Here is a 70,204-nt window from a genome sequence, read left to right as displayed (position 1 = left end):
AGGTCTTTTGCTAAGGATTTGGTGTTTTTCCACCATTGAGGACGTTCCGAGCTTTCTTAGCCTTTGATTGAAAGCTGCGGAGGGTCCTTGTAACCACGTGATGTTTTGTCGAATGCTACAGCCTCGCTGCTGGCTGTTTTTCGACTTTTGAGTTTTGATTTTGGAGTGGATTCCTCTTTATATCTCAGAGGTTCTTTTTACATAGGCTCTGCCTCATTAAAAACCTCACCTCCTAATAGGAGTACCCCTGTGAGGAAAAGAGTGCAGACCTTGAATTGCAAAAAAGTAGAGAGAAGAAGAAAATAAGTGAAACTAAAGACATGGATGCCGCCGCTTATTTCGCGGGGATCATCCTTACATTCAAATGTAAAATCATCGTAGATTGTCGACGTTCCACGTGTGGGTGGAGGTTCTACCTTCGAGGTCTTTCAGGTAGAAGGATCCCGACCTTCCCGCTTGTATTGCTGTATAGGGTCCTTCCCACTTGGGTTGCAATTTGCCAGCGTTTGGGTGATCTCCTTTTTCCTGAGTACCAGGTCCCCATCTTGTATGTCTTTCCGTACTACCTTGCGGTCTCTCCATTTTTTGGTTTCTTGTTGATACTTGGTAATGTTCTCTACTGCCTCAAGTCTCATTTATTCTAAGGTTTCCTTGCAGTACTCTTCATCTTCAGCCAACTGCTGCTTCATGGAACGTAGGCTTTGGTGTTTGATTTCTTCTGGCAGCATTGCTTCTTCCCCATACAAGAGCTTGAATAGGGTGAACCCAGTTGTTCTTGAAATTGTTGTGTTATGTGACCACACAACTCTGGGTAGTTCGTCGACCCATTTCCCCTTGCGTAGGTTGAGTAAGGTCTTGGAGATTGCGGAGAATATTATTCTGTTTGCTCTCTCCACAGCCCCGTTTGACTCTGGGTGATAGACAGACGCGAAAGCAATTTTGGTTCCTATGTGATGGCAGAATTCCTTGAAATTGTCTGAATCAAACTGCTTTCCGTTGTCAACTGTGAGCAAGCTTGGAACTCCGAATCTGCAGACTATGTTCTGCCAGAAAAATTTCTTGATCGTTTCAGAAGTTATGGTTGCCAGTGGCTTAGCTTCGATCCATCTTGTGAAGTATTTGATGGCCACGACGGCGAACTTGTTTCCCCCCTGGGCAGTTGGCATCAGTCCTACCAGGTCCATTCCCCATCTTTTCAATGGCTATGATGCTGATATGAGCTGAGTTGGTGCTGAAGGTCCTGATTGAATTGGTGAGAAGGTTTGGCAGGCTTTGCATGTCTTCACTATCTCTTCAGCATCTTTGATGTGAGTTGCCCAGTAGTAGCCTTGTATTAATGCTTTGGCAGACAATGCGCGAGGTCCAATGTGAGACCCGCATATCCCAGAGTGTATCTCTTGCAGGAGCTCTCTGCCCTTGGTTTGTGATATGCATTTGAGCAAAGGTTGGACTACACCTTTCTTGTACAGGGTTCCGTCAATGATGGTGTAATTCTTTGCTCTTGCCTCCATTCTCTTGGTTAATGCTTCATCATCTGCGGCTGTTTTGCCTTTGAGGGAGTCAGTTATTGCCTGCCTCCAATCTTCGCTTTCTATCAGCAGGACTGAGCGAAAAGCTTTCGGCAACGATTCAGTTGCGGGTGCTGCAACAATTTGGTAGAAGGTTCCTTCTGGCAAGGGGGTGTTGTTGGCTGCTGCTTTTGCTAGCTCGTCTGCCTCGTAGTTCTCGGCTCTTGGAATGTACTGCAGGGTGAACCCCTTGAACCTTCTCTCCAGCCCCCTTACAACAACCAGATATCTTGCCAGCTCGGGGTTGTGTGCTAAGTATTCCTTCTCCACTTGTCCTGCCACCACCTGGGAGTCTGTTTTGATGAGCAGGGTTTTTGCTCCTAAAGCCTTAGCTTTATTCAGTCCGAGGATGAGACCATCGTACTCAGCTATGTTGTTTGTTGCTTTGAATTCGAGTCTCGCAACATATTTTAGCTTGAGCCCGGATGGTGCGATCAGAACGGCTGCTGCTCCTGCTCCTGCTTGCCCCTAGGCGCCGTCTGTATACAGTGTCCACGGCTGGTCGACTACCTTCTCCTCTTCTTTGTTCGAAGGTGTCCAATCTGCCATGAAGTCAGCCAGGGCTTGGGATTTGATGGAGGTTCTGGGGACATAGATGATGTCGAACTGTGATAGTTCAGCCGCCCATTTTCCTATACGTCCGGAGGCCTCCTTGTTTCTAAGGATATCACCCAAGGGCTGTGAAGTGGGTACTTTGATCTCATGGCTTTGGAAGTAATGCTTGAGCTTCCTTGATGCGCACAAGACTGCGTACGCGATTTTCTCTATATCTGTGTAGTTCAACTTTGCTCCTGACAGAGCTTCGGACACATAGTAGATGGGCCTTTGCACTGTTCCCTTACTATTGACTGTCTCGTGCACCAAAACAGCACTGCCGGCGTGCTCGGAGGCAGCCACGTACATCAGTAGTGGAGTGTCCACCTCGGGTACAGTTACCACCAGATTGGTCGCAATGTAGCTCTTGAGCTGCCTAAAGGCCTCTGATTGTTCCGGACCCCATTCTGTTTTACCTCCTCCCCTCAGCACTTTGAAGAATGGAAGGCTCCGTTCTGCAGATCTTGAAATGAATCTGTTGAGGGCTGCTATTCGACCAGTCAACCTTTGCACTTCTTTCTTGCTTGAAGGTTCTGCCATTGACATAATTGCCTTTGTCTTGTCTGGGTTTGCTCTGATTCCTTCGGAGCTGATGATATATCCCAGCATTTTTCCTTTGCTTACCCCGAATACACATTTTTCTGGGTTAAGTTTCAGCCCGGCAGATCTGAGGTTGACAAAGGTTTCCTGCAGGTCCTTGATATGATCCTCTTTGCGCTTGCTCATGACGACAACATCATCGACGTAGGCTATGATGTTTCTCTGCAACTGACTTCCCAGAACCTTCCCCATCATTCTGGAGAAGGTTGCTCTAGCGTTCTTGAGGCCTTCTGGCATTCTGGTGTAGCAATATGTGCCAAATGGGGTCGTGAAGCTTGCCTTCCCCTCGTCTTCCTTCTTAAGCCAAATTTGGTGGTATCCGGAGAAACAATCCAACAGTGAGAATCTCTGGCAACCGGAGGCTTTGTCAACAGAGGTATCTATCCTTGGCAAGGGGAAGGAGTCTTTGACACAAGCCTTGTTGAGATCTGTGAAATCTATGCACATTCTCATTTTGCCATTCTTCTTGGGGACCAGGACCACATTTGCCAACCATTCCAGGTACATGATCTCTCTGATGACTTTTGCGTCCAGAAGTCTTTGTACCTCTGCCTTCGCGGCTAAGGTTCTTTCTTCAGACATTTTCCTTTGTCTCTGTTTCTTCGGCCTCATTCTCGGATCGATGTCCAGCGAATGCTCTATGATGTCTCTGCTGACTCCCTGCAGGTCAGCGGCACTCCAGGCAGAGATATCTTGATTCTTTTGCAACACGTCCAGCAACTCAAGTTCCTCTTCTCTGCTGAGGGTGGCGGAAATGATGACCTTCCTATCTGGAACGGCCTCCTGCAGAGGGACACATTTTGTTTCCTCCTGATCGGCCAGGTCAGTCTTCCCCCTTGGCATGTCCGGTGGCTGGGAAGCTTCTTGTTGCGTGGAGTCCACGGAGTTTATGTTCCGGAAAGACTTATAGATTCTCTATGTTCCTTGCCTCCTTTTGACTTCCGTGAACAGTGATCACTCCGTGTAGAGCTGGGATTTTCATGCACAGGTATCCCATATGAGAAGCCGCATTGAACTTGTTCAAGAACCCCCGCTCAAATATGGCGTTGTATGGGTAGTGCAGATCTACCACGTCGAAGGTAATATACTCTGTCCTCGCATTCTCAGATGTGCCAAAGGATACAGGCAGGGCGACCTTTCCTAGAGCATGTATCTGCTTTCCTCCGAATCCGATCAAAGGTGATTCCGAAGGTTGAAGTTGGCTTCTGCTGAGCTTCATTTGGTCGAAGGTTCCAGCAAATATTATGTCCGCGGAACACCCTGAATCTACTAAAATCCTGCTCACTCCCCAACCCGCAACATTCGTTGTTATGACCACGGCATCCATGTGTGGGTAGCTTTCTAACCTTAGATCTTCCTCGGTGAAGGTTATTGGGGATCTGGACCAGTCGGTACAGCGGACCGGTCCCTGAACCGCAACATTGTTGACAAGTCGAAGGTTATCCTTCTTCTGCTTCTTGGTCTGGAACTCCATTGAGGACCCTCCAGCTATCGATAAGATCATCCCAATCGTGGGTAGGGGTGTATGAGGGCCGATCTGATTATCGGGGTGGGGTTCGATTTTTGGTGGAGGTGGAGCTTGGACTAGCTGTAGTTGGTTTGGGGGAGAAGGTAGTGACTGCTGGTGGGGCTGCGGGATTTCGATGTATGTAATCTGTGGAGGTCGTGGAGAAACATAGGTTGGTGGAAGGTTGTGGTCCGTGGGTTGCTGGGCTGGGCGCCAAGCTGGTATGAAGCTGGGATAGTAAGCGGAGGTTAGCGCGCTGGGCTGAATTGGAGCTAGGTGCTGCTGGCTGGATCCTCCGACATATGAATGGTAGAAGGTTTGTGGGAACGTGTGATTCACCTCCCGAGGTTGAGCAACCGATGGCGGAGGCTGTGGGGCTGACCTGCTCTTGATCCTCTCCTGAGTTTCTTTTGCATCCGGGCAATCCCTGGTGGAATGACCCTTTTCCTCTCCATGAAAGAAACAATATTGCTTTCGAGGCCTCTGCTTCTGATTCTTTTGCCATCCTGTGTTCCGACGTCCTCCTCCGGCTTGATTGGGTCCGCGTTCCGAATTTCGCGGTTCTGCCGGTGGACGGTTATTTTCTGACTTGTCATTCCTTGGTTGCTCAATATTCATCATCTGTCCACCAGCCTCTCGCTGTGGCCGATGTTCATCCTGACTAAGGTTCTTCTTCTGCGAGTTTCTATCATTGCCCTGCTTCTTCTGAGAGTTCTGGTCTTCCAGCCTCTTGCGGTAGTCGTTGTCTGACCTGCAATACTTCTCGAACTCATGATACAGCTCGTGCACGGATGCTGGCTTTTCTCTGGCCAGGTGAGCTGCAAAGGGCCCTATCAGAGACCTTTGATAGCTGCCTCAATGGCAACCTCCTCCGGCACACCGGGTGCTCTCGCCTTAGTCTGCACGAACCTTTGGAAGTATTCCCGCAGTGCTTCTCCTTGACACTGACGACACTGGAACAGGTCCGTGGAGGTTAGTGACTCAACAGCGAATCCTTGGAAATTTGCCAAAATCTTGTCTCGAAGGTTCTCCCATGAATAGATCGACCCGGGCCTGAGCATCGAGTACCATGCCAAGGCATCTCCTTCGGCCGCGATCACAAAGGATTTTGCCATTACAGTTTCGTTCCCCCCAGTTGAGGCCACAGCTGGCTCGAAACTCATCAGGAATTGGCGGGGGTCAGCTTTTCCGTTGAACTTGGGGAGCGTGATCGGTTTGTAGGTTGCCGGCCACGGTGAGGTCTGCAATCCCTCGGACAAAGGGGAACGGAGGTCCAATGTGCTCCGCAGCGCGCCACCGTAGCTTGTCAGCTGCGCACTCACTGTAGGACCGACACTGGGTTGAACAGTGGGTTGGATCATCGGCTAAGGTGGAGGTTGCATGCTAAGGATCTCTGTCTGCAAGATTGAAAGTTGTTGCCTGATCTCAGCTGCTTGCGCTGCGGCCACTGCCGCCTCTTGGCTGGCGGCATAGGCGGCAGCGATTCGGTCTCGCTCTTGCTGAAGATTCTGCAACTGTGTTTGCAGTAGCTGGAGCTCTTGCGTGGCCATGGGTTGCGCCGGCCCCGCGGCGGGTGGAGGTTCCTGGCCGGCTTCTGGCTGTACGTTCTCCGGTTGCTCGTCCTCAAAGCCTTCCTCCTCTACGGTCGCATACGCACTTCGCACGGCCCTCCTCGGCCTTCCTCTTCTGGCGGGCTCTGCCCGTGGTCTCGTGGTGCTTGATCTCTTTCCAGCCATCGTAGGTGATCCTTCGTCGCCCCACGGTGGGCGCCAATGTTGGGAAAATGCTCTCCACACTCCCCAGCAAAACAGTGAAACGAGAACCTTCTCACTCGGTGCCGTGAGAGGGTGAACAGTAACGAACAGAGGGCTCAACAGTAGGTGAATACAATGAACGCTCTCTCTCTCGTATTAATGACGGAATCACGCCCCTTATATAGGGCTCAGAAACCGACCTAATGACATTTACAAAAATTCCCCGTGACGGTGGGAGAATATTCCAGTATATTCTCCTATTACAGACTACTGGCCCTAAGTCATCTGTGTAATTTCACATTACAGACCTCACATACGTTCCCTGTCTAAGGCCTCATCCGGTCGGAGGCTTGGATCCTCCGCCCGATCGCAGATCCTCCGACGCTTTGGTGCCGGAGGTTCCTCAGCCCAGCCGGGCCGGAGGTTCCATGGCCTGGCCACTCTGGAGCTTCCTCGGTCTGCTGAGTTACCGAACCTTCGATGCCGAAGTGTCGGAGGCTCCTCAACCTGGCCGGTCCGGTGGTTCCTCGACCCAGCCGCGTCTCTCGCCATCCTTGGACTTGGGGGGGATCGGAGGTTTCTCCCTTTCTTCACTTGCGGGCCTTCGCCAGCGTCCCAGTCCGTGCGTACACTTAGTATGACAAGACGAGTTGTCAATGTTAGCTCTTCTCAGGAACCTCCGCGTGTATTCGCACGGAGGTTCCTCGGGTGGAGGATAGCCTTCGACGCTTCCGCGTCGGAGGTTCTTCGGGTGAAGGATATCCTTAGACGATACCAGGGGGAAGGATGCGGCCATTCCCCAACAGTAGATTTATAATTTTTTTTAAAGAATATAGGAATATGGGATGTCATAAGCAATCTGTTGGAGGTGTTAATTTTTTATTTGAGGGACAGGGACAGTATAGGAGATTCGGTAGAGACGCTCTCTTAACTCGGTTTACAATAAAAAAAATTTTTGAGAGATGGTTTACAATAAATTTTTATGAAACAAACAGAATGAAACTACACATTGAGGGTGACCGATTCATCCACGGTTTGTTTCATTCTATACGATGAGTTGATGACTTTAGTGTGTATTACTGGTTTTGTGTACGTACAGTACAGTATATGGATTTTATTGATGGCCCACCTATCATTAACATTTTTTTTTGCTAAACCATACCCAAATTGTGGTAAGTCATCATCAACACACCCTAAATGTTGCTCTCCCAAAATGCGGTACGTAGGTTGTCCAAAACTCCGGAATAGCGCGGTCCTCACAGAACCTAAATCAGTCAGATGAGTGGCATTCCGTTTCCTATAATAATTCTAGTGCACAGTATAACAAAATGTCTGTGGAAATAAAGTAAAATCTGCATCTGTACGTACCCGTCGCCTATACATGTACGGAGTACAAAATTAAAGCTCAAGCGCGTTAAAAATCTGCGGCGAAAATTTGGAACCAAGCAGACAGTGACAGGGTCCAAATTATGAACTGTGGAGTGTTGAGCATGGCAGTGGGTTGCTTTCAGTTTCAGCACCGGACTGAAAAAAACGGGACGGGAGTGGCCGGCCTCTGACTGATTCTACACGGGGTCCCCCCGGACTCACGGGCAACTTCGACGTCGACACGCCGTTCTTTTGTCGTGGAAACCGACATCTCCGGCCTGGAAACCAGCCCATGGCACTTGAAAAAAATGATGCTAACTAATTAAGTACCCTTTTAGTATATTTATTTCACAGCGTGAGATACTACATCATATAGGCATGTTACGGCCAGTTACCACCTCAGCTCCCAGCAGATTGTGCAATTCAGTTGGTAGTATTTCCCTTAATAAGGTAGTACCTTATTAAGAGAAAAGGGACAATTAATAAAGAGGATGCTAATATAAGCAACATTTGATTGTCTTTATTAACTTCCTATATAGCAGCCGAATACAACAAGTTTGCTTCTTTCTTTCTCTGCTGTGGTCTTTTGTTGAGGTTAGTTTGATTTGGGATAAAGTCATAATCATAAAGGCATTAGAGTTTAGATTGCTAGGGTCATGTGAGTACATTGTACATATGACTACTTAGAGAAGATTGTTGACAGTGTTATATATATGGCTCCTAGAGAAAAGACCGCAATCACATTGGACCCATATCTCTTCCTCCGCCTTAGCTCCACCCCTTTATTGTAACCCTCTTCTCTCTTCTCCTTTCTCTCCCTCTCTATTTATTCCATTCCATAGAGCTCTAGCGGATACGGGGCCTTGAACCCTTGACCCTAGTCATCGTTGATGGTAGGTTGGCCTTGCACAAGTGTTGGCATAGGCATAGTGAGCGAGGTGCCACTAGTGCCACTAGCCGAGTGGTGGATGCCTCCGTTTTGGGGGGGGGGGGGGGGGAGGAGGTTGAGAACAAGATTGAGCACATGATGTGCTGAGTTAGTATTATCAGTGACAATCGTGCAGTGATGTGGGTTTTATTGGTAGTGTTTCGTGGTTTTGTGGCAATGAATCCATACGAGTTTGGTTGATAACATAGCCCATTGTTGGCTATATGTTGTGTCATATCACATTGAGCCAATCTAATAACTTGCTTAATTGTATAATGGTTAGCTACTACAGTTATCTGGTCCACTACATTCTCTTACTAAGTGTGTTGGAATCTATATATGTTTTAGCTAGCTATAATTATAGCAAAGTTCTCTTCTTTTCCTCTCTCCAACTCAACATAAATCTGATGTATTAGCTCTTATAGCAACTTACATCTCACTTTACTTATCATACTTTTCTCTACGTGGTCCAGTCGCCTAAACTCTGGCTAGGGTTCGTGTCTATTCATGCGTCTACTGACAGCTAGCAGCTCACTGCTGCTATTAGGTGTTGCACATTTATATTCCACGATGCGTTGCAGTGTTGGCTCGGTCCAAAAGAACGAACACGTCAAAGAATGTGCTGTGCATGCATATAATCGTGGAGAGTACGTACTAGTAGCTACCACATCCGTGGATCCATCCAATTAGTGGGGTCCATGTCAATTAGGAGTCCACATGCAGCCAAATCATTTTGATTATCAATCCTCCTCTTGCTGCAGTCTCCACACGCCAACGTACGCCCGTGACAGGAGGAAAACTGCACAGCCGCGGACAAACGTGTGTGTAGAAATCCAAAAACCTATTCGGGAAACTAGCTAGCAAGTAGCCAGTAGTAGTAGGTCCCATGAAGAACACACGACTTTGATTACACTGCAAACCTATCAGCTAAGGTCTTGTTTAGATACACCCAAAAACCTAAAACTTTACAAGATTCTTCATCACATCGAATCTTACGGCACATGTATGGAGCATTAAATATAGATAAAAATAAAAACTAATTACACAGTTTGTCTATAAATCGTGAGACGAATCTTTTAAGCCTAGTTACTCCATGATTAGACAATGTTTGTCAAATAAAAACGAAAGTGCTACAAAATCCAAAAATTTTTTGCATCTAAACAAGCCCTAAACTGAAAGCTTAGTTTAAACTGTAGCTGTTTTTTATTAATTGCAGCCCATATCATGAATTTTGATTTGTTTTCAAATTTTAGTCTTATTATTTACGTACTACAGATCGACTTTTATTCTCTAGTCAGGAGTAGATTGCCTATAGCTATAGGTTAGTCCCGTCGATCGTCGACCGACATGGATGCATATGATTAATTGCAACCTTTATTTGTAGGGTTACTTGCGTCCAAGGGCACGTTTGGTCTGTCGGGGCGGAGCATGCACGCTGCAAAGTGCTGCGAGTTTCCACACACACACTAGTGTCGTTCTTGTACGGAGTACGTCTGCTCCACAGCACAGCAGTTCACGCCGATCTGGTTGCATTGCAAATAAGATTTTTTAAAAAAATGTCGGTTTGTCACGGGCTTAAGATCAAATGATTTGGATGCTTATGGATCGATATTCTGGTCACCACAACTCCACAGGAGTTCTGCAAAAATTAAAAAAATTTCCTTACAAAAGCTCATCCGTATTACGGAGTACAGTCGTAGCGTGTCTGGTGTTTTATCTTCATCGTACAGTATGTCCAATGCGATTTGGATACTGTCATGGCTTCTCAGCCAAGCGCACGTTGAGATGAAAGATATAATGACGAGTATACTAGCGAGCACTTGCATCCAATGCGATCCATAAGCATCCAAATCATTTGATCTTAAGCCCGTGACAAAGCGAACCATATATATAAGCAATTAATCAGCCAAATCATCCCATCCACTCCTGCAAGTCTCCACACGCCAAAGCGTACACCGCCCTTGACAAGAGAAAATAGATTAATTGCACTCGGACAAACGTATGCGCGAATCTAGAAGAACGAACCCATTCGATTGGGAAACTACTAGTTACGTCCCACATGATCAGAACAGGATGTTTTGCTTTTTCTTTTTAACAACTTCTTTTATAAGCACCAAACAAGGAATATATAGGGGGTGTTTGGGACTGCTCTTCTCTACGTTTTTCAACTCCGCTCCACGTTTTTTAGCCAAACGGTTTCAGCTCCACACACTCAGTTCGAGGAAAAAAGGTAGAGTTGTTCTAGCTTTTTATGGAGCTGCTCCACGGTGGAGTTTGTGGAGCAGAATTTATGGAGCAGTCCTAAACACCCTCATAATGCACTACGACTCTATATATGTTTACCTTTATATATATATATATATATATATATATATATATATATATATATACAACTAACCGGGAGTCATGCATATAGACCGATTAAGGATGAATTCGGTCGAAAACGGTCGAAAAACTCCTCTATTGTTTTCTACATTTATATTTGAATGCGAACACGAAAGCGGAAACGATATAGCCGGAAACGAAATCGAAAACGAACTTTCAGTGTTTCGAAAACGAACCAATTCGATCGGAATTATGTCGAACACGGTCGGCATACGAAAATTCAATACGAAATACCGACCCACGGTCCATAACTTAAAAAATGTGCATGACCAAACTAAGAAGTGCATGATCACATGATAGTTAACAAATAACAAGTGCATGGCCTAGGGTCTTAAGTATCAGAACAGTTCAGAAACATATAGTCGCCGACACGCTCATATAAGTTTAGAATAAGCAGTTAATTAATAAACATAGGATCATAGGACATGAACATCTAGTGATCATCGGCATCATCCATGGGATCACTTTCCATGCCATTTGCTTCCTCATTGTCCACCTCATTGTCCTTATCTCCCTCCTTGTTATTTTCCTACAAGTATGCCAAGTTTTAGCCATGAAAGAAACATCAGATTAGGCCAACTTAAAAGGATGCTTTTTAGTTAATACTTTACAGAAATGGATTGGTACGGTTGCAGTGGCATGTCAAAATCACATTTTAGACACTACTCCAGCTTAATGGTCAACAGCCAATCGCACTGAACTAATTAGGAGACCAAATTCACAGACCACGCAATCAGGAGAGGAGACAGTAGGGTGAATGGGTGATGACGAACCTGAGATCTGACGTGTACAAGGGCCTCAGCGGCCGTATCCTTCCTGGCACTCGCCGCAGCAGACCGGCAGGCTGCAGCGCTTGCGAGTCGCGAAGACCGGCTGGCGGTAGGCGGCAGACCAGCAGGCTTCTTTCAGGCGAGTTGCAGCTTCTTGTGAGTTGTAGCTTCTTGCGAGTTGCAGCCTTGCAGGCTTCCTCAGGCTCCAGTCGCTTCTTGCGAGTTGCAGGCTTCCTCAGGCTCCAGCGGCTTCCTCGGCGGAAGCGAACCGTGGTGGACGAAACACGAAAGGGGTAGCAGGGGCGCCGCGCCGCCGCCAGGCTCGGGTCGGGTGCGGGAGTGCGGTCTGCGGGGTTGGGGTGGGGAGTGGAGGGAGTTAGGTTAGGGTTGTGTTATTGGGCTGGGCCTTAGCTGCAAACAAAGAAGTCTGGAGTGGGACTAGGGGTTATTGGGCTAAATTCGGATACTACCGAATTTTGAATACGGAGTATTTCGAATAGAATGTAGAAATGTAGAAATCGGTCGAAATAAGCTCATTCCGAATTCCGCTCCATTTTCGAATTATTTGTCCGAATTTCGTACCGGATTCGAATTATTCCGAGAAAACTGAAAACGATCGGGTAAAGCAATTCGGTCGGGGATTTTCGTTTTTGTTTTCATCCTTAAGACCGATCGAGGTCTTGTTGAGTTGCTGAGACTCGGAACCCTTTGAGGCGAGAAAGTATAGGTACACGATCAGTCGCTGAACCCTTTTACGATTTAGTTCGTTTGTCTCAAAAATTAAAAGTATTATTCGCTGATTTGTTGTGAGAGAAAAACACTAATAAACTCGTCATATAAGGTCAAGCATGTAGCAGCCGCATACCGACATAATAAAAGAAACAAATTCTGTGTCACTTGGGGGGGGCAAATAAAGGTTGCAAAATAAACAACGATAAACCAAAAATTGACACACAAACGGTGTAGCCAAACCTTAGATGGAGGATATTTTACTAGCTACTACTCACTCCGTTCCAAATTATAAGTCATTCCAAGAATCTTGAAAAGTTAAAGCATTTTCAAGTTTGACAAAAAATAGAGAGAGAAATATAAAGATTTATGTCATAAAATAGGTACACTATGAAAATATAACTAACAAAGAATCTAATGATACTTGGTTGGTACAAAAAATGTTATTATTTTGCTATATAAATTTGGTCAAACTTAAAAAATTTTAACTCTCCAAAATTCTTGGAATGACTTATAATTTGGGACGGATGGAGTACTATATATACGCTAATGGATCACGAGGAAAAGCTAGAAACCAAAAACATATTTACCGTCGCAGGTAGCACCTTGTGCTATCTCGACAGGTTCATTTGGGAATTGGGAGAGCAACTCCAAACGCCTCGTACACCTACGTACCTAATGAGCTGCCGGCCGAAGAAACGCAGGGGCATATGCCCGGTGGGCGGCCGGCGGTAGAAACAGATGATGAATGGTCAGAAAAGTGCTTTGCTAGCTCTCCTCCCTTCCTAGCTAGCCTAGGAGTACCAACTACTCCATCTGTATCTGACTGCAAACTCGCACTCTTGCCCTTGTCGCCATTTGCCCATGACAAATAAATCTATCACTAGATTCGGTAGCTAGCTCACCCAGAAACCAATCAAGTAATTGGGCGATTTTGTTTGGTCCTGACAGTTAAGGATTAAGAGAATCCTAACTTGTGTGGCTCCATGACAAAGATCACATGCATGAGAGGCTAACAACAGTAGGATCGATATATATAGATGCCCATGCGTGCACACATGTGACTATCTAGTTGCATTGGAGTACGTAGCTAGTAGCAGTGCACAGTATATAGTGTACACATCGATCAGATATTGTTTAGAAGATTCTCTCGTTCATATTAGTTCGTTCCAACACACATTCTAGCTACCACAGCAATTTTATATGTAATTGCAAGATTAGTTGATTGGTGGGCAGGCGAGCACGGGTAGCAGGGATAGTAGCAGCCCACCATCGTCAGGATTCAGGAGGCTGCTGGTGGAGCCTGCAGCTAGCAGAGAGGACAAGGGAAGCAGTAGAACTAGAGATGGAAGGCAAGATGGGATCGGCGACACATGACAGCGACGCATGTTTCACGATCATGCATGATTCTTCGTCCGTCCGGCGTGATTGCAACCTTTGTAGGCTTCCCTGCGTCCAAGGGCACACGGACCTTGATGTCTGGGGTACGTGCATGCACGAGTGTTTGCGGCTGCGGCATGCCCAGTTTCCACGCACTTCTTTGTGGACTAGTAGATATGTTCCACGGGATCACTGTACATGTTCATGCCGACCGCCTGCACCTGTCTCTGGCCTGGGATGGGGGTCACATGTCAGTGTGGCATACTCCCTCCGTCGCTAAGGGCGTCGGCAGTGGTTAGCTATGTAGCTAGCTCATGTGAGAGAGGAAAAAAAAAAGCAAAGATTATTTTATACATATTTATTATACTATGTACTATTTGATCTATAGATTATTTCTCGGTCCTACTTTTTTATCTACGCAGTGGCATAGCCAGGATTTAAATCTTGGGTATTCTTTTGTTGTTATCTGGTGCACCACCACTCAGTTGTTGTCTCTAACCTCATGATCGACGTGCGCCATGTAGGCGTACCATAGAGCGCACGCCCTGTGCCGCTAGGAGCTTAGAACACTGGGAACCAACAGTGCCGCCACCATGTCATGCCTTGTCCGCTGGGATTAGAGATTTAATTAGGAATGAGGATTATGGAATTGCCTCCCACTCATGTTTCGTTCACTCACACGAAAAAAATATTTTATTATACATGTTGCCATGTGCATATTCCGATTTATCTTGGAAAAGAGGATACGATTTGTAGGCATGAGTCAATATGTATATGGTCTGGAGATAAATAATTAGGTTCTCATTCGCAGAAACAACAAAATAGAATAATTTTGGCAATCGAGCTGACATAGAACCTATGTGGAGAAAGAAATACAATGATAGAATAAAAAAGAATGATAGAGAAATTTTATTTGCTAAATATACAAATATTAATATATTAGATATACATATATATAAATATACCTATAAATACTTGTTGCGTAAAAAAGTTAAGTATTCCTAGGAATACTAGAAATACCCTATGTATCCGCCCATGTATCTACGTCAGAATAGCTAATCAAATAGCTAGTTGTTGGATACGCTCTAAAAATGAGTCGTTATGAGAATTATACTGGTCAAACCTTTTCAACTTTGATTATCTTTATAGAAAATACGTGCAAAATTTATATCTTCAAATAAGTTTATTACGAAAGTATATTTCAATGATCTACCTAATGGTACTAATTATGTGCCCAAAATATTAATATTTTATTAAATATATTTATTCAAAGGTAAAAGTTGTTGACTTTTCATGAAACAAGAACGAGTCTTTTTTAGAGACAAAGTAAAATAATTATTAGGCTAGTTTCATCAGGGAATTTTATAGAACTGTTTTCAAGAATGTGAATCACTCTTAATGCATAATTTTATTCTACAGTTTTATAGATATTTTTCTATGACTCATTGTGAGTTGCTAGCTGGAGTTTCATGCCCATAAAACCCATTTTTTCTCTCTTATTAAATATAGCGACATGTCATAAAAATGCCTAGATGGTAGCTTATTAATGCAGATGACACTCGAATGAAACTTCTATTGAGACCGAGCCTATATTAGATATAAATTAAAACTATGTTACTTTGTATTTTTTTATAATGATATATATGTGTAAACTGAATGCAAACCTAGAGGTTATTGCATTACCTTTCACAATGTCAGAGGTGAGTAATTTAGAAGAAACATTAGGGAGTTATTTTAAATTATCTTTCATAATAGCTTAGTTGGATAGATTAGATAGGGGATTATTTTGAATTATATTTCATAATTACAGAGAAGTGGGTAATTTAGATACAAATTTAAATGGTTATTTCATTATCTTTCAAATATGGCAGTCGTAGGTAATTTAGAAAAAATTTAGGGGGTCATTTTGACTTATATATTTGTAATAGTAGAGGTGGGTAATTTAAATACGAGTTTATGTAGTTATTTGAATTATCTTTCATATATGGCAGATGTGGGCAATTTAGATAAAAATTAAGGGTTTATTTTTGAATTATGTTTGGTAACGATAGAGGTGAATAATTAGATACAAAATTATAGAGTTACTTTGTATTTAAAAATATAATAGTAAATGTGGGTAGTTTTATAAATGAAGACAATAGAGTTCACCGAACTAATATGTTTATAACTATAGTTAGATTTCTTGCATTTATCTTTTTGTTAGTGAGTCTGGCAAAAACTAATTAATACGAAGATTTCATTGAGACCTCTAATTAGAAATAGGAAAATTCCAAATAAATACTCCCTCCGTCCATAAAAAAAATCAACTATTAAAATTGTCCTAAGTCAAAATTTTTAAACTTTGACTAAATTTCTAGAAAAAAATGTTAAGATTTATAGTATCAAATTAGCTAGTATCATTATATTTATAAAATATATTTTATGTCATAGATGTTATTATTTTTTATAAAGTTAGTCAAACTTAAAAAAGTTTGACTGATACAAATTCTAGGAAATTTTTTCGTGGATGGAGAGAGTATGACATTCTATTGGTCCACAGACACTTATGCAAAAATGTGGGGGATGGGTTTAGGAAGCTGCCATATTGTCGCGCAAGGTTTCCTTTTCTCCAAGATCTGAGATGGACAAGAACCCTAAATGCGAGGGAACTTAAGACATGCAAGAATTGATTTGTAGTACCAAATTTTATATTAGGAGGGCGACAAGAAGGTGTAAGTTTGAGGTGACATGGAAGCTGTAGCGTACATTGCATTTTAATTTGCTCTAGATAGTCAATTGCTGAACCCTTGTGACAATGGCATGGAAAAAGGAGTAGCGCCGACATGACATGCGCCAATCTAGTGCAACTTGAGTAGAAGTTTCTGTGGCTAGCTGGTGTGCTCTAGTTAGGGGAGCGCAATAAAAAAAACCGAGAACGAGGACGGCTGAATTTTAGTGTGGTTCAGTTGCAGATATTGAGCGGTGCAGGGTGATGAGCCGGCGGCGAGACATGGCGATAATTTCACCAGCGGCGGCGGCGGCCGGTGCCGTGAGAAAAATGGTTGCTCCTAGGCCAAGTTTCCGTGTACTGTAGCATTTTCATTTTTATTGAGCAATTATTACTTTGTTAGACTAACTAGGTTAAAAAAACTTATGTCATAAATTATAGGTAAACTCTATTCTTAGTTATTTATTTTATCTATATTTAATGTTCTATGTATGTGCCACAAGATTCAATGTGACAGAAGTTTTTTTATTCTAGGTAGAACTAAACAAGGCCTTAGTGTTAGCGATTGCCCATTGCCAATTTGCAATTGTCCATATGTTACAGATCGATGATAAATTTATCAATCATCGTGTCCTAATAATAAGTGCAGAACGCACGGTATGGTGCAATCAATTGATTAGGTGATGTTTTAATTTGTTTGATATAGATTACTTAATTAACAACAGTTGCCGAGCAGAGAGATTCTCGTTCACGAACGACACCTAGTATTGGATGGAGTATATATACACTATTAGTATTAGTATGGAGTATATATGGAACATATTTGCAGGCCAAAGATTCTTGTTGAAACCACCAGGACCGGGACCAAATTAAGGACAAGGGAAAGAGATTATTATCCTTTGCAAAGTACGTATCCTCCATTGAGTACATTATGGCTTCTAAAAATTATACTGAAATACAATGCATTCTACTGAATGATAATGTTTTTATTTGACAAGGTTTATTAAAAAGAAAGCCAAAATTTTTTTAAAAAAATCTATAATTAGAATAATCTATGGATATATACATCATTTGATTGTGTCTTAAAATTTTTAGAACGCACAGTGATACTGTGATGCTGTCCACTTTCCCCGCTGATTTTATGGGCCTGGCGGAGCTCCTAGAACAGCTCTATGGGCCGGCAATCTTTCTTTTGCAACGTCCATGGAGTTACTCGTTTCCTTCAGAATTCAAAGCCCAGCACGCATGAGTCACTTGCTTTTAGCCCGCGTTAATCATTATCGAAGTTTAAATTTAGCCCATGTGTCTTGTATGGTTCATTTTAGAATTGATGATTACGCTCTGCTTGTTGTCTGCCTGGGAGGTCACTTTCACTCTTTCAGAAACCTGATGAGGTGTACAAAAACAGGAGGGGGCAAATGGTTATGATGTGACGAGTTTTATCGGTGCAGCGGAGGAGAGAGAGTGAGTTACTCCTACATTGTACTGCTTTGACTCTGTGTGAGGGGGGTGGGGTTAGTTCTAATCTGATCATTAGAGCCACCTTGAGGCAGTGATCCCAGAACCTTTGCCCCCGCAAGCTTCCAAGTAGCGGCTTCGTCCCTAGATCTCAATCAAAGAAAAGGCCTTCCGTTGTTTTCTCGCAAAATGTCCGAAAAATCTTGCATTTCTTTGTCTTCCAGATGGACCAGAATTGCCATTACAGGTCCATCCAATATTCTATTGCTGCCTCCTCTGTACTAGTCTGTAGTCTGTCCATCCAAGAGCCAACAGGTTCATCTCCATCATAACCCAGAGCTTATCTTTGCACTGGCAGTGCTCATGGCTTCCAAATGAGCTTGAGATGACGACATGAGCACTGTTGCTCCTTTGCCACTTTTCTTCATAGAATGTACCATCAGTATTGCATTTCAGCCAACCTGGGATCACTGGAAAACCATACAACCGAATTTGTTGTGAGAAAGAATGTTGAATAGCTGACAGATTCGCCAGATAATCTGAAGCGAAGACATTCCCGCAGACATCACAGTTTGCAATTGGTTCGACATATCTGTTATATAGGATCTGTCTTATCGGTAGGAACTCATACACCAACTCTCCACCAGAAAACTCAAGTTTGAAGGAACTTTGAGCTTCCAGATCTTTTTCCACTCGATACTCATCACATTCACATCACTGTTTGGGGAGATCAAAACCTTTATGACTTCTGAGTTCTCTGAATGTTATATTCTGGCTAAAATTCGGCTCCCGCTGATGCAAAAAACACTGTTTCAAACCAACAGAGAATAGTATGTAGTTGATGTCCGGCGATTTGTCAAGGAAACACGTGACTAGGGGAGTTCTGTTCTCTATTTTTTTTTTAAAAAAAAAGAGAAATAGAGAGAAAATTCAATTCCCTGTGGCCACGAGGCACTGACCACCAGCAGCCGACACGAGGACACAGCAAAGATAAGCCCCCCCCCCCCCCCCCCTCCGCTCGCAGTCGTCCCCCAGCTCGCGCGACATGGCGCCCACCGCCCGATGGTCCCCGCTGCTCTTCCTCCTCCTGCTCGCGGCGGCCACCGCGACGGCGACGGCGACGAACACGACGGCAGAGCATCCGTCCGGCTCCGACCCGCCCCCGTCGCCGACGCCGACGCCGTGGCCGGAGCGTTTCCACGCGGTGCTGTTCACGAACCTGACCAACTACTCGGACGCGTCGACGGGCCCGCCGCTGCGCATCACGGACCTCTACTACGACTGGCCGCGGCGGCGGAACCTGAACCTGGTGCGCCACCAGCTGTCGCCCGACCCGCTCTACGACGTGGAGTGGAACAACGGCACCACCTTCTACTTCGACTCCAGGGCCTGCCGCGTCGAGCGGTTCCCCGTCGGCGTGCTCCCGCCATGGTGGCTCTCCGGCGGCGGCGCCCAGTACCTGGGCCGCCGAGTCGCCGGCGGGATCGACTGCCACCTGTGGGGCAAGGCCGGGTTCATCTTCTACTACGAGGAGGCGCGCACGGGGCGGCCCGTGCGCTGGGACTTCGTCGATGGTACTCTAACAATTTTAACAATTTCTTTCTAGGCTTTCATTTGATTGCCATGAACGGAACCCGGAGGTTCAGACGTTCAGTTCAGCCAATTGTGGACCTATTAGGTTCATTTCCTGACTAAGGGACCTGTTTTTTTCTTTTTTTTCCCAAACACTTGTTTGTTTCCCGGTGAAGTTATTTTTGTTCTCGTGACATGAGTTGGGATCGGATGAAGCTGAAAAAAATAGTTTATTGTAGCTCTCTCTCATTTCTCTCTCTCATCTATAAAAAAGTAATTGATAAAGCTATTTTATCAAACATTTTTTTTAAATAGCTCAGCGAAAGATATTTATAAAGCTATTTTTTTAAAAAAAAAAACAAAGTTGAGCTGTACGGACCTAACAATCAAATCGCATGTGCAGTGACGGGGATCCAGCAGTACGTGATGAGCTTCGAGCCCGGAGTGGAGCTGGAGGAGGACGCGCAGTGGCAGGCACCTGCATACTGCTTCACGGACGATGACAACGACGACGAAGAAGAAGGGAAGAGAAATGACAATGCAGCAAGGGGTAGTGGTGAGGAGGCTGGGGATGGACTTGAGGTGGCTAGCAGGTTACTCAGGAAGCTTGCAGGAGCTGCAGCAACGTCTTGATTGTACTGTATTATTAACTAACTAATGCCTCCTCATTTTAATTTCCTATATTGTTGCTCCTGTCCAAAACAACAGATATATGCTCTGAATTATGAGAGGCACATTTAGAACTAACAATCTAGATCTAGAAAGATTAATAAGGATCTTCCTCAGGTTGAGTGGATCATTAGTATATTGTTGAGCTTGAGCACCAGGTGTTGTGCAGCTTCTACAACCAGTACAGGGTGTTGTTTTTGGGAAGGCCTGATCTGAGATGTGTCAGTTCAGACCGGTAAATTGCGAAATCACGATGTCTGCTTCCGGATTCATGCTCAATACACCACTTTAGTTTCAGAATATATAGCCACAACTCACAAAATTTCCTAAGAAATGTGAACCCAAGCAAACAAACAAAAAAGACAACAAAGGTTCAGAAGAGGCGATTCAACTTATTTCTCATCCTGGATATGACCAGATAGCCGTGGGATCATTGCTGTCAGAGTGCCAAAAAGACAACAAAGGTTCAGAAGTATTGAGAGGTGTGAAAGACTGATCGACCTGGAATTGTGGCCAATAAACCACACAATGGCAAAATTATGAAGTGCTTGATAGCACAAGAAAAATAGTAATCTGAAGAACATCAACAAACAATGTTGCATCAAACTAACAATATATCACAATTGGAAGCATAAAACAAGGCTCTGAATTTGCCAATAGAGTTCATCCCACCTATTCAGCATAAATTATGCCAATTGACAAGCAGTCAAGCATGCTACACTAGTACTGTGAAACTGTGAACCACAGAAGAGCATGATAATAATTCCAAGCACCAAATACAGAAAACTGCCCACAAGGATATATGCAAAATGTTAGATCGACATATGATTGAACCCACTTATAATTCCGACCACCAAATTCAGAAAACTGCCCTCAGAACCGGCGAGCCGACGACCTGGGGTTAACCCTCCTCTCTTTGATAGCCACGGAAACAGTGCCGGATGCGGCGGAAGGCTTCTTCATTTCCTTACTGCTCCTGAGGGAGGACCTCGGCCCCAAGCCTCCGCCACGGCCCGCCGCGAAGTCGATGGCTGGCGCAGACCTCCTCACGGACTCGGCGCCGCTTGCGGTGTAGGCTTTCTTGGCGACGCGGCGCTTGGATAGCTGGACGGCGACAAAGGGGTCCTCGGCGATCGCCTCGGGGTCCACCGAAGCCGCGGGCGCGAACTCCTCGGAGTAGTAGGGAAAACCCTGCTTGCGCTTGAGCCGCTCGTTGCGGCGGGCCGAGTAGGCGTCGTAGAGCCTGCCGCGCACGAAGAGCGGGCCACCAGCCGGCGTGCCCGCGGCTATCGCGGCGAGGTTGAGCGCCACCAGCTCGTCGTGGGCGTCCGCGCCGGCCGGGAGGAGGATGTTCTCCTTCTCAAACCCCGCCCCTCTCGCCGCCGGGGGTGTCGTCGACGGCGCCGCGGCGGGGAGGAGGTTCTCCTTCTCGGCCGCCCTCGCCATCGGGGGCAGGTCGAGCTTGACGCGCCTTGGGGGCTGGAGCCTGGAGGCCATGCACGCGCGCATCGGGCTCGGCTCGGCGGCGCGGATCGGCGACGGGAGCGCGGAGATGGAGGCGCGCATCGGGCTGGGCTCGAAGCGGACCGGCGACGGGATCGCGCAGACGGACGCGCGCATCGGGGCCACCGCCGCCGCCGCCGCCGCCTTTTTCATCGATCCTGCAGAGTTGAGATGAGCGCGCGTCGGATCGGGAGAACTGAATCAGAGCACGAAGGCGGAGGATGGGGCTGGGATCGGATCAGCCGGCGGTCGTACCTGGAGGCGTTTGCACGGAGGAGGCCGGCACGAGGGGCGGGCGGGGCACCCGGTGCGGACGCGGGCGGAGGCGGCGCGGGGACACGGCGAGCGGCGGACGGCGGTCCATGGGTCGGTCGGCTGGCCGGGGGAGGAGATTGCTTCTCGCTTGGCCTCCGGTCCTTTTCTTTTTCGCTCGGGTTTGGAAGACGAGGCGAGGAGCCGAGGAGGCTTTTTTTAAGCGGAGGCTCCTCCTCCAACGGTCGTCTTGCGTCTTCCAACCGCCCTTTTGAAAAAATTTGTCACGGCTCGGCTCGGCCCACAGCCCTGGGTGTTCTCACTGCCCTTTGGGGCCTTCCGATATCTGCGGAGTCACGCTGTTTATGGCATGATAATCACGGCGATTAGCGGTGTTTGATGACGGTGGGCGCCACCGCGGTTATATATGGTATGATAATCGCAACGTATATTTTTGCATTCAGTGGTTTCTTCAAATCTCCCCTGCCCAACAACGTATAGTAGTAGCAGGTAGCAATTGTGTGTTATTATGACTTATATGAGGAGGAAATGAGTTGGAGGATCCATAAATCAGCCATTTTGCCATTGCAGATTAATGCCATGGCTTGATGTGATGGAGAATATTTCTTGTATTCATATATGCAAAGAAAATGCTCTTTTAATCTTTTAGTGTATGTTTTTCTTTATTTTTGTATCAACGATCCCTTTTAAGTATGGATGAAAATGGATTGTATATGGACGGATATTACTGATAATATAGATAATGTCAACTATGCTGGATATGATACGATTAGATATCGACATCATAATTCAAATACAGATGCGGTATCGGGTGTTTTGAATATGCGTACTCGGATATGGACAGATTTAAACCCCTTTTATAACAGATTCGGTCTCGAATCTAGTCAAAAAAATATCCATACCGTTTTCAATCCTACTATCCTACTTTTAGGAACAAGAACCAAAGCCAACAAGCTTACCACCGCACAAGTACGAGGCTTTCCTGGTGAAGGTCCACTTCTATATAATTTTTTTTTTGTTTATTATACATAGAAATGACTAACCTGAGGAAAGCACCCAAATCGTTTGGAATTTTCTTTTCTTTTTCTTTTTCCCGCTCCCCTTTTGGTTGTGAAACGAACCTTGTGCATTGCCATAGAATGTGTAAGAGCATCTCCAAGGGCTTTGCAAACAAACTTTGCATTACCTTATTTGCAAAAAAGAGTAGAAAATACCCCTCCAATGGTTTTGCAAATAAGGTTTGCAATTTGGTTAACTTTGCAAATAGAGGTTGAGGCATTGCATATATGCAAACCTTCCCATCACTTTGCATCTACAATTTCGGCCTTCCACGTCGGACTCTGTCCCCTCGGCCACGTCTGGACGACGTACGCGGCCACGGCGCGGGAACGGAGGTGGACCTTCACTCACGGGGACCTTCCCTCGGAGGAGGACGGAGGTGGACGGAGCCGAACTGACGCGAACGACGACGGCGACGAACGACGAACGCGGCCTGGGCTAGGCGGCAACTGACGCGAAGACCTGGGCTGGGCAGCAACTGGCGGCGACTTGACCTGGACGGCGACGGGCACACACGATGTATGTCAAAATGGCGCGAAGGGAAAAAAAAAACGCGCGGGCGCGATCGGTGAAAAAAAATTCAAAGGTGGAGTCTACACTTTGGGTTTGCCAAGTCTAAATGCAAAGTCCCTTGGAGTTGGACTATTTTTAGACTTTGCAAATGAGTTTGAGACTTTGCAAACAACACCAAATGCAAAATTCATTTGCAAAGTCCCTTGGAGATGCTCTTAGATTGTATCAAACAAGAACATCTGCCTTTGAATGATTTCTTAACAAACGGACTGGAGGAGACAACACTCAACAGTTCAAAGTAAAACATGATCCCTGAATCCTCAAGAGTGTTCAATAAAAATTGTACAACAGTCTATAAACCATTCCCCTCGACACTCGATAGCCTAACATGAGCTGCTATATATCATGTCACTTGCACAAATATATACTCCATTACATTCCTTATCTTGACTCTGCTGTGGGCCATATGTACACTACTTTTACAAAAGGAGAAGGGGAATGGACGCCTTGTAAATAATAAATGAATAAGCGTTCCCTACAATCAGCAAAACTGTGAATCTGAAGGCTCAGGACATCTTCTCCCCTAGCTAGACTGCAGATCCTCAAGAGCAAAGCCTTAAACCTCCGTTAGAATGAGAATCTGGCAAAGAATGAATTCGGTGTGGTTGTGCCATCTGACACTGCAGCAGCTTGTGAAGAAGCCACACTTGAAAGGACACCTTGCTGGCACTTTTTGAGCTGCCAGGTTCCAAACAAGGAAGCGTCAAACTCACATTCAAAATGATGAAACTGGCAATTAGTGTGCATTTTCAAACATCATGGGTACAATGGTCATAGTTGTAGCTTGCCCTAACCTAATAAGATTTTTTTTCTTTCACAAACTGAATACATAAATAACGAAGTGTCCAGCATCACCACCACTGATAAAAAGGAAGGTTGCTTTAATGAGTTAGGTTAATATAAAATTCTTAATGTCAGCAGCTAACTATGGGTTGAGCATTCCCAAAGTCATAAAAAAATACGAGATAAAGGTCTAGCCCATCATTTCAATACTTCTAACCGTTATGATGCTTTATAAATACAATGGCACAACAGATTCTGGTTCGTGAATAAAACCAGCCAAATCAACTATACAATGGGATATCTAGCTTTATATCCATAAATAAGCCCAGCAAGCAGATAGAATCAATTAAACAGACCATTCTGTGCAGTAAATGAGATCTAAGCTCTTACTTTAGAAACAAAAACATAGTTATCAAAGGATAACATAGTATAGATGATATGTTATGGAAACATGTTGCATGATTTTATTTTAGTACTTTCATATCCTCATGAATACCATATTTCTTTTCTAACCCTTACAATACCTGAGATTAACTTAGTTACATATTTAGTAGAATAGAACTAGAATCCTTTATGTAGTGTATCATATATCATGTAAAAACAACCATATCAGAACTAGAAGATAGAGAAGCAAGCAGCACTGCATCAGCAGCAAGAATAAACTTCAATGAGAATACAAGTTTACCTCGTCAGGACTAAACTGTAGTAACGTCCCAACCACAGGCAACAACGCCCCCACTTCCCCTGTGCCACAAAAAAAATTCAAATTGACAAGGAATAAGTGCATTTTTAGCCCAACCACCTTGCGTTTATCTAATTTAACCCCCAGGTAAATTTGGCACATCAACCATTAATACTGTTCAAATTTAACCCCTCGGTAGTTTTGGTGGTTTTCAAGTAGCTTGAACCCCCACCTGTCATATGCTCTATCTCTCCCTCCATGCCTCCCTCTCCCAACGCCACCATCCCATAGCTGTGTCCAATGTGCTCACTTTTGTGCTGCCGCAGCCGCTGCACTCGCCTCTGTTGTGTGCAGACCACCCTGCCGCCTCATACACATGTGCAGCCGTAGAACATCCCTTGCTCGTCACAGGAGATGATATGAAGGGAGAAAGGGATCCGCCACACCATGGAGCAACGTCAGACGTGGGGACAGCTGTGAGGCCAATCTCGCCGTGCACTGAATGAGAGATATGGAGGAGGGAGGGGGCTGTTGTGGCAGGTCGGCAGAAGATAAAAGGGAGTGGAGACTCTGAGCGCACGCCTCCTTTAGTGCAGTCAAGTGCGGCGCCGTGAATAGTGAGAGGGAGGCAACAGTGGCACAGAGAGGAGGGGAGAGGGAGATGGAGGCGGTGGTGGTGAGAAAAGGAGGGAGAGAGAGAGATGAAGCGTCTTACATGTGGGCCCATGCTGATAGATGGGCTCAAGCCACCAGAAATCTACCAAAACCAAACAGGGTCTAAAATTGAACGGTATTGGTAGTCAAGATGCCAAATTTACCCGTTTTTGTGGTTGGAGGTCAAAATTAGACAAACGCAAGAGATAGGAGACAAAAATGGATTTGTTCCAACTGATAATATCATATCTGTCAGCCTGCAGCAACTAGAGAGCATAAAAAGTTCCAATTACCTGTTTCAAGAAGCTTTAGAATCACATTTTTGAGATATGTCATATCTATTCCTTCTCGCTTTTGTGATCTCTCCATATTGCGAAGCTCGGTTTTCAACATTGCTTCCTACAATAAAATCAGACAAAATAAGGCATGCCGATATGAAGCCTCCTAGCAAAAACAAGACATATAAAAACTCAAACCAATGAATCAGTAACTCATTTTTCTAGTTTTATCATGACACAAAACAAAATATATTTTAAGTATGCAAGATTACAAACACCAGAAATAATACAGATAACATAAAAGAACAAAATAAACTGACACTACACACAGAAGCTGTTGTTAAGATCTACAGTGAAATAAGGGGGTCAAACCAACATCTCAACTCGATCTTTATCTTCAACTAAATATCTTTTACCTGGAATTCTAGAGCACACAAAGGTGAATTCTGCAACTCTTATCTGGATAATCCAGCTTCTTTTTAATGTGGCAAAGAACTAGAAGATATGTTTATAGGTTTAAACAAGTTAAAAAACTACCCCTTGGGTAATAAATGAGTGAACACTAACATGCACATGCTTACTTTACACTATCATTGCCTCGTGTAAAAGTCACTAGATCTGCAGCACCTGGAATTCCAGAAAGCCAGTGATATTCCAGAGCTTACGGCCTAAGGATCAATACGCGTCTAGAACAACGTTCGGTCCCAATGCTATGTGTTCCAACTTCTTAACATTTTATAACTTTTTTCTCACTGCAGTAGCAACAAGGCCAAATATCCAAATAGTTTATACATGGAGAAAAACATGACTTCAGTATCAATAGTAACCACAATTAGCTAAATAGGCTTTCAGCAAAGCTACTTCAGGTTCCAGGAATAATAAGAGGAAATTATGATTTAACACAGATACTCTTTACATTGTATTGTGCTTCCTATTGAAGAAATCTTGGTAAAGAGAGAAATCAAATTTAATGCTAGTTGACATTCCATAACTAGAAGGATCAAATGCAGAATGGCAAGATCACTTCGCACAACTAATCAGAGGTATGAAACTGACTATGGAGAACTCAAATCTCAAATGACCCACCTGTTGATCATGGAGACGATTTTCACGCTCGAGCTCTTCAATTTCTTGCTGAAGAAAAGAAAGGAAAACAAAAGCTTATTCACTTGACACCCAAACTGGAAAGAATATGAAGAATACCTGCTAAGTTGATAACTTACTTGAAGCGCTAAGATATGCCTCTGTGACTGAGCCAATTCCTCTTCTCGTTGTGCTTGTTGTCGTGCGAGAAGCTGAAAATGTAGGGATGCAGAAGTTCATAATCTTTCTCATCTAAGCAAATTCATTCTGACAGAGTATCACTAAGCACCAAAGTTCTCTATTTGAATAAATAGCTGAAAATTTTCACTTGTTGCCATGCGAGAAGCTGAAAATGTAGGCATGGAGTATAAGTTAATAATAATCTCATCTAAGAAAACGCATTCTACCAGTGTATCACTAAGCACCAAGGTGTTCTAGTTTGAATAAATAGAGTTTTGGTCCAACATCAAAGCACTATCTCAACCAAATCAGCCATAGAAAGGTGCAAAATACAGGGTAAAAGTCCTATTTTAGACTAAACCCGTTGATACAATACCAATTAATCCCAATTGCAACATTTATACGCATTTCCTAGTTCATTTTTCAGGGGAACGGGTAAGTACCAAAATTTGTTGCTCAGCCAATTCAACACTCATTGTCTCCTTAACAGGTCCTGCAAATACAGGGCAATGATAATTAGTGGAAAAAACTACAGCCATTTAACTGAGGAAGAATACAGGCAAGATTGGAGAATGAAACGTGATACTAGTAATAAAAAATTACCTTGACTTTGATAATCATTGTTGCTAACCTGTGACATCAAAGCAATAATATCATCAACATAGTCAATAGGTCCTATTTTAAATTTTGTAGAATACAAAGTATCACAAGGAATGGTGGGCGTAGTTAGTAAAGCCTTAATTAGATGCCAAGATTTTTTTTCGAGTTCTTAAAAAATAATGCAGCTCTAAAGATTTTTTTCTTTGGTTTTCAAAACTAGAAGATGCTTCGATGTAACAGATCTCTTAGTTTTAAAAACCATAGTATTGCTTAAAAGGCGGTGTTTTGTACTCCCTCCGTTCCAAACTATAAGACGTTTTGGCTTTCTAGATACATTTTTTTTACTATGTATCTAGACACAGTGCATATCTAAGTGCATAGCAAAAGAACGTATCAAGAAAAGCCAAAATGTCTTATAATTTGGACCGGAGGGAGTAGTTTAGAAAATCCATTCCAGACCCCTTTTTTCTAATGATATGATACTGTCTCGCTGATTTCTAAAACTCTAGTTTCTTGATGCCACATTTTTTCTAAACTACAACATCCAAACAGGCTCTGAGTGCTTTGACCACATCTGGACATCGACACAGTTCCGATGTGGTTCTTCCACCACTGCTTCTCTATAGGTAATAAAGGTAGCAATGAGTGGCTTAAGGAAAACAACTTACTGCTGGTCTAGCATCTAATGACTGGTGAAGGTCTCTGTTTTCTTTGAGGAGTTTAGCTATCTCTCGTTCCTTGTCTTCAATCATTCTATCAGCTATATCACGGAATGATTGATGCTCTTCCTGAAAAACCACATATATATTAAAATACTGGATCAAAGACATAATAAGGCATGCAGATAACATGAGTGATTGTCCAGGAAGAAACCTTCAGTTTCTCATATTTTAGTGTCAGCTCTCCTAAATTCTTTTGAAGTTCATCATCAACATGGCCATTGCTCTGAGCCTTCAAAGACTCACATTTCACTGCACCATTGGCATTCATAATTTTTGTAATTGGTTCCCATCAAAAGAAAGGAGAGATTTCTAAAGTAAATAGATTCAGCATCTTACATCTCCAGCTTTCCTCTACATTCGACAAGTTTTTCTCCCAGGATTCTTTTTCTGAGATGAAATTAGAAGTAACAGAATCTAACTTCTTCATTACATCCTTTAGCTTTTTCTCAGCATCAGCAAGAGCCATATCTCTGAATGAAAAATAAATAGTGAATACTTGGTAAACAATAAAAACACAAACAGAAAATGTTGATGCAATAACACATATTACATCAACTAACAGGATTAGTGTTGCGAACAACAGTAAGTTAACACCAAGAGTAATAACATGCCTAGTGTTGCTGGCTTGATAAAATGCGTACTACTTTTTCTAGTGATCTCCAAGCATAGTTAAAGTTAAAAGAACTGCAACTGCTGCAGATAGCATATTTAACAAACTAAGCTGGAGACCATAATTTCCTTTATGAAGGTTCAAATGAAGCACATCAAGCACTGATGGAAGCCTGTAAGATTTACTTTTACTGAGCAGAAGGTTAAGTGGCCCTACCTTGCCTCAACTTCATCACCATGTCTGGATTCTGCTTTTTGGAGATCATCGATTGCTTTATCTCTTTCTGCTAAAGCAGCTGCCACCTCCTTTTCAGCTTCCTTGATTAAAAGGGATGCAAACGATCAAATCAGTCAAAAACTTTGGTTACATCAGACTAGATAAAAAAATGGCATTACCCTTATGGCCTCTTCATGTTCTTTAATCAAATCTGAACTTTTAGCTGCAGTAAGCTCAGCATCCTTCTTTTGCAGAAGTGCATGTGCCCGGACCTTGTATGCAGAAAATTCACTTTCCAGTCGACTAATCTGCAAAGACCAAAAGGCTTAATTTGAAGTCCTTTTTAATTTTTTATACAACTATCAGCTGCAGCACATGCCCTATTTATATTTGAAAATGTCAATGAAAACTTGTCCTTAGCATTACTGCATTAGGCCTCCCCCATGAACTGATTCAAACCCATTTGAAAGAACTTTTCAGGCTTAAAAATAAGCATCTGTGTGCCAAGCCAGGTCTCTCACAAGTGAGTTCTCTAACTCCAAATGTTAATAAAGTTTCACTGCTGTTAAGGAGAACTGGAGAAGCCATCTATTATGTACTCTAGTGTCCCCTTCTCTAACTCCAAATGTTAATAAAGTTTCGCTGCTGTTAAGGAGAAGCCATCTATTATTTCATCCAGCCTCTGTACTCTAGAGTCCCCTATGCCAATTGCCAATCCTCCACACAGAAGATCATGGTGTTAATCTCCAGAAAACCAAATGTGCATGCAATGATGCAAAGATATGCATGACATAGCATTGTTTTCTGTCACTTGACTAAAAACATGCCATTATGACAAACATTAATACATGACTGTAGCGTAATAGAATAAATGTGCAGCTTCAACGCCCAATACAACTTATACACTGGAGACAGACTACAATACAAGAACGGAAGATGGTTTTCCTATCTTTTAATTGATATTGTGTACAACAAGCAAGGAACAAAACTTTAAGAAGTGGTACTAAGGAATGAACAACATGAACTCTTCCAGCTGTGCAGGACCTAGACATATATGAGTCATGCCAAACTTGCCATAAAATATCAGGGCAAGTTCACTTTGCTTCATATTCACTAAGCTTTAGCTCATCATACAAATATACCTCATGTTTTGCAGCCATTAGATCAGAATCTTTGGTTTGTAACAATTGATTTCGTGCTGACAGCTCTAATTCCAATTGACCTGCAGAATATCCAAACAGGTTTATAGATTTAACCATTTTGCACTAAAATCAAAATAGTAAGTATTGAAAGACTTACTTTTAACTTTGGCGGATTCTTTTTCAGATCTAAGGCATGCATTTTCTGATGCTTCCAGCTTTGACCTGAGAGATTCACAAGTAGCCTCCCAGCTTTGCCTTTCCTTTTCCTGAGTAATTGTAGAAGTTAGACAAATTCTACTTAGTTCCTACATACATCATAAATGATCTTCTGACCAAACAGAAGCAAGACTAAATTAAATTAAAGTCAGGTCTACAAGCTGTTTCAATCTTTTTAAACATAAGGCTACCGTCATCTACTAAAAATGTCCATACATCATGTCCCCTTCAAATAATAGGCAGGGTTTCTAAGTCACAAAAGATCACTTTATTCAGCATTTCTTGTGTGATTATGCCATCCTCAGCACGCACTAATCTCATCAATTTCAGATTATCATAGTTCATAGTTTATATAAAACTAATCAGCGTTAGAAGTTTAGAGCTAGAGCTGCTCATATGTCCGCAAGTTTGAATTTGGCATCTATGACAAGGTATGCTCAACTTTGTACAGCAATGGCATGTTTCAGTACAGAATAGAGAAACATACATGTTCATCCTTTAGATGAGCGAGCTCCCCTTTAACCTCCTCCAAAGCAGCTCTAAGCCGGGCAGCTTCACCTGTTGATGCTGCTTCGATTTCAGCTATTTCTGAATCTTTCTCTGTTAATACCGCCTGCAAAAGTATAATTATATGCAAATATTGAAGGTAAATATGATTGCTTACTCTAATTCACCATTTTTTCCCCAGCATACTAGTCTTGTTCAGTTACTAGTGACTAGTCACTACTTTGCTATCAGTAAAACACAGCAGAAAATGGTAATAAGGTTTAAAAGCATTAACCTAATAGACTAACACAGCTAAATACTACCTGGAAATTATAGTTTTCATGATAATATTATGATGCTATACACTGGAGTTACCTGTAGAGACTGTATGGTTTCAGATGCCTTCATCCTTTCTGCAGAAACTTCAGCTAGCTGCGCCTGCAAGCTTTCTATTTGCTGAGGACAAAAAAGAAGCGAAGTTAGATAACCTTAATGCTTTTTGTGAAATCATGCTCCCCAAATTTCATTCCTGGACTTTTCTCTTACCTTCTGATGCTTAGCAGTGAACTCTGAAACTATTGCCATCCTCTTATCTTCAGCAGATTGAAGGGATCCTTGAACTTTCTCTAGCAACTTTACAAATATCACATCAGTCACTTGTGTCCATGTCACATAAACTAAATAAGAGAATGCTATTATATTTACAGTTCTGTAGATTTGACCCTATAATGCCAGTTTAGCTCAGAACAGATAATTGCTAGTTCTGACCAAATACATCAACATCCTGTCATACAAGCAACACATATGTTGGGGTTCTCTATATAGTTTCCAGCCTGGCAGGCTGTTACTTGTGGTGCGCTTGTTCTAAGTCCGTGTGTGTCATATGTGTGGTGGCAGGCAGTTGAACTAGCCTAGCATTATTATTATTTTTTCTATAATGCAATGGCATGCAGCTTATGGGTATGTTTGAGGGGAAAAAAAAGCAAGCAACTATATATTGGACTGTTGAAATGAGCAGGAATCTTTAAAATTTTACTTGCTTATTTCAGCTCAGAGATAGATGGATATGTAGATACCTAAACCAACATCTTAGAAATAAGTAACTGCATTCACCCAGTCAATGTCATCCTAATACTAGCTGGCTGGAACTATGTCCCATTCCTCCTTCCATATAAGAACCAGATAGAAGATCTTGGCACTCGCCTGAAGCTATAAAAGAACTTTTAGAATTCAACCATGTGCCCTGCAACACCTTAATATCTAATTTTAGGCCATGCATTTCTACTATTAAAGATCACCAAACAAAAAATTGGCAAGAAACATTACATTTACATACCTGCTCTTTCTCAAGCACTGATTGTTGCAGTTTCTCAAGAGAATTGTTTCTGGCCTCCAAGGCAAGACGTGTCTCATCGAGGTTAGCCCTCAACCTACACATGGTTCACATTCATTTTAAGATGTATATTATGTGAAAATAAACATGTCATTTGTGGAAATCTTCAGGAAAGGACTGAAGATGTTATTTGCATCAGTAATGGAGAAGCTGGTCTACAGATATAAATATAGGATTATAACTATTGGAGGAGCTGCAGTTAAACGTAGTCAGGATTCATATAACTAAACATTTCCACCAACCCCAAGAAAGGAGATAAATGAAAACCTAGTGCTATTGCATGATGTTGAGAGATGAGATGAGATATAGGGTTATAACTATAATGGAGGAGCTGCAGTTCAACATAGTCAGGTTTCATATAACTATACCACTCAGTTTCACCCACCCCAAGCAAGAAGAGAAACAAAAGGGCTAGTGCTATATTTGCACAATGTTAAAGATGACACATACATTGTACAATGAGATCAATAAAGTCACTCACTTGCTGTTAACTGTCCGCAACTGCTGCCTTTCAGCATCCATTGACCTTAAGGCCTCACTAGCCTGCTGACGAGCACGTTCCAGATCCTGCTGTGCTGCTAACTGCAGAGAAGCAGCCTGCTCAGCCTTCTGATTAACTTCATTAAACCGAGCTTCCAGGTCATCTTTTTCCTGTAAATGTGTAGGGAAAAACACTAAAGATCAACGTCTTGTTTCAATAATTCCGTATATGATGACAACAATACTATTTGACATTCATGAAACATGAGAAACAGGCAGCAAAGAGTCGATTACACCACAACAATCGTTGAATCAAATTGCACTAGTTTATTCTCAAGCTAGTGTGCACATAGGATGGCTGAAAACTTCCATATTTAGGGAGAGGCTGAAGCAGTGGAGTAAAAGATGTACTATTTTTTTCAAGCTAATGTGAAGATAAGGCAGATAAAAAATTGGTTACTTGTTACCTTTTGTATATCTTGTATACGTTGTTTTGCACGCTTGTGAAGCCTCTGAAACTTGGTATCCAGCTCAACATATTTGTCGTCACGTTCTTTTAGTTCCTTTTCCATTTTTTGTTCAGCTACATGCATGGAACTAATGATGAATTAGATTCTGAAACAAAAAAAAAGTAGCAGCAAGTACTAGGTTGTATTACAGATTATAATGATATAGCAAGGTGTACTCTGATCAAGCTAAGATACAACAGTTCCAGAGTAAAATTCAGAAAATTAAGTGTAATCGGAGCCTAAACAAAGGTTTATCCTATTGAAGATCTAAATGTCACTTTAGTAGTTAATGCATTGTACCACTTATCCGTTGGCAGATCTAGGTGGAATGAAGCACATCACAACTGGAAAGTGACAATTTATTCAAAGTCGCCTCACAATTACAATTTTTTCAGTTTTAAACCCTTTTAGCAAATAACCAACATGATGAAGAGTTGTAATGAAAAAGAACTACAGAACATGACCATCTTTTCCTTGCATATGCCCAGAGGGCTCCCTCTTCTCTATCACACACATTAGCATGTGGTTGGGTCAAAATTATAACAATACATACATAGTCCATGAGTCGTAGCACAGAAGCTTAATCCTTAATCCATTATACAATTGCAGTCATTATTATCATGGCAGACATTACAGGTCAACATTGATGCCCAGAGGTCTCCCTCTTCTCTATCACACACACACACATTAGCATGTGATTGGCTCAAAATTATAACAATACATTCATAGTCCATGAGTCATATCACAGAAGCTTAATCCTTAATCTATTATGTCATTGCAGTCATTGTAATCATGGTAGATATTAAAGATCAAAATTGTTTGTATTCTAGCCTACAAAAGTAAAAGTAACTTTTATAAAACCCTAATTAGCTACTTCAAGTCATTGCCAACAACAAAAATGATCCTATATGCTATTACATCCAACAAATATTAGATGTGATCGGAAGAGATGAATGTGGCTCCGTGGCTGTGCTGCAGCTGCAGGAGCCAAACAAAACATCTATAGTGCCATAAGCTAACTAGATTGCAGCTGCAGCCGAAATGGCTGTAAAAAATGGAAGCCAAGCAGGCCCATTGAGACATCCGGAGCACCTTTTTAAACATTTGAGAATTTACTGAGTTTCCATAACAACAAGAAGTTGAAGCAAGTTGGGGTAGGCACTGAGTTTTTATAGGCAGTTACAAAAACCAGGAACCTTAATTTTATAAGAACAAATAAGCCCTGTGGTCACAGTTCAATCTAGTATAGATGTTTCTAGTATGGTATGGTATGGTACATGGTGTATGCCCACTCTACTGACAACCAATTTCTAAGTATAGCAAGAGGAGCAGACGGCCAGAGGAAAATATAGCACAGGGAGTATTTATATTTGTCCTCCTTCATTACTGAAATCTCCAAGACAGTAGAGACCGCCGATCAAAAAAAGACAGTAGAGACCGGATTGAGCTAACCTGACTATGTTACTAAATATACTACAGCCAACATCATCTGTAAAAATGATCCGGCGATCCCAGGTAAATAAGATTTCTCAACTTTCATATTAACCCTTTGTTGACCTGTGTCTTTCTGCCAATAGAGACATCCCCATCGGGGTCTTCGCTTCATTGTTACTTTTGTCGTGAACAACTATTAGTGTATTTTGATCTGAGAAACCTCATGCCCATCAGTTCTTAATGGATCCGCTCCTATAATAAATACAATTTCCTAAAACCAACAATCCCCTAGCCATTGTGATTGGTGTGGATATTTTAACAGCTTGTACTTCATAATCCCAGGCATACATTAGGAAGAAAAGTTGTTCCAATATTACGGAATGACAGACAAGTTCAACAGCAAATCCACTGTCTACAATCATGATGGATGATTCAAATTGTTAGGAAGACACGTCTTTAACTAACACGTATTGAAGCTGCGCCCTTGCTGATAAATGCAGGGAACATTTCGGTTGTTGGTTGGGTTTTTGGCTTTTCGCTGACAACATGCAAGGACAGGTTCTTACTCACAATGTGGCAAACTAGTAATAAGGAAAGTAGGGACAAACAAAGCAATAAGCTTAGCAAATTGCAAAAGTACTGAGAATCGTTCCAACTTCACCAGTGGTCGGTGCCCGATTACAAATTTCATCTTCAGAGGCTCAGGAGCAGTGGCGGCTAACCTTGTGCGAGCTTGGCGGTGAGCTCCTGCACCTTGCCGTCGGCCTCGGCGTAGGCCACGTTGACGTGCTCCAGGGCCTTCTCCGTGGCCTCCCGCGTCAGCCGCTGCTCCTGCGCCTCCCTGTTCAGCCTCTCCACCTGCTCCTTCAAGCCCCTAACGAGTTCGAGTCTCTCGTCCGCGTCACCCACCGGCTGGGCGCTGGTAATCTGGGACCTGAGGTACTCGTTCTGGAGGCCGAGCTCCATGACCTCCCGCGCGAGCTCCTCTTTCTCCTCGTGGGCCCGCTCCGCCTCCTCGCCCCCGCTAGCCAGGCTGCCCTCCCCCGCCGCCACTTCCAGCACTGGCGGCGGAGTTGTCTCCGCATCCCCTTGGCTCGGCACCGGCGGGGTGGTGTCCTCGGGATCCATCTCGCCGAGCCGGATCCAAATCTGCTCCGCTCGAGGGGATTGGACCAGGAGTATTTGCGTCCGATTGGGCGCGAGGCGTGGTGAGATTATGGTTTACGAGGAGAAGGAAACCCGCATCTAAGGTGACCTCAGTGAAGGCGGAGGGGGAGGAGAGGAGTTGGGGGCGGTCGCCGTCGGTGGCAAGGAGACGACGAGCTGGATCCCGGCCGTGCCACCTGTAGCTGACAGGTGGGCCCTACGATCAAGCGATACTGTGGCAGCGGCAGTAGCGTCTAGCGTGGGATGTCTGCAACGGTTACAGCTTTACAACTCGGGCCTTGTTTCACTTTTCGGAACCGTAGCACTTTCGTTTGTTTGTGACAAATATTATCCAATCATGTACTAACTAGGATCAAAAGATTTGTCTCGTGATTTCCAGCTAAACTGTGTAATTAGTTTTTGTTTTCGTCTATATTTAATATTTCATGTATGTGCCACAAGATTCGATGTGATGGGGAATCTTGAAAAGTTTTTGGTTTTCAGAGTGAACTAAACAAGGCCTCGGAGAATGGAGGTGAATCCCGAGGTCAGCTCCAATTATCTCCAAAGTTTTGTAAAAAAAAAAGGAGAGAGAGCGATAAGCCGATAGTAGTAGGGGTGTGTATAGATCCAAAATCTTTTAAATTTGGATACTGTAGCACTTTCATTTATATTTGGTAAAAAATGTTTAATTATCGACTAACTAAACTTAAAATATTCGTCTCGTGCAAATAGTTATTTTTTATTTATATTTAATACTTTATTCATGTGCCGCAATTCAATACGTGTTTGATGTGAGATATACTAGTAATTAGTCACACATGCACACTAGTGTGAGCAACACTTAAAGCCATTGTGGAGAGGTGGCTCAGTTATGTTGCAAGTGCTCAACTAGTATAAAAAGGATCTTATTACATATGAGATAAGACATTGAGGCTACATAGAGAGATCAAGAAACATGGCTTGGCTACGATGGGCTAGGCTGCAACTGTGAAGGGCAAGCTAAAGGCTCATGGGTGACGAACTATCGAGGCGGTGAATCATGAGTGGATAGCTTGGTAGTGATGGACCAAGATAATAATGGTGAAGAGTAAGTGAAGCTGTGATCGATGAACAATAAGACCACATGATGACATGAAGTGGTGTATCAGATATCAAGCCATGGAAGACTTGTGATGATTACAAGTGGCTTGATAGAGGTTGGATGTAGTGGCGGATCCAGGAATTGGGAGCAGGGTATGCCCATGGTAAAAAAATTTGGATGAACGACACAAAATGTTTAGATTTGCTTAGATAAAAGATACATGTAGTTCAAATACATTGCATATCTATAAATTTTATTTTGCAATTGAAAATGACATTTAATAGAACCAACAAAGGGAAAGGGATTTGAGTTTTATTACCTCTGAGTCCAAGCAAAGCGGGCGTCGTGGCCGATTGGCCGCGCGGCGGCACAGGGACGCCCGATGCCGGGGAGCGGAGCCGCCGAAGCGGCAGTGCGGGGACGCCGGCAACGTGAGTGTCCGCACAGGCCGTAGCGCCTGCCTGCGCGTCAGTGGCGAATCGCGAGCGGCGACGCGTGGTGAAAGCAGCGGCGAGTGGTCGAGAGTCGCGGAAGCGCATGCCTGCGCATCAGTGCGCGACTGCCCTACCCCTATGGACTAGGCCTGATGGTTTTGGGATTTTGGGGGAGTGGGGAAGTGAGTGGGAAGGTTAGATGAGTCATGGACCGTCTGGATTCGCGTGGCTTATGGGATTGCTTTTGAGTTAGAAGTGAATTGCTGAATAAAATGACCCAGAAACACAAAGAAACGTAGTTTTAACATCTTATATATATTATACATGTATATATCTCAAATACCTATTAAATTTTTTCCAAAAATGTAGGGTATGCCCGGGAATACCCGGGCACAACTGTAGGTCCGTCCATGGTTGGATGGTTGTGTGGCGTCATCGACGGAGGAGATGAAATAGAATGTGCAAGGCAAATCTATATTTTTAGGGCATTTAATTTCACCGGTCTAGATTTTGATAGAGAAGTGCTTGGTCGAGTTTAGGATAGATGGTCGTACTTTAAGAGAGGTTTGTGTATCGTCATCTAGTGCCACTTGAGCGATCTAACATTACATGTGTTGCGGGATCGAGTGGTGGTTGAAAAGCACTTGAAAACTTTTTTTGTGAAAATGCTAACTTGAACTTGAGGGAGTGGTTGTCTTGAGGTGCAACACTTGAGGTTAGCATGTTTGTACTGGTGTATGGGTGTTGGCATGGTGGCTAGCCTAGCCAACCGAGCGGACTGCCAGGAGCAACAATCAAACTGCCAATGGGCTAGAGCACGAGAACCGCCCAATTTGAAAGTGGGAACATCGTGGGATCGATGTACACCAATCGTGGCCCATCAGACCTGTCCAGCGGGCCATCAAGCGGCTCACATATCATCCTACCAGACCCTACAAAGTAGAAAGTTGATATGTGAGTCCACTAGAGGTGTCCAGTATGGACCGGATGGGCTTACTTGCCCGTTGGAGGACTGTCTATGCTGGAGGTCGGACTGGTGGGAGGTCCGATGGGACCGCTAACTAGGACGATGACAAGTGGGGCCGCATATTACAGGTGATCGTCGGCACATGTGCACGCTAGCCATTGGGACAACCCGTCCAACTGCCCCAGGTTGCATGGATGAGAACCCTCAACAACTCTTGGCCACTCCCCTCTATAAATAGAGGGTGCACGGTCAATGATTCCAGTGAGAAACAAAATAAATTTGATTGTCCAAACAGAAAATGAGAACCAATGACTTGCTTGGATGGTTTGATTGCACCTTTTAGCTATTCAATTAAGTTCAAGGTTTGATGGCCTACGTGGTTTATTAATGCAACTATCTTTTAAATGATATGTAAAATATAGTTTTTCAACAATGAGGCACATATAGCAGCTTCGTCAATCTTAAAATCCTTAGATCCACTTTCCTGCATGCATTGTTTGGCATGAATATGCCTGTGTGGATGCTTAAAGTGTGTTTTGGAAGGAAAAAAAAATACAACACATTAGAATTGTGAATTGCCTCAATAAAAGAATGTGGCCGGACTTTAAAGCCACCCTCATGAAAAAAAGGAAGAAACCAGGAGTTCTGAATTTAACTGAAATTGAAAGGCATGAAAGAAAATACCAAATGCGTGAGCCAGGAACACCGTGTATATATGTTTGAGCAATGATATGCTGAGTACCACGCAGCAAGTGATCAATGATGGACTGCCTGCGCTGTGCTGTGTTGTTCACGGCTGCAGTGCAGCAGAGAATCTACCAAACCCACGAGCCACGACGCTGGAGATGACACTGCAAAGGTGCATGGCACCAACCTCCTGAATTCCTTTATTTAGATAACGAACCTCCTGAATTCCTACGCAACCACTATCCCCTGTTTCACATATGACATCTCATACTTCCTAATTATCACAAGCGGATCCATTTTAAAGTTGCTCTGGAAACTGTGATTAATACTTGTGCTTTTTAAATGAAGACACCGTCGGCGTCGAGGCACCCTTTTGGCGTATGGTTGATGGTTAGGGATCAACCAGCAAGACCGGTAGCTTGTTACTGGTAGGGTATGCTGCACACTGTTGTTGGCTTCTCTCACGAGGAGCATTCTGTTGATGAATGATTTGCAACTTGTAAATATAGCCAAAGACATAATTATTACATTCAAAGTTTATGCTTTCAGATCAAGCAACCTTCAATATTCAAACTGTAAAATTTTTTATTAAAAAAGAGAGAGCTTAGATAAGTACACTGTGTCACCGTCATGTTTCATTCTTGTTCTTTGTTACATCCATCCATATATAATCGATCCATGTCATAGTTAGGGATGCTGTTTCTCCTTGGCTCTCCGCTATAGTTAGCGTGGTGAGTGTCTCACATGGTAAAATTAGCACCTTTATATACTTTCTTCTTTACATCAATTCCTAATATTGCCTCGCGTCTGATACTCTGATATAAGCCTCTACATCGACACCATAGTTGTCCCTCTTGTAAGATGAATTTCTGACTTAATGTAAGGTGCTTGACAGAGCTAAATCAGGCATGGGCATGGACTCTATAAAGTGATGAGTAAAAGCAATGCCGGGAAGATCATAGAGTAAATGTAAAATGCATTACAAGTTACACTTTTCAGCAAAAAAAAAAGAGGCACATGATGATCTGCATCTGCTGATTGTTCGGGATGGAAAAGAGAGAGAAGTTTCGAAGAACAGGTTGATTGATTGGTGATGGGCAATGAGATATGACGGTACGGTGGGGGATGTTAGATGGAATGGAATGGGTGACCGTGCAAATACATCCAAAATAGGAGGAGCGACGTGGGAAAGCTCCCCGCGTCCTCCTCCTCTCCCTTTCTCTCTCTCTCGTCGTCCAGGGATGCTTGCTCTGCGTCCCTCCGCCCCTCCCTCCCCCACCACCTGAGGAAAAAAAAAAAAGCGTAACTTTAACCAACCAAACCCACCACCGCCTGCCTCCGCGATTCCCAGCCCAATTAACCCGGAACACAAAGAACTTGCATCCCAACGCCACCGGTGGGATCGCCGGACACCTTACGCACGCGCGGGCCTTGCCTTGAAATCCCCGGAACACACGGGGAGGAGCATGTCGCGGGTGGCGTCGCTGTCGCCGTCCTTGTCGGGCGACGAGGTTGACGTGGAGGAGGAAGAGGAGGACGAGGGCGTCGACGGCTACCGCAAGGGCGGCTACCACGCCGTCCGCCCCGGGGACCAGTTCGCCGCCGGCCGCTACGTCGCGCAGCGGAAGCTCGGCTGGGGCAACTTCTCCACCGTCTGGCTCGCCTTCGACGTCCAATCACAGGTAGGCGCGCCGCGCGCCCTCTGCTGGCCTCTTCCGCATGAGATCGCGCGCGGGCATCTTCTCCCCGGCGATCGAGGGCAGGAGGCTCAAGATCGCCCGCCTTCCCCCCCGCCGCGCGATCGCTCCTACCACCTCCGCTTCGTAATGCGATTGCCCGCCTAGAATAGATCTCGAGCTTTGTCGATTAGCGGCGCACCGATCGATCGCTTGATCGGATCGCAAGTACTCGTCCGCCCTGCCCTGCCCTGCCCTCGGGCCCCACGCGAGGCCAGGGGAATGGGCATGGGATTGGGATTGCGACGGGGCTGTCGGATACTCACTCGGATTTTATAGGCTTCGTTTCACTAGACTATGGATTCGGTTTGTCGTTTCTTTCCCCATTTGGGAGTTTGGTTCATCCGTTTGCCGCTGCCATTGGGAAAGCCTTTACTCTTTCGTAACACAACAAAACAACCAGAACCAGGTGGGTTCAGGTTCAGGTCTTACACGCTGGAGCTGGAGGGAAACAATGCCAAATTGAAGTTTTCATTTATTTTCTACTAGCAGTACAATACAAAAATAAATTCAGTTGCCAGTACCGGGGGGCAAACTCTTTTAATGCCCCTCGTTTCTCGTAGTAATGTGGTTTACGTTAACTATAACCATGATTAACTATAACCATGATTGTAATTATTTCTCTGGATACTCTGCTCTCTTTGACTAGAGTTGTGAAATTGGGCAAAAGAAAAACTAAACATTGTTTTCACAAATGGTACTCTTCTTTCTGCAGAGATACGTGGCCCTGAAGATCCAAAAGAGTGCGCCTGAGTTTGCGCAAGCTGCTCTCCATGAAATCGAGTTCCTATCAGAGATCACCAAGAGGGACCCGTCGAACTGCAAATGCATCATTCAGCTGGTAGATCACTTCAAGCACGCGGGGCCGAACGGGCAGCATATCTGCCTCGTCTTTGAGTTACTGGGAGATAGCTTGCTTAAGCTGGTACAGTACAACCGGTACAAAGGCATCGGGTTAGATAGGGTGAAGCGAATATGCAAGTCGATTTTGGTAGGCCTTGATTACTTGCACAATGAGCTTGGCATCATCCATTCAGATTTGAAGCTTGAGAACGTTCTCCTTGTCTCGACCATTGATCCCTCCAAGGACCCCGTTCGCTCTGGGCTTAAACCTAACCTCGAGAGGCCTGAGGGAAACCCTAATGGTGAAGCTGCTCTTAACGCGATTGAGAAGAAGCTAAAGATGAGAGCAAGGAGGGTGCTTGCAAAGCTTGCTGAGAAAAAAAAATCAGCTGTGGAATCTTCGCGCTCAGAAAGGAGCTTGGATGGAATTGATCTTACATGCAAGATTGTGGACTTTGGGAATGCTTGCTGGGCTGACAAGCAATTTACAGATTTTATCCAGACAAGGCAGTATCGGGCGCCAGAGATCATTCTAGGTGCAGGATACTCGTTTTCTGTCGACATGTGGTCATTTGCATGTATTGCTTTTGAGCTCGCAACAGGAGAAATGCTATTTACACCCAAGGAAGGCCACGGATACAGTGAAGATGAGGTATATATCGCATTCCTCATGAGCCTAGCTATTTTGTTCATCTTTGAGTTGGCTTCAATTACTCAGTGCATGCCCACAATCCCACTATAGAATTATCCAATTTAATGAAGTGAAAAGTAAGCACTGACATGGACAAAAAAATGGCTACCATAAATAATATGTGCTGACATGCACTGGCACGCAGAAGTATGTCTAAACTCAGGAAACAACCATAGTCAACATGAATATCGTTAGCATTAGAATTTGGAGCTGGACAAAAAAATCCATTACTCCTGTAATCTTGTTTACCTCGAATAGCTACAACAATTAACATGTGCACCCAAAAAATATCAGGGGAATGGTTTTCCTTTCAGCCTCCAAGATTAAAAACTGCTAGTGTTCTCGACTTTGAATATTAGATTAATCAACAATATTCTGAAACGCCAGTTCCAATAGACATTGAAACTTTAGTTACATTTGGCATATTGGCATTATCATGAACACTGAGAGCATGAAAGCTAAGCCTTGCAAACTCTAGTAGATTATTATCTTTTAGCCCTTTAGTTACTTGATTGACGACCGAAGGTTGTCTGCAGGATCACTTGGCTTTAATGATGGAACTACTTGGCAAGATGCCAAAAAAGGTATGCCCAGCATTTTTTTTGCAATTCAATTCTTTGTTTCTGAAATATCAAGCTAACATGTATACTTTTCGAAATGAATTCAGATTGCAACCATGGGAACACGATCAAAGGAATATTTTGACCGCCATGGAGATCTGAAGCGGATAAGAAGGCTGAAATTGTCATCCATTGAACGTGTCCTTGTCGACAAATACAAAATTTCTGAATCTGATGCCCGGGAATTTGCCAGATTTCTTTGCCCTTTACTCGACTTTGCACCAGAGAAGAGGCCAACAGCTTTAGACTGCCTAAAGCATCCATGGCTTCGATATAACGAGGATGGGCCTCTTAACAATAAGGATGCCAAGAACATTGATCTGGCCCAAAGCACAGGGAGTATCACCAGTGGTGACTGTACAAATATTGATTTGACGAGCAAAAAAGGCGGCCCCACTGGAACTTGTGATAAGACTGCTGATGCGAAACACAACACAAGAAGCATTACCAGCAGTGCTTCCATGAACACTGATGTACAGCCCAATACTGGAAACATTGCCAACAGACTTGCCAAAAATGTTGATGTAAATCCGAACATTGGATCCATCACTAATAGAGACACCAAGACTTCTGATATGAAGCCCCACATTGGAAGCATCACCATCAGTGATGCCAAAAGCTCTAATGCAAAGCTGGATACAGGTAACGTCACTGATAGAAATGCCAAAACGCTCAATATAAAGCCCAACTCTGACAACATCTCCAGCAGAGATGATAAGAGCAATAATGGGGACACCACCAATTCCATTGTTGTCAACAAAGATGTGAAGCGCAGCATTAGAAGTGTTGTTAATTCTTATATCAGGAACTTTGATGCACAATGCAACACTGGAAGCCCTGCTAACAGTGATGCTCGGAACTCATCAGATATGAAACCCAGCACTAGAATTGTTAGCAGTGCTGATAATGCCAAGTGTATGGACATAAAACCGACCAGCGGAAGTGCTAAGAGCAATGACACCAGTGCTAAGAGCAATGACACCATCAATGCTAATGTGAAATCCAACACTGGAATTGTTGCAAACAGTGATGCCAAGAACACCGATGTACAGACTAACATTGGAAGTGTCGACAGCAGCGATGATTACAGCGTTGACTCAAAACCAAACATTGGTCGGGTTGCTGCAAGCATACAGAGGTTGGAGAGCAGCATGAGTAAAGTGCAAAGCGGGAAATACAGGTGATACATCACATGCTAGTGCTGACGAAATACCTATTTTCACTGGCTTGGATATATGTTCATTGTGGAGAGGCTCATTCTTTTGCATTAAATTTCTACTATTGATTTGATTGCTGAGGATAATAACTACTTATCCAGGGTCAACATTCCTCAGGCCAACATTCCTCAAGATTGAGGATCTGGCAGGTACCAGCTGGCGTTATTGTATATCTCCATTCCCACTAACTGTACAAAGTTTTGTATTTGCCCACAGAACTTACACGGAGGTAAATATTCCCCATACATACCCTGGAACAAATTGTATTAATGCTCACAGATTGACTGCACTCAAAATTACATAGCATTCTTTTGGACATTTTAGTGGGTAAATATGGAATCTCTTTGGGAATATACTTGTATATGCAGTAGTAGCAGTCTAGCAGAAGATTGCTGTTCCTATTATCGCGGATGCACTGGAAAGGGAAGAATTATACTCTGACCAGTCACGCGGCATCTTCTCTTGATTATGTTCATATTCTGCTCTCAGTGAAAAAGAAGAGATTTCATTGTGTCATTTAACACGGATCACCATTTATCTGAGCAGGGGTGTCTGACATTTTTGTTTGGTTTATGGTTTGAGATTTGCTTGTAAAATGCGGGACAGGTGTTGTATAAAACTATTCTTTTATGTTCATTTTGTAGTGAACAATCATATAGATGGATTTTTTTTTTTTCACTTTATGTGTTCAAACTATACAGGAGCTCAATTTCTCGAAACATTTATCTTATTCACAGAAGGCATAACTTTATTAGCTTGAGCATTTGCTCGTCCGTCTTGGTCAATCTTTTTGTGATTGTGGGATGTTAACTATGTTAACTGGTACTAAGGAAGGATTCAAATGGAGATGATTCAAATGTGAGAGTAGGTTTTAAGGGGCTTCACTAGTGGAGCTATGAAGCCGTTTCATTTTATTCTGTTTGGTAGAAAAAGCCGGTGGAGAAGCTCTGTCAAACGGGGTCTAACTTCGATAACCAATTTTTGCTATACAGTAAACGTATTCATGAAACAGCAAAATCATACAATTATTGAACTACCTCCACAAACAATGAACTTATAGTTTCAAATTCTATACAGATGCAATTGTGATCAAAGTTTGTATTAGAGGGCAATAGCAACAAAAGTACCACTTATTCTTTTCTGCAATTCGAGGGCCGTAGCTAAAACAAAGATCACATGTTTATATTTGTGATTGAGGAGAGTACTTGGTTCTGGCCTTCTTTGCTCGAAACAAAACGCCAAAGCTTCTAGAAATATGATTGAAGTGTCCATAGCCATGGATCAGCACATGCCATCCATCCCTTCGACGGTTGGCCAGATGGTCATAACTCGTTTTCAGAGTCAGGGGTTGCCCCTAAGAGCAAGGCTAATCAGCTTGTCTATGAGCCAAGCTATGCCTATTAGCCAAGGAAGATGGTCTCATTTAATCAAATTTGGTAGGCAATTTTGGCAAAATAGTCACGGTTTGTAATATGCAAAAATCTGATTCGCTCTTAAACATAAACCTAGTTCACTCGCTAAAGCATTTCTTAGGGCCTTGTTTAGTTTCGAAAAATTTTGCAAAATCGACACTGTAGTACTTTCGTTTGTATTTGATAAATATTGTCCAATCATAGACTAACTAGGCTCAAAAGATTCGTTTCGTCAATTTCGACCAAACTGTGCAATTAGTTTTTATTTTCGTCTATATTTAATACTCCATGTATGCGTCTAAAGATTCGATGTGACGGGAAATGTGAAAAATTTTGCAAAATTTTTTGGAACTAAACAAGGCCTAGATTGATACGACATCCAGTACCCGCCTTTCCAATATAGAGGAGTTGGTTAGTTTAGCACCTAGTCACGGTTTCCAATACGACATCCATGTCCACCCATGATGCAAAGAGTTTCCAAGAATTACTGATGTACAGTGACGGCCTAACATATAGCCAATCTATGCTCTCTTGTTTTATAATGGTGCTACAAAATATGGAGCATCTGGATGTTACTAGATCCAAGTTTTTATGTGTTCACATCTTTTTATTTTTGAGAAAAGAAGTCATTTTCAGCCTATACGACCACACATCCAAGTGTGGGTTCACACTTATGGAGTATTTCATTTGGGGAGTGACTTCATTATAGGCCTTGTTTAGTTCTAAAAAAATTTACAAAATTTTTCACATTCTTCATCAAATCGAATCTTTAGACGCATGCATAGAATATTAAATATAGACAAAAATAAAAACTAATTACACAGTTTGTTATTTGCGAGACGAATCTTTTAAACCTAGTTAGTCTATGATTGAACAATATTTTTCAAATACAAAAAAGTGCTACGGTGTCTATTTTGCAAAAAAAAAAAAAAAACTAAACAAGGCCATAGATAAAGCGATGCACCATATGAGTCCATTTCTCAATTTAGTAAAATAAACTCATTCCTCGTACTATTAATCATTAATCATTTGTGAGGAACGAGACCGTGATGGATCAATTTATTATATTCTATAGTAAACTAAATAAAAATTAAAGAGTGAGATGATAATGGACCACTATGTTCACGAACACAAAAGAAAAAAACCATAGTGTGCGTAGCAATTATTTTGTGTTTGTTAACTTAAAATTGCAAGACTCGTAAAAAAATGCGCATGCCAAACTCTTATTAAGGCCTTGTTTAGATGCGAAAAGATTTTGGATTTCGCTACTGTAGCACTTTCGTTTGTTTGTGGTAAATATTGTCCAATCATGGACTAACTAGGATCAAAAGATTCATCTCGCGATTTACAGTCTGTGCAATTAGTTTTTATTTTCATCTATATTTAATGCTTCATATATGTGCCAAAAGATTCGATGTCACAGAAAATCTTAATTTTTTTTGGTTTTTTAGAGTGAACTAAACAAGACCTAAGGCACACACTCCAGGAGGCAGGAGCCTTCCGCGCCGAACGCGGCTCGCCACTCTTCCTCCTCCTCCCCCCTTCCCGTAGGCGCCTTCGTCGTCCTCGCCCCAGCCTTGCGGACGCTGCTGCCGTGGATCGCAGATCGACCCTGACTCTGCCCGATTTCTTCTCTCGTCGGTAAGGAAACTCGGCTGGAAAAATGCTCGTTCATTCTGCAGATACTTTTTTTTTCTTTCTTCTTTTCTTTTCTTCGTCGCCAGCCCTCGATTCCAATGTCTTCGTTTCTCTCCTACCGGTCCACCTTGTCGCGGATTTGTTTGATGCCCGCATTTCTAGATTTGTTGGTTTCCATTCACTTCGATCGCGCGCCTGATTATATAGTGATTAGAAGCACCATATAATTCGTAACTCATAACGTGATCCGGCAAATTTGTTCCGTCAAAAGGATCGTTCCCCGCACAAAATATGATGGCCAATCCGAGCGGGGCGGCACACATTGGTAATGTGAGAAATCGGTTGTGTAACCAGCTGCAATGTGACTCTTTGGTGATCAGGTTATTTGAAATCGGTTGTGTAACCAGCTGCAGATACTTGTTATTTTAGATGGCTTTCCCATGGTGTTTCCTTTTTAGCGTGCACGGAGTTTTGTTCTGTTGATGTAGTATTCTTTGATTATCCTAATGTCAATATTTTTCGAAAATAATCCTAATTACATTGGGTATCGACACTTTAAAAAAAGTAATAAAATGGATCATAGGACACTAATTGGAGAGAAGTAGTTTTTAAGTTCCCTCACATGACCACCGTTCAGTTCAAATCAGAAAATTTGGTATATACACCGAAGTGTGCAAATAAGTATACAACCGTTGAAGATTGAGTGGGGAACATGATTACAGTTCCTCTGAACAATAAAGCAACTGCATTGTTCAGAGGAACTGTAATCATTGTTTGGGTGCAAAGCAGTAATCACATAAATAGCGTGACTATTTATTAGTTTGCTTGTGCAAATGTGCAAAATCTGAGATTTACAATCACAAAGTAATTGTTTCTTGTTGTGCTTTATAAATCTTGTCAGATGCTAACATAAATGGTCATTTCTTACATATTGCAGAGTGTGGAAAACCCTGCAATGAAATGGAAAAATACTTTGAGGGAAATGGCACCCCTGAGGTCCACAGGCAGATTCTTTCGACGCCATCCTTCAGCTCTCTGCTTACTGATTTTCCTACTTGTATTGTACAAGTATTTCTTCGGCTGGTTCACCCTCATCGTGACCACATCACCTATCTTCCTAATCGCTGGCGTCTTTCTTGGAATACTCTTGGCATACGGTGAACCAAACAATCCTGAAAAAGATCATGTCTACAAAAAAATTGAGAATGCTCGGAGTTCAGATATCCATGGTAGCAGCAAATCTGTTAGGGGTGTACCTCTTCCTACAATTCCGTCCGGTGAAGAGAGAGTGGCGAAGCACAAAAACAGGGTTAAGAAAATTAGGAAGCGATCTCATGGTGTAGCTTCTTCTGAACCAGGATCAAGTGAATCAGGTGGTTCAGATACTGATACTGCTCCAATGCTTCATGCATTTCATCATCTTAGGTCGGGCAGCAATTCATCACAGTCCTCTCAAGATGTTGACTCCAATGACAGCAGCACTGAAGATGGAGCGGAAAACCAACAGGGCAGTGATGGCAACGTACGCAAGGAGAAACATCATGCTAAAGTTGTAGCATGGACTGCTGACGACCAGAAGAACATACTGAAAATCGGGTGCTTGGAGATTGAGCGTAACCAAAGGTTGGAGACCCTAATTGCTAGGCGTCGGGCAAGAAAACACGCAGACAGGAACTTGATAGAATTTGGTAGCACTGATTGCTTACCCACTATTGAAGAACTATCAAAGTTCAATGTTCAAATTCCTGCTGTTTTTGCTCCTAGGAAAAATCCTTTCGATCTTCCTTACAATGAAGATAACTTCCCAGATTCTGCTCCATCTGCGTTGTTGGAAACAGGAAACCCATTTGATCTACCAACTGAGCAAGCAAATGAGAGCAGCTCCAATGGAGGAGCCAACTCAAGCCATGCTGAACCTATTCCTGTAGCATGTCAATTACAGAGGAGTGCACTGTTGAGGAGGCATGAGAGCTTCACTGAAGGAGCACCATTCCTTAGTGAATTTTTGCAAGATACACAGCCTTCCCGATTCAGACCATACTTCATGACAGAAAAAATGGCTAACGAGGGAATGCCAGATCCAGTTCTTGAAGGAGAAACTAGTGAAAAGAGCAACTCCAAGGCCAGCTCTGCTCAAGACTCTGCTAGTACTTCTTCAGTTGCTGACCAAGAAAGCCAGAAAGATGTTCTGGAGGATTGCTCAAACCAAGGACAACAATCTTCTTTCACTCAAACGGAGGAACATGCACATATAGCTCGGCATGTAAGGGAGGTTTCTCTTGCCCTTGACATGGAGCCACCTGTATTAATTAGTGATTCCTCTGATGATGACATATCACTGTCTGGTGAACATATAAATGATTGGGAGGAAGCACAACAGAGTGAAAATTTCAGTTTTTCTCAGAATACATCACTACAGGATCCTAGTGTCACGCAACACCATCAAGAAATAGATATGACAAGCAATGGATTGAATCAGATGTCCCCACATTCAAATGATCTCGAGCTGACATCAACATCAACTGAAACTACTGATGATCCTTTTGAAATGAATGACATTGAACCACCAGGTACCATAGAGTAATATATCCTTTTTCAGCTAGTATTTGTGTAATGAATCCCACATTTTATAAGTGTTTTCCTACTTTCTAGCCAAGGAAGTGGTCGTCATTGATGATACCCACGTTCTGGATCCTGTTCCTGTATACGATTCAAGTCCATCTGGAAGCGAGAGGCCCGCACCTATTGGTTTAGTAACTGATGGAGCTGTCTTGAAAGATGGTAACCAAAGATTACAATGAACTAGTCAGTTCTAATCGTGACATAACACTGTCATTCTTTTTTTCCTAAAGTACAGAATCAAATTGCAGGTCATGTTCGTACTCTTGATGCTGAAGCAAGCGTCGAAGAAGGGGTTTCACCATCAAGAATGGAGGCTTCTTCTAGTGAGGTAGCTGAACTTAGTTTGAGTTCTGTGGAGGAAAGCAAATTTCTAGAGAAAGAAGTCTCTGAGATAAGAGAGCAGTCCATGGTTGGCCATGTCGAAGCACATGGAGGTTCTGTCAGTCATGCTGATCCTTCAGTATGTGATATAAGTTCTCAGCCAAGTACTGGAAGTTCAACAAATGGTAAATCTCATTGATTAGGATCTTTTCACCTGAATATTACTAATCTACATGAATTAAGGTAGTTATTGTGGACGGGGAGCATTTAAGCAAGGTCACAATAAGTATAGAAAAAGAAAAAGGTGCCTCCAAAACATAGTTTTGTATAAAATATTTATATTTATTCTTTTGCAGGTAAAATATCTATATTTCTGACTTTGGATAGGTTCTTCTCAATCATTAGTACATCTGAAATAGTAAAACAAAAAAGTTATATAAATTTCAACACTATGCCAAGCAACCTTGTGTAGCTGCACCTGAGCATATGCATTATGTGATAAGAAACAGCAGCAACACTAACAGACAAATCAAACCTGTCAAAGCTGGACAACAATTAGACACATTAGGTATTCATTAGGTTCCAGATGAACTGATGTTTATGGATTATGATAGCAATTCAGCTGATAGCATGCAGTAAGTTGCTGGGATAATGACTCTGCATATCTGGATCCAGCAGCACGGTTCATCTTGATAAACTCTCTGCCAATACACTAAGCAACTACCTGTGGGCTGTGGTTGTAACGCATGTACTTACCTTCCTCTGATTACTTGTTGGAACAGGTGATTCTGGCAGTAGTGCCACACCATCCTCCACAAACGCAGTTCTTTAGTTTCCAGAAAATGACAGCAGCACCGAGCATCAGGTTGGACATCTTCGGCAGTATTCCAAGGCGATTTTTATGGGGGCCGAGTTCTTGCTGAGTAACACTGGGAGGGAATATGTTTCTTGCAAAGGATTTCTTAGTGCTTCAAAGGGACTAGGCAACATGTTGGACCTGTATTAGTCTGGATTTATACTGAAGAAGATATGCATGCAACATTAGCATTAGCACTTCACTGTAAAATGGCTAGATATGGTTCTTTCGGTCTCTTTCTCGATTGTGAATACCTTGTGGACTGTCAATTTTGTGCTGTAATTTGTCAGTCCGCTGCTTCAAGTACCTTAGTTTTATGAATTGCTTCTGGAACTCATACTATCTGGTGTGCAGTTGCCCTAGCGTCTGAAGTTTACCTTGCGTGGCTGCTTCTAGTTCCAGGGACATATTCATGTAGTGCTATGGTGTTCCTCCGCATTGTCCTGCGCTTAATTGTGTTTGCCGTCTTGTTAGGCGTTGTGTTGGTCGCTAGAGTCCTCTAGTGTTTTACATGTCATTTTGATGCGCTGCAACACTAACAAGTCCTCTTGATGAAATGTGTGAAATTTGAAAATCACCCCCTAAACATACTAACATGAATGTGGGAAGATCTGATTGTTGATAGCATATTGAGTTGCAACTTGCAAGTCCAGTGAACCAAACAAACATCAACACTGATCAGTGATGCTAGCTCATTGCTCAACAACATGCACGCATACTTCACTTGGTAAGACGATCCCACTGTAAAAAGGAATCCATTATTTTTTATTTTAAATTTGTTTTTTTGGAAAAAAAGTTGTCTAGTTTTTTAAATAAAAAAAATTACTCTCCCCTAGTCAACTGAAATGTCTAGATATAAATTTCCGCATTTCAGATGGTGATAATTTTCCAAGAGAGCTTGGATGAAGATAAAATTTATATAAAAATAGAGAGCTCGGTATCAATTTTCTTGGGCACCAAGATGATTATAAATAAGGACAAAGGGGTGATGGACTACGAAATTGTGATAATCAAATCTGCATTTTTTGTATAAATTTACCTCCATTCAAGCTCATATAGAAATTGATTCTGTGACCACGGAACGTAGGCACAAACTTCCCTTTCGGCCCCTCCAGTTTTGGCCCAGTAAAATGGGATGTTATGGAGACAGAAAGAAGTCAATGATCAAAGCATGGGCCTAAATGTGGTGCATTCAGCCCAGAACGATTAAGGCCTTGTTTGGCTACTGTAGCATTTTTGTTTTTATTTGATAATTATTGTCTAATCATGGACTAATTAGCCTCAAAAGATTCGTCTCGTAAATTACAGATAACTGTGTAATTAGTTATCTCTTTTATCCATATTTGATGTTTCTGCCGCAAGATTTGATGTTACGGGAATCTTAAACATTTTTGAAACTAAGGCATTTTAGTTAGCTAAAATTATTTTAGCTACTCTTGAGTGACTAATAAAACTAAACTATTTTAGCTTCTTTTAGTCAATGTGTTTAGAACTTTAGCTACTAAAGTGACTAAAATTTAGCTAACTAAAATTTAGCGAGGGATGGCCTAAATAAGGCCTAACCATGCGGCGACCAGGTCTGCTCGTCGGCTTTCTCCCTCTGAGCAGTGGTCCCCACTAGCCTTAAAACCTCTTGTCACTTGTCTCCTTCCCCCGACTCGCTCATGATTCCCCCTGCCCCCTGCCTTCCGGCCGCCGGCGCCGGCACCGGTGGCGGTGCCGCCGCCACCGGACCGGGCGCGTCACAGATCGTCGGCTCCCGCTCCAGTTCCTTCACTCGTCCTCCCCCCGCCGCCTCCCGTATCCACCTCCCCCGCCTACCCCCGCCACCTTCTGTCTCTTCCTCCAGCACCCCCACCGGCCCCTTCCCCAGCCTCGCCTCCTCCGCCCTCCAGCCCTCCGACGAGGCTCTGTCCTCCATGTCCCCGCGGGAGCAGACCTCTCTCCTCTCGCGGCTGCGCTGCTGGCGCCGCGCCCGGGACCTCCTCAACCGCCTGCGCGCGCTCCCCGGGTACGTCCCCAACCCCGTCCACGACGCCGTCCTCCTTCGCCACCTAGCCCGTGCGCGCCGGTGGGCGGAGCTCCACCGCGCCTGGCTCGGGATGACCCTCCCGCCCTCCAACCCGGCCTACGCAGCCCTCGCCGACGCGCTCGCCAAGGCCGGGTTGGCGCGGGGAGCCCTCCTGCTGCTCCGCCACATGCTGGCCCGGGGCGTCGCGCCTGATGAGGTGTCCATGAACACCTTCGTCCGCATCCTCAAGGACGAGGGCCGCCACGACGACGCGCTCACTCTCTTCTACAATTGGTGCGACGGCAGGTTCGAGGTCGATTTCCTTGATCTTGACTGCATCACGGTTGATTCGGACGGTCCTATGCAGTTCTTGCTTGCTGACATCTGTGACGACAAATTTGCTGCTGCTGCTGGTGCACCAGCCATTGAGGGACAGGAGTGTCCTAGGAAGCCGAAGCTTGTGGTGACATATAACACGTTGATTGATCTCTATGGGAAAGCTGGGAGGCTGAAGAACGCGCTGGACATGTTTCTGGACATGCCGGCTCATGGGGTTATGCCAGATACCTATACGTTCAATACACTAATCAACATATTTGGGTTATCTGGCAATTCAGCGCAGGCAGAGGTGCTGTTTGCTAGCATGATGGTTAGGGGTGTCAAGCCTGATACTAAGACATACAATGTAATGATGACTGTGTTTGCATCGATTGGGGATTTAGAGAGAGTTCTGAAGTACTACTATCAAATCGGGAAGGCATGCTTACATCCTGATGCTGTAAGCTATAGGATTTTGCTGCAGTTGCTATGTGAGAGGAAGATGGCACACGAAGTAGAAGATTTGATTGAAGGGATTCTCAGTTCTGGCTGTTCTGTTCATGAGCAGTCCCTGCCTATTGTCATGAAGATGTATGTTGATCTAGGATTGCTTGATGAGGCGATTGCATTCTTTGAGAGGCACTGCCGAGGTAAAGGGATCTCATCCAAGAACTTCAGTGCAATCATGGATGCTTTTGCAGAGAAGGGTCTGTGGGAAGAAGCTGAGCATATTTTCTGCTCTGAAAGAGGAGTTGGCAATGAGAAGGACATTGTGGAATATAATGTGATGATAAAGGCTTATGGTCAGGCAAAGCAGTATGACAGAGTCTCTTCTCTGCTTGAGAGCATGGAGGAATCTGGTGTTTCATCAGATGAGTGCACATATAATTCTTTGATTCAAATGTTTTCTGTTGGTGGATTTCCGCACAGAGCTAAGAAGCTGTTAGGCAAAATGAAAGATGCAGGATTTGAACCAAAATGTGAGACATACTCTGCCATCATTAGAAGTTATTCTTGCCATTGCTTGGTACCAGAGGCCATAGATCTGTTCAATGAAATGAAGACCTCAGGTGTTGAGCCGAATGTCATTGTTTATGGAATTTTGATTGACATGTTTGCAGAGACAGGGAATGTTAAGGAAGCACTTCACTATAGTAACCTGTTGGAACAATCTGGAATCTCTCCAAACCATATTGTTCTAACATCTCTTATAAAAGCATACAGCAAATTTAATTCCTGGAAGGAAGCACAGGATTTGTATTCAAGGATGAATGACATGGATGGCGGCCCTGACATCATTGCCTCCAATGCCATGCTAAACCTTTATGCAAAACTTGAGATGGTCACTGAGGCAAAAGAAATCTTTGAAAGCTTAAGGGGAAATAGTTGTGCTGACGCTGTTTCATACACTACCATGGCATATCTCTACAAGAGCATGGGCTTGCTTAGGGAGTCCATTAGAATTACACACAAATTACAAAAGCCAGGCTTACTATCTGATTGTGCTTCATGCAATGCTGTTATGGCGCTAAGGGCAACCTTAGAGATTGTGCAGAGTTAGTGCATCAAATGGTAGTGGCTAACATCCCACCAGATGCGTCAACATTTGGAATGATATTTTCTCTACTAAAAAATGGTCATGTTTCAACAAAAGAAGTTTTACAGCTAGAATCAGCATATAATGATGGCAAGAAGTCTGCCAAGCAAGCTATTGTTGCATTCTTGTTCTCCATAGCTGGCATGCATGCTGCTGCACTGGAGATTTGCGAGAAGATGTTAATGCCACAGTTGACAATGGATGCATGTGCATATAATGTTTGCTTCAAGGTCTATGCTTCCTGTGGGAAGGTGGAAAAAGCTTTCGGTTTGTTCATGCGGATGCGTGATCTGGGTCTCAAGCCAGACACATCTACTTGCATCCATTTGGCCACTTGTTATGGGAGACCTGGAGCATCGGAAGGCCTAGAGACAAATGGTTTTATTGAATACAGAAATAATCAGCTTATTATGCCTTCGCATAATACACTGGTTGCTTATATAGAGACTGGAAAAAATAATGTTTCAGTTCAGTTAGTGAAGAAATGATATGTACCAAACATATAGGACCACTTTATACTTTATACTTCACAAATGAGGTTGATTTAGTTGTACCTTCTGAAACTTGAAGCAAACATGCCTGGTGATCAGAAGTGGGCCAAGTTTGCTTCAATATATACAGAAAGCCAGATAGATTGGAAAGATTAGTGTGTATCTTTACTTACTAACTCATATATGCTTTACATCTTATAGCATTTTGATGTATCTGTAATGTGTTAGCCTGTTTGCTTGTTACATACCTAGCTCACTGCTATATATGAACAAAAAAACATATATCACCATCTTCATAACAGAGTCTGAACCACCATTCTTATTTAAGTGATATTTGAAATACTGTCATTGCTTGGTGTCTGATACCGCTCTCTGCCTTTGTTTTCAATTTTTTGTGGTAGTTCATCCCAGTTGATTATACCATGGCAACCTTTATTTGATTTGTTTTATAGAAATTAGTACTGCAATCATAATGGAATTATATATTGATATACTGTAATGATGAATTCAAACTTCATTATGTGTGACAGTGTGAGGGTCATTTTTATAATAAATATGCTTACTTGCTTAGTGGGGGCCAGTTACTTTGAATTGTTTAGACTTGATAGGTAATCGTCCAGATATGGAAGGGGACCATGATTACATCTATGTTCAAGGAATGTCAACAGAAGTATTTGGATCTGCTACTGTTATCCAGGGAGCAACTGAGCAAGGCACATGAGAGCTTTCTGTATGTGCACCAGGCAAGCTTGAAAAACGAGCAGACAACGGGTAGGAAAGGGCACACATTTAAGTTGATCACCTTTATAGGAAAGGGCAACAACATCTATAGCACCAAATAAGGGCCCGTTCGTTTAGGGTGGAACGGGATCAGGAATTGTTCCAGCTGATAAATCTTATAAAAATTTGTAAACCAATCCAGCTAGGAATTATTCCAGGCCTTCAATCTTGAAGAAATGAACAAGGCCTAAGTATATATTATGAAAGTCGTTGCAACCAAATTTGGCGTGACACCCAAGTTAATTCGGCTATGCGAGTGATGCCAAGAGGCTATCAATTTGATCTCATGATGAGAAAACATTGTCCAAACTATACTTGTACCGTGATTTTTGGCGGATTTCTATTATATATTTATCTAAGTCTATTACCGACGAGGCTAGACGGAACTCTGGCCAAGTGCCAGCGCTTGGCCAGCGAGGCAAGGTCGCTAGTCCATCTATACGTCCCAATTAACGGGATTAGACATATCGTTGCTGGGCTCCGACGAGACAAAGACAACTTACATGCGTCCATGTTAATGAAGGCCGATGTACATGACTGGACACCAATGAGGCGAAAGTCATCCTCTTCGTTAACATATTCCGTTTATTACTGCAACGTGGCGATGATGATGTCACGACCGAGTCTCGGTGACATAAAGCCACCCATATTATTATTGCTACACCATATATTGTATATGGTTGACGAAGAGTGATTAACTATTTGACGACCATAAAGCGCAACTTAATCGGAGGTTTTCTGCAAGCCCGTCTTGTGGATGTAAGTAACCGGACGCGCCCAATAGGCCCTGAGAATCGATGAACTACACAATTTTCTACAAGTCAAATTTCTCCTTAAGCATGACACGGAAGACGGAAGAAGACATTATTTTTCGTTGATCATGTATTTTGTATATTTAAGAAAGAACTAATGAAATATGTGGTTTTCGAATGTGTGCATTTGTCTCCCTTACATTACATTATTTTTATACATATCTTCACTCGATTTTTGACCAAACAGGTGGCATTCGATGCCCAAGATCCCAATGTCATGCCCTAAGACCCTAATAATCTATATGTTGTATGAAATGGCTATGCAATTCTAGTCGGGGTTGACCAAGACAAGCCTATTCTAAGCCATTCCAAACGTCTCTGTTTTCACTGGATCAATCACCTTGACCATCGAGTGAGGTTCTAAGCAACGATAATTAACAACATGTACAATCTTGACCTATTATTTTTCTCGTCCATGTAGCTACACACACTGTTAGCTCCAATGGTGATTACAAACTATGTCAAAACGGTAGATTTGAGACACGCGTTCAAGTCCTCAGAGATGTGTTTGCGCGCGTCAGTGTTAATGCGTCTGTAATTCATTTTGATATACAGACACGCGTAAGCTCGTCTGTAATATTAAAATTACAAACATGTTTTTGCAACACGCGTTTGTACTTGCAAAGTGAGGACGCGTCCGGAGGACACATCCTATTATTTTTCTCGTCCATGTAGCTACACACACTGTTAGCTCCAATGGTGATTACAACTGGTAGGGTCGTTAGCATTTTCAAAATATTTTCAAAGCATTTTCACTTGCTTTCACACCACTCACTATGTCTAATGCATATGCAATGTTAGTCCTCACGTAATGACACTAGATAATCATAATCACTTTAGAGTTCTCTTAATGCACTATGCCTATTTAGGCCAGTCTCAGTGGTCCGTTTCAATGCACTGTTTCCAAAACAAATATGCTGACAGGGCATCAATGAAACGAATAATGAAACAACTTCCACAATGCATGAGTTGCACTTTGACGTTTCCTAGGCTGGGCAAAGCATTTAATTACTGCAAAATGATTGGATCACATGCAAGATGGTGAAACGATTTAGCCCTCAGTGGGGATTTCATCCTGTTTCACCGCGTGAAAAACAACGTCCGCAGAGTTTCACCATGGTGAAACTACTTCCTTCTCTTCCCTCTTCGTTTCATGCAAAAAGTGCAGTTTTGCTGACATGGCGCTCTAATAAATGTGCATGACATTCTGATGAAACCCCCACTGAGACTGGCCTTATCCTAAACCCAACTGTGTAGTACTCTATTTGCACTTTTGGCCAGAGCGAAACAAAACCCCTATACATTTATTATACCGTCTTGGGGCTTGTTTTGAACTCCTTCCAATTCCTTACAATGGTTGCAACTCCTGCTCTTCTCTTTGTTGAGCACTTGCACCATGGTCATTGTCAACTGCACCATGTTCCTAGCCTTGCTCAACTCTATTTTATGGATCCTAGCTCAATTATCTCCAAAATGAAAGTATTACTCCACTAGTTGTCAGTTAATTACCAAAACAAAAGCTAGGACTTTCACCCTCGTAGATATTGTAGGATTTGTTTCTACGTTCTTGTTATAATTAAATTACTAGAAAACATGCCCATGAATTATAATAGAACGTACAATTTGTTGTGCCATGCTCATGCCGACTAAAATGAGCTAGCTTTTTTTTGTTAGATTTAATTGGGCTTGGCCCAAACTTAAATCAAATAAATTCCTAGGCACCTAAAAATGCTATTTGTGATAAACGATTAATATCGTATGGAAAGTTGACATGTAACTTAAATAGGCGGCTATGAGGGCATCTATTGTGAGTTTTAAAAAAGGTGGAAAGCGTGCCACCGTGTTGTGACACGAACACACTTATGCAAGTAAGGTTTTGCAACTCTAAAATAAAGCGAGAAGGGTGACAATGAGGTGAGAAAGGTGAAAATAAGGGACGATGAAGGGACTAGAGAATACCACAAGATAGAATGACGGAGGACGGGAGGAGAGAGCTGAGAGATGGAATTTTGTTTTGCCCTTTATATTAATTAGGTATATACTAGCAAATTTGTCTGTGCATTGCCATGGATAAAAATAATCCGTGATATGTTTTTTTATCTAGAGTCGTACGCGTATGTTGCAAAGAAACCTTTAATACATCTTGGAGTTAGACTCTGCGCCAATGTTGTTATCTAACTCGATTTGCTCTAATTTGTATTGGCATACATCTTGAGTAAGAGTCATGTCTAGGATTGCATTGATGTACATGTACAATTTATACATATACTTATTTATATTAGATCCAATAACAAACTGCTCATGATTTTAGTTTTATGATTTGATTTGTGGAATCATTAATTGATCCTATTTTCCCCACACATCAGGAGAAGTTTTGGGCTTGTGATCAACCAGTCAGTTGGATCCTGTAGAGTGAAGTTAATACCCGAAGTTTGGAGTTATTTCCGTTGTTTGCTGCTTAAGGTTATCTCTGATTTATTATGTACGTTATATAATTTATGCATTGTCTTTTGATATTACCCCTTATTTGTATCTATATGTGAGATTTGACTTCTAAAACTCACATATTGTGCATATCTGGTTTTATCCTTAAAATCGGATATTACATATTATTTGATTTGTGGAATCATTGATTGAAGAATGATTGATCCTGTTTCTAAGAAAAATAGGTTTTATTAATTAAAATATTATCATTAACTTATTGCCAATATTTGTTTATGAGAAAACGGTCAAGATTCAAATACCCACATGTGTCTTGCCGCATCGCTCGTAGAGGCTCGACATCTCCGCCGCCGGCCCCCTTTGTCTCTCTCCACGCCGCCTTGGAGGAACCTCCTTGTGCTACCGTGCACCTCTTCCAGTGCCGGCCTCGTCCTTCCCCACGCCGAGCCTCCTCCGCTCCTCCGGTGCTGGCATCCACACCGGCGCCTCCTTGGCCCTCCCGTGGTGGTCCTCCTTCTAGCGCCGGCCAGAGGCCCTACCACCACCTGGTCACCGTGGAGCGCCGCCGCCGCCTCGTGTGCTGTGCTGCCACCATTATGGTCTTCGCTGACGTCGTGGCCCTAATGGCCTCTGATCTCGCTGACTTTGTCTGATCTGACGTAGATGAGGTTCCCCACAACATCAAGGAGCTAGACAAGCTCCGTGTTTCCGCGTGCTCGTCTATTAGAGAACCTAAGGTTTGTAATTTGTCTTCGCTCATATTTAATTTGCCTAGTGCCATGCTTTCTTGAGGTCATCAACACGTATTATTGTTGTTGTATTTCTAAAGTTAGTCCGATTTGGGTTTAGATTTGGATATCTATGTGTGGATTTTGATTCACACTCGATTTCGTTCTAGGCCCCTTCTTGTCGATTTGGGTTTGACGATTTGAAAAATCCTTATATAGCTTTGGGAGACCTGAAAAAACCTATTTGATTTCAGTTTGGGATGGTCCAGATGAAAATCAATTTAGAACACTTTTTTGATTCAATTTGGATCTTTAGCTGATTTCCTGTTTTCTTCTGTTTGCCCCATATCCTACTATTATCTGTGTTCTATACAGACTTTTTCACGGCTTATATTCAAACTAAATTTGCAGCGAGCCTGGAGGTGGTGGACATAATTTACATGGTGGATTGAAATTTTCACAATTATATTATATATATATATATATATATATATATATATATATATATCTCACACTTGGAGTAGTAGCAAAGAATTGCTACAGCAGTATATCAGTGATGATGATGAAATTATTAATGTCACGAAGCCTCTAATTAATAACCAGATACATTAGGTTTTAATTTAAATAATGAAATCGTGGTTGTACACAAATTGAACTCTAAACTTATAAGGCTAATCAATCATCATGTTTTGTGTCTTCTTTAACAATAATATATATATTCACCACAAATTATTACCACTCAGTAAGGTAACCAATCGAATAAATAGCTAGGAATCAGTTCATCGGTATAAGCAGCTTCTATATGGGGGCGTCCAGTAATCTGGGCCGTTGTTATCCCTGTACACTTGAGGCGTGCATGAGACGGGTACCAAGCACAGGCCTCTACTTCGCAGGTCGATCTCTGTCTCCGACTTCTCCTTCCTATCCGACCCTCCCCATGCGTTGTAGTCCTAACAAAATAATATATAGGGTTACTACCTGTTAGATCATAATAATAACAATTTAAAAATGTAATGTGTTGTAGTTACAAATGAAACGACTACTAGCTATATGCTATTACGTACTGTCATTCTATATGTACTTTTGCTCCATTCCAAATCACAAGACATTTTAGCTTCTCACATACATACATTTTGTCATGAACTTAGATAGATATACACTATATTTAGATACATAGTAAAATCAAATATATCTAGAAAAACCAGAACTCTTATAATTTGAAATAGAGTACTTAGTATGTCCTGTTTTGAGTTGATTCATAACTTATTACTATATTATATATACTACACCTTCAGTCAATTAAACTTGACGTCTAGACAACAAAATCAAGAATGGAACAGCTGTTTTCTTTGTCTGAAACGTCAAAGTAAACTTTACTGGAGCCTTGAGGTGTAGTATACCCTCAAAGACTCAAAGGCATTGCATAGTGGTAAAGAGGTAGGCATCTTTATTATGGTACCTTGCTACTACTTGTCTTCATGTATGGATCACTCAGCAACTGCATGCAACGGACCAGAAAGAGAAGCTAGTCAGTTCAGTTCAAATAAAAAACCCTCCAAAGCAAAAAATGAGACTCAATTCAGAGAAAGCATTCCACGTTTTATATGATGATGAAGTGATAGAGCCAGTTGCCAAAGGGCCGGCCGGCTGGGGAGGTGGTGTCTAAGGGGGCCATGACCATGCATTCCATTACACAAAAAGCAGCAGCGCACTACTAACATCCATGTTGTGCAAAATACGAACAAAGGGGAGCCCTGCTGGGGCCCACTAGGAAGGGTATGAGTCGGCATAGGCTTTGGAGGTAGGACACGTGTCCTCTGGTGGTTGGTCGCGTTGCATGCACCCCATTTCCACTATTCCAGTCTCCCCTCCCCTTCCCTGAAAATACCAGGGCCTTTTCCAATCCTTTTTGACAACCCAATAATTGCACACTGGCTATATTCATATTGTGGAAGTCTTAAAAATATTTTAAAAAGTTCTGCATCACAAAACATATGCCGATTTTAAAAAGTTCTGCACCCTCTCTCTCGCTCAGTGATTGAAGCCTTTAAGCAGCTTATGCCGCACGCACATAAAAATGGATACTACCGAAAGACTAGGCTACTGGTACTATACATACAAGGTCAATCAAGTTAGTTCAGGTATTAATAAAAGCATGAGAAAACTAGCTATGGGAAAGATTAATAATATTACAGGTTACCTGCACTTGTTCATGCAACCACTTGATGTAATTTATCGCCTCATACAGAACTGATGCAGTATCGGTCTAGAAGACATAATACACACATAAGAGAGGTAGGTCAATGCGAAAGGCCATTAAACTAATTAATAATATTAGAAAGAACACAGTATTATACGCATGCAGTACGAGCGTTGTACCTTTCCAAATGGAGAAACGATCTGTTGAAGTGCAGTGATCTTGTCTCCTAACTTCACTTTCGGCACCTGCGATGCCTGTTAAACTAAGCAACATCAACATCCCAAAACCAATGAATATTTATATGCGACTGTATATACATATGTATATCTCGCTCTAACATCGTATAATATTAACTCGATCTGGCATTTGAGCTAGCTAGTTCTATATTGTGTTTTTTTTTGCGAACTTACACAGCTCTTCAGTTAATATAATATCTAAAAACCCGAGTCCGTTAGTGAAACACATTCTAGTTTTGTTCACTCTACTAGATCGAAGTGGTTTGCATCTGAGGACAGCAAAATAATTTAAAAGTACTCAATCTTTTCCAAATTACGAGTCAGTTTAGTTTTGTCTAATAAGACATTTTTTCTATCTTTAGACAAGTTAATAATGGAAAATGTATGGATATGTAGAACATTAAATTAGCATAATTATATCCATCATAAAAACACATGTTTTGATACTTGATAGTGAATTATTTAGTATTGTAGATATTAATGTATTTTCTAAAAACTTGGTCAAATTTAGAGAAATTTATTCTAGGACAAAGGTAGAATAATCTATAACTGGGAATGAAGAAAGTAATAAACACATAGAGTGCCAAGCAAAGTTTAAGTAGTGTTTCTAGTGCTTGAATTTAAAGGAAAACTATATGCATCCGTAGTACCCACCACTACATTTGAGGATATATAAGCACATGTTTATTACACGGTAAGCATACTTGAGTGTTATTTCTAATATTATTAGCACAGGTCGTTTAGTTTAGCTAATGCCTAGGGAAAAGCACTCAAGTGTCAGAGCTAGCTAAAACACTTAAGTAGCTAGGCAAATGACTAGCTACTTGAGTGTTTTAGCTTGCTCTGACACTTGATTCCCTCTACCATCCATCATGCCTGAGGCGTTCTTCGATCCCTAGGTCCAAGACTTCCTAACGAGCTGAGGTTAGGGTTTAGGGGTGACAATTTTTGTGGGAAAGTGGCCAATCTACAGGGAAAAGACCGCTAGTGACATATTGGATCAATGGTGATGGTGGATGCAAGGAAAAGGGCAGTAGTGATGGCGTGATGCAATTGGCTATAAGGTGATGGCAGAAAGCTATAGTGTGGATAGTTGGGTGGATCCACTACTAGAAACGGCGGCTTTGCCGAGTGTCCGAGGCACTCGACAAAGCCCCAAAAACACTCGGTTAGTGGGAGCGGCCGTCGGAGACAAAGAATAGAGAAACTATTAGGGCAAGAGTGCAAAGGAGAAGCAAACTATTGGATATGAGGAAAGAAAGCGGGATAGGGGTGAGGGTGTAGAGAAGAAGCTTAATCAAATTGCTGAAGGGGGTGATGGTGGTGCAAAATGCTACTAGAGCTCACAAAAAATGATCGCCGACATCGCCTATGATGACACCAAGTGGCATCGGGGAAGAATGAGCTTTTCGAGCTATGCATTGAAATCTAGTGGCAAGCCCGGTAGTTGGACCGAGAGGAGTAACCATCTTAAGACATGCTTAATAACTTGCTCTAGAGCATGTACACAAATGAGGAACCTAAGGCTAAGAGGATAAGATTTAGTGAAAAGCCGTTTTCCCACCATGCCATTATTGGCACCTGATGCTTAAAAGGTGGATAAAATATGTTTTAGTGAGCATCAATGCTTAACATATAGCTAGGTTTATAGGATGGTTGAGCTATCTAAACATCTCTGTTTGCATTATCGTATATAGGAGTCAACTTCTATACCGATGCTCAATGGTATGAGAGAATCTCGCTCTAAGCACATCCGTGTACTCTAAGCCCTTTAATTTGATTGTACACACGTTAGAAAATTTTGTTGGGTTTCCAAAGATATTCGTATAAGTGCATCTATCTGCGCGCGTATCAGACTCAAATTCCGAAAAATAGAAAAAAGACATATATAGTACAAATAGTAGGAATTAAATGATATGGCAGATGTACGTGTAAACTAAATGGACAAGAAAAATCTGCATGGCTAGCTGCATGCGTACGTGTGTATATACCTTGAGAGACGACGTAGGCGAGGAGGCCTCATTCTTGGACTTTTTGGCGTTCCCCTCCGACCCTTGCTGCTCCTCTGATCTCTTCTTCTTCCCCTCCGAGCTTCCCTTGCTGCCACCTCCGCTACTCGTCTTCGCCTGAACATACGCCGCTCAGGTCGATCAGATCATCAGGAGGTTCCTCTGGCGCCGGCCGGCCGGCCGCTTTGTGGTAAGAAGGAAAAGAAACCATATATATATATATATATATATATATATATATATATATATATATATATATATATATATATACTTTGCATCCGCCGTCGACGGTCGATCTTACCGGCGAAGAGATTTCGTGCCCTTGCTTCTTGTACTCCGCCTGCGCCTTCGTTGACGTGGCCGGCGGCGCTGGCTGCTCTGGTTTTCCCAGCGGCGCTCCGCCGAAAGATATCAGGTCCGACAGGCTCCTCGCCGCGCCGGCATTGTTGCCCCACGGCACGTCCATATACATCCTGTTGCTGCTAAGCCCGAGCATGGAGCTGTACCCCGCGGGCCGGAGGAACTCCTGGCCGCCGCCGGACGCCGCTTCCTCCAGCATCGCGCCGTGGCCGTGGCCGCCCATCTCGTGCTTGCAGACGCCGCCGCCGGGGCCGGACTCCAGGAACAGGCCGGCCTTGGCGCCGCCGTGGCCCAAGGCGGCCACCGCGGCGGCGTTGTTGTTATCGCATGCCGCGGCGCGGTGGTGCGCGTCGCCGAGGCACGGGTTCGGCGGCGCGATGGACCAGTTGCTCACGAGGTCGGACAGGTTCGCCGTGAGCCGCTCCGGCCCGCCGCCGCCGGCCGCCGCATGGTGGTGCGCGAGCGCGCCGCCGCCGTAGCCGGAGCTCAGGTGCTTCTCCAGGGCGGCTGTCGTGAACTGGTGGTCCGGCCACCCACCACCGCCACCGCCACCGCCGCCGTGGCTGCTTCCGTACTCCATCTTCTTGAGGTAGTCGCAGGCCGGGGGCTCGGCGAAGAGCTCCGGCGCGAGCGTCCTCGAGTTGAGCAGCTCGAGGAAGTTCTCGCTGTCGTCGTGGGCGTCGTGCACGGCCTGCATGCTCCTTCCAACCTCGCCGCCGGCGCCCCTATACGTACAGAGGAGAGAGAACAACAACAAAAGGTGAAGCTACCAGAAGTTGCACTCATGCACTGATTGCACCGAAATGCCGGAAAGTGTGTTGTGTATGAACCCTTATTGCTTACTATTATTAATTGTTAGCACTGATCTATCATTGAGCAATCGATTAAAGAAGGTAGAGGCAAAACTTTCCTCGAAATGGAGAAGCGCATGTGTGAGAATGTAACCAAGCAAAGAGAGGGATCAACTTTGGGAAATGGATTAAAGTACTAACAAGGGGGACAATGGATGCTGCTTGATATGGTTCCACTTTTTTGGTGATCCGTACCAAACAGGCCGTAGTTGCTTCTTCGCAAAAAATGATTAGTGGCTAACTAGCTAGCTAGAGTTTGGCTTTGGCATTGTTATATATTTATCTAGCTAGCTAGGTCCTGTCTCTACCCAAGTACCCAACCCTAGGTAGCAACAACTTTTTTTTAACATATATGTATAATTCTATATCGCAAGCAATCTCACTTCTCACACAACTTGTATGTTATTATATATACATATTTGCAAATTCCAATTCCAATTCCAATTCCAGTGGACTTGCATATATGCAAGTCTTGCTAACACTTTAATCTGCAGCATGAGCCTAGCTAGAGCCCACAAGCAAAGAACCTTGTGTAGCTAGCCAAAGAAGAAGAATCAAATCACAATAATTTTGTATGTACACATGTAACCCCGCTCTCGCGCGCTTTCCCCGCTATATTTTCGAAATCGATCGGGGAAAAGCCCCTTTAGTTCTCCCTTTGCTTGCTTGCTTGCTTTGGTTCCTGATCCTCTGTGTGCTTTAGTTTCTTTCCCCCTGGCCTGCCACTAGCTAGACGACTACGCTACCGCAAACATATACTAACTTTTGCAGCACATATATTCTTGTTCTCTGAATAACCTAATATGCAGCAAAGATTAATCTACCGGAAATTAATATAACTTTGCAGCTAGCTAGCTAGCTATGTATGTAGATATATTCGTGGAAAGGAAATTTAGATGCTAGAATCTAGCTAGGCAAAGTGAGGCCGCTTTGGGGGCACTCGGACAAAGGGTAGTGGACGCATGCCCTCTTTTCATTTCACTCATCACCCTCACCCCCTCCGGCCGGCCGCCTCCCGAATCGAATATGCATGCAAAATCTTTCTCTACACTAGTATTATTATTTGATTTGATCTTGACATGTGTTCATGGAGACATATACGGTGGTATATGAGTGAGTACGGATATAGGTTCGTGCGCGTGTCGTGTCGTGTCGTGTCGTACTCACATGAGGACTTGGTTCCAGAGGTGGCTCTCGGCGGCGACGGCGGCGGCCGCCTCAGCTCCGCCGGAGTCGGCCATGCTGAGGCCGGAGTGGTTGGTGGTGGAGGTGTTGGTGAAGGACGTCATGGTGGCGTTGGAGGCCGAGAGGTCGTCGTCGGCGCCGCCGCCGCCGCCAGAGGACGTCGTCGTCCGGCCGCCGTGCTGCTGCTGGTGGTGGTGCGAGGTCGGCGCCGGCGGCATCGGGGGCCACCTCGCCGCGGGGGGCTGGGGCGGCCACGCGCCGTAGGCAGCCGGGTGCATGCTGTCGCGCCACCAGGAGGCCACGGCGGCAGCGGAGGACGTGGACGAGGAGGCCGACGGCGGTGGAGGCGGCGGGGAGCTGGCGACGGAGGCCTCGGAGCCCTCCTGCGCCATGCACTGCATGCACACGCGCAGCAGCTGGTGCAGGCTAGCTAGCTAATAGCTAGCTTTAGGCTTTAGCTGATGAGCTCAGCTCCAATCCTCGCTAGCTCTTGTCGTTGCGCCGTGCGGTGTCGTATAGTAGTGGTGGGGGAGACGATGAGAACGAACGAGTATGTGTGTGTGTGTGGAGGTCAGGTGGTGATAGGAGGAGCACACATTGCAGCTTGTGGGCTGTGAGCTAGCTTTTTAAAGGAGGAGGAATGGATGGCTACGCCGTGGTGACATCACCTGGCCTACCTAGCTAGCAGTGCGGAATTGAATAGTCACTGTCCGTCGTCGTCTGGCTTTGGACATCTCTATCCTTTTCGGCCAGGGGTTTTGGTGTTCGGCAGTAAGCAAGCGGGTGTCACTCCCTGCTTTTGTCTCTAAGTGGTCTTACCTTGTTGCTAATCTTGTATGGGCTGCCTCCTCACAAAATTAAGGTTATGCATTTTCATGACGATCTGTTATTCTTTAACCCGTTTTCGATCCTATATATGGTGTGATTGTTTACTCGCATGAATATTACATTGCATTAAAAAGGTTATGCAACATACTTTTAATCTAGAAAAGGCAATGCAATTTGATGTTGTTTGGTTTGCGAATATTACATTGCATTAAAGGTTATGCAATATACTTTTAATCTAGAAAAGGCAATGCAATTTGATGTTGTTTGGTTCGCCCGGATATAGGAAGTTGTATAGTGTTATGCGTGTGATTGGTTTCCTATATAAGTGGCCAGTCTATGTCTTGGGCTGCAGAGCGAGTGCATGAGGAAGGGTACGTAGTTGGATACGCATAATTTAGCCGAATAATGAGATGTAAGCTAGGGTTGCTTTGAGCAAAATGCTAGCCTACATATGAACTTGTGCATGTAACCAAACAAGAACAAATTGCACCGTGGGGGCCTCGCCTGAATAAGGTTATGCAGACACCAAACAGACCCTATATGACTCCTTACCTTCCTATTCATACTTCTATCACTACTGTAGAACTGTTATGTGTAGTTACTATGGACGTTGGCTCCTCGTCCACTTTAGCCCAAGTCCTGCCACTGGCAATGGCAGACAATGCTCAATTTGGTTTTAAGTTGCTAATTTCATTTTTTTTCTATTCAGCCCCTCTCTATGCATCAACTTGCTCCATTCAACGGCCCAGTGCGACAACCCCTCTTCTTTCCACCAGCTAGCAACCTCTACACATGCATGTCTTCCTCTTAGTCAATAACCAATCCCCTTCCAAGCTTGTTAATTCTCCTCGCTCGCACCCCCAAGCCTGCTAGTGCGGCTAGGTTTTGCATCAAATCCTATTAGAGAACATTGGCACTCTTCCTCTCACTAGTTGTCGACCTCTGTGCAACCATCTTCCTCCTTGTCAGCCATTGATCTCTCCACATGTAGGCATGAGCTTCCTCCCTTGACCTATTCTTTCTCCCCCACGAACTCGGACATCTTATCTGCTCCAGCATTCATGCCCCATAGGTCACCGACACATGCTTCTCTTGCCTCTCCCGACCTCTTCTTCATCCTCACCAATGTCCGCACTCACTTCCATACTTATATTCACCCGTGTTGTGCCCAAGTGGGCAAAGCCATTTGCCTGATTTGAGGGAAATCCTATATCCAGAGGGAATAGTCCCCTGTCGACTCTAGGGATAGTTCTATTCTATCCTACTAACCTCAGAAAAAACAATGTGAAATCTAGGCTCAAACATGCCATTCTCCACCATCCCACCAATCATACACACACTAGGTGAACCATGGAAATATCTATAACAAAAAGCGAGGCATAAGAAGACAAACTATCAATCCTTGACTTAGTGGACCAAGAAATTGAGGGACAGGAAGAAAACAAATATCTACCATACACATATAAAAGCTCTATATTTATTCCTGAAGAGTTTGACTTGGTGAAATTTAAAGTAGAGGCTTAAATTTAAATGCTTCAAGTTCCCTCTATAAGACCTTTATTTTAGAAAACAACTAAAGACATGCAAACTATATTTCTAGGTCTATATCCATCATTATCATGGGCAAGTCTATGAAAATCGATCATGACCAGTGCATGGATACACACTTAAAATAATCACAAAATTCCTTCATAATACATTGCCATTTGATGCTTCCCCCTCCTCCATTTTATTCTAAGCTTCGCCACTGACAATGGCACACAATGTTCAATTTGGTTTGAAGTTACTAGTATTGATCCTATTCACCCCCTATGCACCAACTCGGTTCTTTCAACGATCTAGTGTGTCCACCCCTCTTCTTTCCACCTGCCACCGTCCTATTTGTGCCTCTCTTCCTCTTAACCAGCAACTGATGACCTCCTACAAGCTTCTTAATTCTCCTTGCTCGCACCCCCAACTCTCATGGCTCGTGTCTGGGCTTTGGCACCCAATCCCATTAGAGAACAATGTCCCTCCTCCTCCTCCTCACTAGTTGTCGACCTCTGCGCGCCCCTCTTCCTCCTTACTGGCCATCACTTCTCCACATGCAAGTATGGCCTTTCTCCCTTGACCTATTCTTCCCCCATGAGAACTCAAGGATCTCATATGCTCCCATGTTTATGCCCCATAGGCCACTCATGCACGCTTCTCTTGCCTCTCCCGACCTCTTCTTCCTCA

General features: G+C 43.3%; 7 protein-coding genes across 10 annotated transcripts; 4 read left to right on the top strand and 3 right to left on the bottom strand.

The window, feature by feature from the left end:
- Positions 18,762-20,146, top strand: LOC8074228 (uncharacterized protein At4g14100). The gene is made up of 2 exons (XM_002462803.2): positions 18,762-19,322; positions 19,724-20,146. The coding sequence occupies exons 1-2, from the start codon at positions 18,794-18,796 to the stop codon at positions 19,951-19,953; spliced, it is 759 nt and encodes a 252-aa protein (XP_002462848.1). The 5' UTR covers positions 18,762-18,793; the 3' UTR covers positions 19,954-20,146.
- On the bottom strand, positions 20,586-21,917 carry LOC8074227. The gene is made up of 2 exons (XM_002460638.2): positions 21,748-21,917; positions 20,586-21,650 (listed from the first exon to the last, which is right to left on the bottom strand). Exons 1-2 carry the CDS (start codon positions 21,854-21,856, stop codon positions 20,863-20,865), a joined length of 897 nt encoding a protein of 298 aa, XP_002460683.1. The 5' UTR covers positions 21,857-21,917; the 3' UTR covers positions 20,586-20,862.
- LOC8077277 (protein GRIP) lies at positions 23,608-36,265 on the bottom strand. Of its 3 annotated transcripts, none has more exons than XM_021453885.1 (21): positions 35,588-36,262; positions 33,390-33,505; positions 32,924-33,093; positions 32,386-32,479; positions 31,596-31,682; positions 31,425-31,505; positions 31,051-31,176; positions 30,505-30,613; positions 30,348-30,427; positions 29,385-29,513; positions 29,206-29,306; positions 28,716-28,849; positions 28,531-28,628; positions 28,326-28,445; positions 27,661-27,688; positions 27,501-27,550; positions 27,018-27,089; positions 26,881-26,928; positions 25,810-25,915; positions 24,866-24,924; positions 23,608-24,075 (listed from the first exon to the last, which is right to left on the bottom strand). In XM_021453885.1, exons 1-21 carry the CDS (start codon positions 35,991-35,993, stop codon positions 23,965-23,967), a joined length of 2,325 nt encoding a protein of 774 aa, XP_021309560.1. In that variant the 5' UTR covers positions 35,994-36,262; the 3' UTR covers positions 23,608-23,964. The 3 variants fall into 3 exon arrangements, with proteins under 3 accessions (XP_021309560.1, XP_021309562.1, XP_021309561.1); XM_021453887.1 differs by having other exon boundaries at positions 33,390-33,519; positions 35,588-35,720; XM_021453886.1 differs by lacking the exons at positions 23,608-24,075; positions 24,866-24,924; positions 25,810-25,915; positions 26,881-26,928; positions 27,018-27,089 and adding an exon at positions 27,126-27,223 and having other exon boundaries at positions 35,588-36,265.
- On the top strand, positions 40,201-44,968 carry LOC8077276 (serine/threonine-protein kinase SRPK). Of its 2 annotated transcripts, XR_002450213.1 has the most exons (6): positions 40,201-40,865; positions 41,635-42,414; positions 42,990-43,037; positions 43,121-44,253; positions 44,392-44,519; positions 44,659-44,968. XR_002450213.1 is itself a non-coding variant. In XM_002462802.2 (5 exons), exons 1-5 carry the CDS (start codon positions 40,650-40,652, stop codon positions 44,426-44,428), a joined length of 2,214 nt encoding a protein of 737 aa, XP_002462847.2. In that variant the 5' UTR covers positions 40,201-40,649; the 3' UTR covers positions 44,429-44,968. The 2 variants fall into 2 exon arrangements, 1 of the variants encoding a protein (XP_002462847.2); XM_002462802.2 differs by having other exon boundaries at positions 44,392-44,968.
- Positions 47,199-51,476, top strand: LOC8077275. Its single transcript, XM_002462801.2, has 5 exons — positions 47,199-47,343; positions 48,278-49,910; positions 49,993-50,121; positions 50,211-50,468; positions 51,066-51,476. Exons 2-5 carry the CDS (start codon positions 48,296-48,298, stop codon positions 51,113-51,115), a joined length of 2,052 nt encoding a protein of 683 aa, XP_002462846.2. The 5' UTR covers positions 47,199-47,343; positions 48,278-48,295; the 3' UTR covers positions 51,116-51,476.
- On the top strand, positions 52,766-55,769 carry LOC8074226 (pentatricopeptide repeat-containing protein At1g73710). Its single transcript, XM_021452211.1, is given in 2 exon segments — positions 52,766-54,982; positions 54,985-55,769. Coding segments are annotated over 2 exon segments (2,748 nt in total). The 5' UTR covers positions 52,766-52,803; the 3' UTR covers positions 55,554-55,769.
- On the bottom strand, positions 60,867-67,767 carry LOC8077274 (transcription factor bHLH111). Its single transcript, XM_021452154.1, has 7 exons — positions 67,142-67,767; positions 65,065-65,848; positions 64,746-64,880; positions 62,698-62,772; positions 62,519-62,584; positions 61,778-61,816; positions 60,867-61,268 (listed from the first exon to the last, which is right to left on the bottom strand). The coding sequence occupies exons 1-7, from the start codon at positions 67,558-67,560 to the stop codon at positions 61,098-61,100; spliced, it is 1,689 nt and encodes a 562-aa protein (XP_021307829.1). The 5' UTR covers positions 67,561-67,767; the 3' UTR covers positions 60,867-61,097.

Source organism: Sorghum bicolor, chromosome 2 (genome assembly GCF_000003195.3).
Source record: "Sorghum bicolor cultivar BTx623 chromosome 2, Sorghum_bicolor_NCBIv3, whole genome shotgun sequence".
In the NCBI taxonomy this organism is placed as follows: Eukaryota; Viridiplantae; Streptophyta; class Magnoliopsida; order Poales; family Poaceae; genus Sorghum; species Sorghum bicolor.
The sequence above is the reverse complement of the archived record's forward strand: the minus strand, read 5'-3'. Positions and strand labels throughout refer to the sequence as shown.

Coding starts and splice junctions, on each gene's coding strand:
- LOC8074228 (XM_002462803.2), top strand. CDS start 18,794: ATGGCGCCCACCGCCCGATGGTCCCCGCTGCTCTTCCTCCTCCTGCTC. Junction 19,323..19,723: donor GCGCTGGGACTTCGTCGATG/GTACTCTAACAA, acceptor TCGCATGTGCAG/TGACGGGGATCCAGCAGTAC.
- LOC8074227 (XM_002460638.2), bottom strand. CDS start 21,856: ATGGACCGCCGTCCGCCGCTCGCCGTGTCCCCGCGCCGCCTCCGCCCG. Junction 21,651..21,747: donor CTCCGTGCAAACGCCTCCAG/GTACGACCGCCG, acceptor TCAACTCTGCAG/GATCGATGAAAAAGGCGGCG.
- LOC8077277 (XM_021453885.1), bottom strand. CDS start 35,993: ATGGATCCCGAGGACACCACCCCGCCGGTGCCGAGCCAAGGGGATGCG. Junction 33,094..33,389: donor GTATACAAGATATACAAAAG/GTAACAAGTAAC, acceptor ACACATTTACAG/GAAAAAGATGACCTGGAAGC. Junction 24,925..25,809: donor TCTAAAGCTTCTTGAAACAG/GTAATTGGAACT, acceptor TTTGTGGCACAG/GGGAAGTGGGGGCGTTGTTG.
- LOC8077276 (XM_002462802.2), top strand. CDS start 40,650: ATGTCGCGGGTGGCGTCGCTGTCGCCGTCCTTGTCGGGCGACGAGGTT. Junction 40,866..41,634: donor CCTTCGACGTCCAATCACAG/GTAGGCGCGCCG, acceptor TTCTTTCTGCAG/AGATACGTGGCCCTGAAGAT. Junction 44,254..44,391: donor GTGCAAAGCGGGAAATACAG/GTGATACATCAC, acceptor CTACTTATCCAG/GGTCAACATTCCTCAGGCCA.
- LOC8077275 (XM_002462801.2), top strand. CDS start 48,296: ATGAAATGGAAAAATACTTTGAGGGAAATGGCACCCCTGAGGTCCACA. Junction 50,122..50,210: donor TGGAGCTGTCTTGAAAGATG/GTAACCAAAGAT, acceptor ATCAAATTGCAG/GTCATGTTCGTACTCTTGAT. Junction 50,469..51,065: donor TACTGGAAGTTCAACAAATG/GTAAATCTCATT, acceptor TTGTTGGAACAG/GTGATTCTGGCAGTAGTGCC.
- LOC8077274 (XM_021452154.1), bottom strand. CDS start 67,560: ATGCAGTGCATGGCGCAGGAGGGCTCCGAGGCCTCCGTCGCCAGCTCC. Junction 65,849..67,141: donor CTCTGGAACCAAGTCCTCAT/GTGAGTACGACA, acceptor CTGTACGTATAG/GGGCGCCGGCGGCGAGGTTG. Junction 62,585..62,697: donor TCGTTTCTCCATTTGGAAAG/GTACAACGCTCG, acceptor TATGTCTTCTAG/ACCGATACTGCATCAGTTCT.